The following is a 71,009-nucleotide window of genomic DNA, read 5'->3' on the forward strand; positions in this document are numbered from 1 at the left end:
CACAGAGGCACTCAGAGGAGAGCTTTTCCTTAACCCTTGTTGTTTCCTAAGAGGCAGGTGGAGATTTTTGCATGATGCTCTCAGCAGCTGAGCTCTCTCCCTGACAGGTAGGAAGGTTGCCAGACCAAAGAGGTTTTCCCAAAAAGGGCTGAGAGTTACACTTGGCCACGTGTTCCTGCTTTCTCATAAGACCAACTCCCACCCCACCTCAAATTAGATAGCCTGAAGTGGGGAGAGAGGGTGATCAGATAGATGCACATACAGGTATCTCAGATATGTACCTGCCACTCAGCCAGCGCCAGGGAGACGCCGGGGAGAGAAAGAAATGTTTTCTTTCTCTGACATTTTTAGCATGAATAAGAGAGTTCAAGCCGAGCGAAGGAGCCCAGTGATAATGGCTTCTGTTGCCTTGAGCTAAGCTACTTAATTGCATAGGACTGGCTTGTCTAATCAGGGAGAAAGGTGAAACACCTCATCGGTTGACTTTCCACAATGAATAAAGCCTGTGAGCAAAATGCCAGGTGATCCCCGACATCAGAAATAGCTGAATGGGGCAAAAACAGTCCCACTAATATAATCCTGTAGGCAATGACATGTAAGCATGCATGCACTGAAATGGCTTGCAGACCGGGCTGAACCTGAAGCCCAGTAGCCATGGTCCTCCCAGCTGGCTGGAAGAACATCATTCCTAACTTACCTCCTCTCCCATTCATGCTTCAGGGCTCTGGGGAGCCGCAAGAAGTTCCCAAATGGTCGTTGGTATCTAGAGGAAACTCTGTCTGCTGAAGCAGCTGAAATAAGGATCTTTCTTCCACTCAGTCTCACGGTTCAGGGCCATTTTCTTTCACCCCTGCCCTTCCCCTCCTTTGGAAGACCTTGGCTTGCAGTTTAAAGAACTTGCAATCACCATAAGATATAAAGTGTTCTGCCAGGATGTATAACTAAAGATCTTGATGTTCCCCAAATAATCATAGGTAGCAGAATAAAACAGCTCAGCAAGAAGGGCCCTTGCCTGAACTGGTCTCTTTGCATGTCCTGTCACTCAAACCCCACGGCTCTGCAGCAAAACTGGATGATACAGGGTAGAGCCTTGGTTAGGGTGAGATCAGGGCAGGGCTGAGGGATCTCACTGACCTGGAAGGATGTGTCTCGCAGCATACAGACAAGTGTAGGTAGTGTGTCTGGTTTAATTTTGCTTTGGAGCCACACTCAAGGCAAGGTGGGTATCATGGGGGTGGGTTTGGTGCCAGTCCAGACCCCTTGTCCCATGGCAAATTCCACATTAGTCAGGGACAGAGTATGACAGGACCAGTGCCCTGTTCAGAGCCACAACACCTGCCTGCCCCTGGCTCCAGGACCACATACCCCTTATTCTCCCTGCTGTCACCACCCACTGCAGCCAGTGACCCAAACCCTCTGCCTGCTCTTGGGGGCTGCTGGCTGGCCAGTACTCACCTCCCACCCGCACCCACAGCCAAGCTAGCCTTTCCATGCCAAGCTCTGGTCTATGCCAGGAGAAGAAAGCACCCACAGGCAGAGGGGAAGTGTGGATTGGAGGGTGCCTGGCCCCAGGAGAGGCCCAGTACCATGCTGTGCCAGAGCCCTGCTGTGGAGGCAACGTGTAAGTGTGGCACCAGCACCACGAAACCTGGCTTCACCTTCTGCTGCTGTGACTCACCCAACATGTGGCCCTGGGCAAGCCATTTTGCCTCTTCCCTCTTTCTGTCTCCCTCCCTATCTGTCTTGTCTAATTAGGTAAAAGCTTTCCAGGGTAGAGATTGCCTCTTCCTGCACAGTGACAGGGGGCAGCTGGGAGCACTCCTAGACACCATTAACAAACAACCTGAGCAGAGCAGGCCTGCTGGATATGATGGTGTCAGCAGGAGCACGCATCCCTGACGCAAACTTTTATCTTGTCTCAGTTAGTGGGCAGCAAAATCTCAGACCTCCTGTGGTTTGCTCAGAAAGCCAAGGCTCTCCCCTGGAGAACCAGTCCCCCAGTCAGAGCAGCTCCTTGGCCTCAACACACCAAGCAAAGCAAGGCTTTCGCAGGAGCTGTGGGATTTGTCTTCCCCTCAAAAAAGCCTTGCAAGTTTGTCTCAAGCACAGAGCAGAGGGGCTTTCTCAAGCTTTAGTGCTGCTAAATGAAAGGCTTTGCCTGTTGACTGAAGACAGCTGGAAGAGTCCCAGAGCTCAGCCTGTCTCACAGGTAGAGGCACACAGGCAGCAGGGAGAGAGTGACCCTGGCATGGTTATTACAAGGGCTCCTCGCCTGCGTCATGGTGGAGATAACATCAGCCTACTGAAGACAGCCTCGGAGCAGCCTAATTGCTCCTGCAGGAGAAAGAAAATGTGGGCCCCAGGAGCCACTCTGGCTCTCAGCTAATTGCTGGGCAGTTGTGCTGCTGGGATCCTGTGTCTCAGAGGAAAGGCTGCTGAGGAGGGACACTGTGGGCAGCCAGCATGGAGATAAGCTTCACTTAAATGCCATGAGGGATGGGTGGATGGAGCAGTAGTGAGAGGAGGCAGCTCAATTCTCTGTCTCCTGCTCCTCCCTGGGGAGGTGGTTGCAAGATGGGGTGCTATGCCAAGGGCGGTGGTCACCATCTCAGAAGAAAAGGGCAGGGCTCTGTTAGGGGGCCAAAGGACAGTAGAGAGGAAGGGTGTGATGGCTGCTGGGAGTTTAAACAGAGGCACTGCAAGGGATCCAAAAGCACACAAGGTCTCCCTCAGTTGTTTGCCATATTAATTCATTGCTGTTTGGCAGTAGATTTGAAGACATTAAGAAGAGAATGACATGAGACTAGCGCAGCTACAGACATTGCTAACCTCAGATGCAATCACCACAGACAGCATTGCAGAATGGCAAACCCGAGGTGTGCAGACATACCAAACCCAGACTCTCCTCGCTAAAAATCCACATGCTCAGGATGTTTCCGACATGGCTTATAAATAACACATTGGCCTTAAATATTCGGAAACCCACAGTTATGTCCTCTAGGATTCAGGCCAAACAAAATAAGTGAACATTTTAAGATGATATAGGTCTATGCATTTGAGATCTGCATACTAAAAGTAGTAGTGGCAAAAAATGTAGCATTCTTCATCTGCCCCGTGACATACAAGTAGTAAAGTGTATGTCAGATAGTGTCCCTGCTAGGAGCGAAACAAGAGCTGGCTTGAGCATGTGGGTTCTGGCCATCTTCCTCTCCTCCTGCATGGAGTCTTCTCCCTGCTCTGAACAGCCTAACAGCATGGCCTGTGACTCTGGCAAGAAACAAAACAGGACCCATCTACACTGACCAGGACCCACACAGTCCTGCTGACTACAGAACAGGGTGCTGATCTTTGTGGGACTTGCAAGGCAGCAAGAGCTCAAGCAGTCTTCCCAGCAAGCCCTTGAGTCTGTCACAAAACAGGAGCTCAGATCCCTGTGAACCCACACGCTCACCAAAAGGAGCCTGGAAAAGATCTCAGGGAGAACACAGATGGAAATCATTGTCATGAGGGAGGCCAAGAGCTTTGCAGGAAGCACGAAAGGATCAGATGTTTCAAGGGATAAAAAAGAACATCCAGAATTACAAGAGAGAGAATAAAAATGTAAGAGATCTAAGACTCGTTTCTCCAGGATACAAACCAGCCCTGATTGACAGGGATCCAGACAAAATGACACATCTGAGCAGGTTGTTCCATATTTACCTGCAGCTGTATTTGGACAGGACCATCTGTCCTATCCAAAGAAAAGCAGTTGTTCCCACACCGAGCTAACTCCGTGCAATGGCAACAGTAAGCAATGTGATATTAAACAATAATAAATTAAAGCTGACATGACTTGGAGCACGTCCGGACCCTGCCCTGTGGGGGTATCACTCTTCTGCGTGTCAACAGAGGGAAGAAAAAAGTAGAAAGAAACTTAATCTGAATCAGATAAAAGACAGTGGGCCTAGGATGGTGTTTCTGAGAGAGAAGACTCCTCCTAAAGACTTGCTGTGGGCATGATGAGGGTGGGAGGAAGGGGCACAGGGAAGAAGGATGGGGCAGGATGACCTGTCTCCTTCATGACAGATAATCATCTAGAACAGTAGAGCCATCCTCAGCGCAGAGGGCTGGGACCATCTGTCCCTGCTGCAGCACGCAGCACACCCCCTGGAGCCCTTGCTTTTGCAGAGAGATCCCTTATTCTAAACTGCAAGAGGGCTGCACACCTTGGTCCAAACAAGCAAGCCCAAGACCTCAGACATATATGGGGAACAACAGGGCAGAAGGGGAGTGCTTACAGTGGCTCTGGATTGAGGATGTGCTGGGAGATTGACAGTGACGTAAAGTGCCAAAACAGCAGTCCAAAATCATGAGAATGGCTTGGGGAGACATCCTTGACCCAGCTTTAAACTAGCTGGGGAGTAATGGGAGAGTATGAGCAGCAGCAGACAGCCAAGTTTGTCCTGGGAGGGGTCTGCAATCCAGATATCTCAGTGACATACCACTACTGGTACCCAAGCCAACAGGCAGAAAACTAGGTTAAAACTCAGATTAAAACCCAAGCTCGTTAGGGTGTGTTTTACCAAGCTGCGATCCCACCTCTGGAATGCAATGCAGGCATACCCAAGGGATGACTGGATTTAGCTATCTCCTTGTAAAATACTAATGGAAAAGTGACTTAAGGGAGTTTTACTCCAAGGCCAGTCCTAGAGCTCTATACTAAGAACTTCAGGGTAAACCTATGTTTTGGTGTCTTTAATGGGAGCAGAGAAATGAAGTAATTTTCCTTGTGATGTACCAGCAAGGGACACCAGTGTCAGGGAGGTGTGCTGCAGACATGCTTTCTGCTCATGTCTCCACTCTGTACACACCAGGTCAGGGCATTTATAGCTAGACACATAGAAGTCACCCATCTTGTTTGGTGCTTTATTCACCAGCACATCCAAGAAACCAGCCAGCAGGCAAGAGAAAATTGGCAGGTGGATGGTGTTCAGAGAGCACAGCTTCACCCTAAAAGCTGAGGGCATCTCCCAGGTGCAGGTCTACAGCTGTGGTACGGGCACTGTCAGCCCAGCACAGGGCTGTACACAGTGCACAAGGGCAGTGCCATCTTTCAGCTACTTAATCCTTTAGAAGAGGTTGCACACTTCAGGGTGGATGGCTCTGAAGAAACCGGAGTCCAAGGCAGTGGGAAAATGAGCTTGGGATCACATCACTGACAAGCCCACCAGGCTGGAGGGAGTTCTTGGGAGCTGGGCTAGTGGGGGCCATAGGGCAGGAGACAGGGGCAGAGGCAGAGCAGTGGGCCTGGGACCAGGCCTGGGACCAGGCTTGGGGGAAATTTAAAGGGGGCTAAAGTGACAGGGTAAGGAATTATCTCTATTACTTTGTTCTCCCACCTTCCTTTCCTCTGGCCACGTGCATTCTATTATAATGGCTTGCTTTCAGTGATGCTGGAAGCTCTTCAGACCAGGGACTAACTCTCCAGAAATGCTGTGCAGCTCCAAGAACCAGGGATTACCATCCACAATGCTTCTCTCTCTACTGCCATCACTGCAGACACTGAGATGTGCACATGGGAAAAGAGATGATTTACAGCAAAGAGAAGAAATAAGGTGCTTCAGCCTCTTCTTTTCAGTTTTAATGGGCTTCTCGTAGGTGTGCCACTGCTAACGAGTGTTGAGTCATGCTGGCCAGAGCTTTCTCTTGCATAACCTTTCCCTGCCTCCTTAGGTTGCTCTGTATCTGCCCTCTGATAGTGCTGTACCTGATGACTAGGGCAAGCACCACTGCCAGCAACAGGTTTTACGCAGTATTTGCTGAGCTTTACCAGAACGGGACCCGATTGTTTCACTTTGACTGTTTGCTCGGCCAGCTCACTGTTTGCTCTGCTGTTCCTCCCCCCTGCCCCTCCAAAACCCTCTGCAGCCACCCTTGCCATGCTCACAGCAGTGAAGGGCAAAGCACCCCCAGGGAGCAGCCCCAGCCAGTTCAGCAGCTTGGTGTGCACCCCAGCAGCAGCCAGCGCCGGGTCCACGCTGCTCCCCTCTGACATCACCCCCACCCCACCCTGGCTCACCAGCACCTGCAGCCCCACTCCCTGCCCCTGAGCATGGGAGGAGCCACCCACCCGCCACCCAAGCTGCCCTTCCAGGGCCAAATGCTGAGGCTGCAGGTGAAACCAGCTCTTTCCTGCTGCCCCAGACCCTCTCCCATGCAGAACCCCTTGTGGCATCACACCAGCCCACTTTGGCCCTGCCTGGGCACAGACTAACCCCATCAGAGAACACACCAGCTCGATGCAGGGATGGCTCATGCCTCAGCCAGGTGGAAGCAGCCGGGAGCTTCAGTACGGCATGACCAGCTCCCATACATGCTTCCTTTTCCTTTTCCTTCCTATTTCTCTTCCAAGCTTTCAGCAGAGTCATACATGGCAGGCAGGATCCAGGCGCCCCATTCAGAGGCATCGATCCCATCAGGACTTTCCTGATGACCTCTGTGCACAGGGGAGCACATCTCAAGCTGGTGCCTGAAAGCTCCTATAGCAGGACTGTGAGTCCAAAGACACTGTTTAAGTAGGCAGTGTTTCCTTGCTGATTCAGCTAAACGTACTGGCACATCATGGGGAAAAAGCTGAAGTATTTTCACTGACTCACACGGGTCCAGAGATCCTGTTAGATCTATCCCAGGTTATGAGAGCGGGTGGAGCCTGTCTCTGAGTCTCAGTGCCTTGGGATTGCAACGGGCGGGAGAGGAAGTCCCTTGTGGGGAGGAACTTGGATCCTAATACACCAAGGAGAGCAGAGACCTTCCACCTTACAACAGGCACAGGCTGCAGGGCTGCAGCCTTATGCCAGTTTAGACTCACCTCTGAATCCAGCCTTCAGTTTCTGAGTGGCTCTGCATGCCAGGGCACAGTGTCCTGGCATTAAAAATACCAAGGTTGACAGATAGTGTTTATTAATAGCATGAGTGGTGTTTATTGCTGAGCAACAGTCAGCAGCTCGGAGGTTACTGCTGTTACAAGCCAAGGTCTGAAAGCATTGCCACATTGCTCCATTCTCAGGGGAAAGAGGCTCCATCTTTGGAGGCAGAAGCCATGGAGGTGGGGGCCGAGGTGGGTACCCGGCTGCCTCGGGGACCTGATGTGAACAGGGGAGGGGGTTACAAGCAGAGCTTCCTGAACTGAGGCCCAGGGCAACCCCCATGGACTGGGGAACCCCAGCAGAGCAGATGTGCCAGTAATAAGCATCCACTTTCTTCCCATTGCCTGCATTCAGCCGCACTGGAGACACCATTCCCCATCCATGAAGAGTCCTGGTCCTCTGGGATGTCGCTACAGTTCTCAGCAGACTTTATTTTCCAGTCCTTGATCTTACTCTCCCAGCAGACTTTGTGTGATGCTTTGCACTCTCCAGGTTTCTCTTCCCAGAGCTGTGCTCCCCTAGCTTTTACCAGTTTATGGTTAAAACACTAGAGCACTAGTATGCTATAAGCAGCATCCCACTTTGCTCTCTTTTTCTCCTAGTTTTTTTCCTTTTCTCTGTCATCATGTGAAATATGTGGGGGTCTCCTAGAGGATGTTAACCCTGCATTATCTCTTTACATATTGCTTCAGGGGAAGACAGTTCCAGCTGGGAAGCTACTCCATCCTGCCCACACAGACTGCTGCACACCAGGAAATAACATTATGTGACTGATGAGCACTTGTCTTAATCAAGGTGTGACTTTCCTTTGGAGCCATACAGAGAGGAACAAAGACTCAGAGAGAGGCTGCAATGTAAGCAAAAGTCATGCTTTGCACAACATGCAAAACTTTGGCTCGCCACTGGCTGCCCACTATCGTGGAATCTCTGAGCACCTGACAGAGGCTACCAATTAATCTGTCTTTAACTCCTCGCCATTAATTCACTCACAGATCATCCCCCAGGGTAGCTCAGAACTGTTATCGCCACGGTACTGTTATCACCACTAACAGATGAGGAAACTGAGGCAGAGACCAGAGTAATGAGTGACAGTGCACTAATTAGCAAGCGAGGCACAGGGCTGGGAAGAGGACCCAGGAGTCCCAGCTCTGGCACAGCACCAAGGTGCAGGATCACCTGTACTGCACAACCCTGTAACTTTTAGCCAGTTTCTTTTACACCAAGTCAAAACACAGGGTTTGGCAAAAAAATCTTCCATAGAGATTGCAGTTTGGGTTCATCTTGGTTAAAAAATCCTATCCAAAACTGCCTTTGTTCTCTGTAGTAGCCTCCAAGCAGATTTTCTGTCATTACTCTGCCTTCCAACTTTACCACACCCCTCACCCTCAGTGGTTTAGAGACCAGTCATCCAGTGCTAGCTAGCACCCTGGATTCAAAGGATCCACTCTTTTCTGGTGCAGGGCTCAGTCAGCCTGGCTGCCTGGGCTTGGGAGAGCCAAGGACCTGGTTCAGAGGCACCCACATACCAATTTTTGTCACTAACATGTTCCACACACTTATCATCTGAACAAGAAAATGAGGATCCTCTATGCATCGGAGTCAATGCATACAGGCAGGTCTGTGTGGAGATGCAGAACAAGCACACAGACTTCCTGTGCTCCCAGCATAGCAAAAGCGAAGTACCTTCTCTCCCTCAAGGACCCCAGTCCAGGTCAGGGAGTCAGGCCATGGATGTTTAGTCTGGAATGGTCTGTGGGACATGATTTGGTGGTGTTCCCGTGATATTTCACACAATAAGCTTAGAGAGGACAATGCAGTTGCTTTGTGAGACATGGTGATGCTGTGTCTTGTGACACAGCCTATTAGCAGATTGGCTAATGCTGGGTGTGCAGCTGCTTTCTGTCACGGGAAAGGCTGAAAGCAGCCAGAATATACCTGTGAATCCTGCCTCTAATTACTTAGAGCAAAAACCACTGTGCTCCCAGTTTTCCTGTATCCGAGTACCTTGCAGACACATGCAAAATAACAGCCAATAACTAGGACAAAAATCCCTTTTTATGCCTTATTAAAATCCTGCTCAGTAAACAGATTATACTTGAAATAGGCTGTGAGAGAGATACAAAGAAAGAGACAGATGCCCACATTTCTTTTCATGAAGACAACTTGCTAAACAGCTGAATGGATTTTGCTACCTTTGCTTAACCCCAGCTGCCTCTGCACTCCCTATTTAAAACATTTTGCCTCTTTACAGGATCTGTCTGGCAGCCCTCTATCACTGCCTAATTTTTCTGGGGCGGGATGTGAAACAGCCCAATGAGGGAACATAATATTTTTCCCTCAATTTCACCAAAGCAGAGATTTCCCCTTCTTGCTGAGGGTGGCTTGGTGGTCACAAGGATCCCAGCAGTGAACTTCCTGTGAACTGATGGGAACGGTCCTTCTCCCAGAGAGAGGAGACAAAATCTGAGGCCTGTGGATGGAAAAACGAGGTAGTCAGCCAATAAAGAAAATTAACCCGGTGGACATGATTTGCCCGCATTCTCCAAAGCTGGAGTTCTTTTATAAGGCTTGCTGCAGAAAGCTCTTAAGGATAACAGCTAATCCCTGGATAAGGGTCAAAGTTCTTGCTGGGCATTAAAACTTGGTGATGTGATTAAACAAAAAGTGAAAACTTAGTGCTCGGAGCAGACCCTCCAATGAGGAAGCTGCAGGGTGCTGGTGCTTTGGTCACTGTTGAATGATCCCAGGACACCAAGGATGAGGAGCTAATGGGTTTGGCTCATGGTGATCAGATATGTGAGGAGCCTTGAAGGGATGTAAAGATACTTTGGAGTGAAGCAGCGCAACAGCCTTCTGAAATGGCCCCTGGGTAGGTGCAAGGTGATGGGCCCTGCCACAGAACAGCCAAAACTTCACCTCTCCACCAATGGGTCTTGAAGATCCCCTCTGAAAAACCATATTTAGCAGTTGCTGTGGATACCTCTGATTGGATGCCTGGGTTTTGTCTGTATCTACAACCCAAAAGGCAAACAGGGCTCAAGTGACTTAAAACCAGGAGAGAAACTGTAAAAAATATCCACAGCAAGAGAAGGATGTATATACAGTCCTCTTCCTGGCTTAGGAAAGGTCTGAGATTGACAACACCAGAAGATGGGCAGCAGGTTAAAAATAGGGTGGAACCTGGAGGTAAAGAGATATGGCGAGAGCCTGGAGAGCCAAGTCTGGAGCATGCCCAAAGGGACTCACTGTCAGGGTTTAAGGCTAGGAAGGAAAGCCATTGCTGGCCAATCACCTGCCCAATTGAACCCCATAGCAGTTTGAAAGCTAACACAATCTGGGGACGTTTGCCTTCCAAGCTTTTGGAGTATACTTGGGACATGTTCAATTTTATTTTTTCATGAGTATGAAGGATTGAAAGATTTTTGGTATGACTAAAAGCATACCACATGGATCTTGTGCTGGTGTAAGAGGCACAAGATTCTCAGTGTTAGCCACCCTGAGCTCCAGCAGCTGCCTCTTCGCCTGTGTGGTCACCCCACAGAAATGGGAGACTCCAGGTAGTCAACAACCATGGAGGCAGCCATGAAGCATCTCATGGCCACCCTTCCTGCAGCAGGGCTCTCCGTGGCATGAGGAGTCTCAAGGGGTGCCCAGGGAAGGGTCCCCAGGTGCTGGTGAAGCCAGCAGCTCGGGCACTCCTGCCAACCCTAACCACTAGTTTACCAGCACTCAAAGCAATTCGCACCAGCAAGAGACGTATCTATGGGAGTGCAGGCAGTTTTGTAACTGGGAGGGTTCCCTGCTCCTGGGGCTGCCAGATAATCTCAGGCCTGCCCCACCGCACTCCTGAGACACAGTCAGCCTATTCCTCCTCACCTTCCCACCTCACAGGGCATCCCTTACCTTCCACCCTCATTGTCCTTGCACTATCTCTTACCTCTCCTGGCCAGCAAAGCCCCTCCTGAGCTGTGCCCTGCCGTTTCCCCTCCCCGCCACCCCATACCACATATGCTCCTGTCCTCTTCCCAAAGAGCAGATGGAAGGAGGTGCTATCTGTACCAAAACACCTGTTGAGGTTCTCTTTCAAATAATGGAGAGGAGCAGGGAGACATGACTGCAGCTGGGACTGGGTGATGAGGGGTCAATGACTTACCTGCTTTTGGGGACAGTGCACAAGATACCTAACAATTTCAGCAAGATGGGAAGCCTTGTACTAACTGGCAATAAAATAATAAGCAGTGAATGGCACTTAATCATCTGTAAGGGTCCCAAAAGAGAAGGATGGGATTTGTCTTATGTATGGATAAACCAAGGCAGGGAGGGAAACATCAGTGGCCCAGCTGGGAACTGAACTCAGCTCCCTCACTTCCCACACCTCTGCTCTGTTCTACAGACTGACTCCCACAGTTCTTCCAGCTGTGCTAGGCAATTCCTATCTGATGATGATGGAGAAATACAGCACACCAGATGATTGAACAGAGCTATTTGCAGGACCGCACCTGCACCTACACTGTGGGGCACCACCACCCCCACACCGGCACTGGGAGCTACAGCAGCCTCCTGACTCAGCAGCACCAAGGAGAAGGTTCCCCCATGAACTCCCTGAGCTGGCACACCTAGCAGAACTGATTGCAAATTCCAGTGCGAACCAAGAAATCATCCCAAAGGATTTAGGGAGATTAGAAATGAGCAGGAAACAAAAATTACATTTAACTTGGGAAAAGATAAGCTAATGTATCTGGGGCAAAGCTGCTTTGAGGTGGGAGGGCACACCCTGGAAAGCAGAACTGCCAGAAGAGGTTGAGAAAGAGCAATCATAGAGAGATGCTTCCAGAGAGGGACAAGAGGGGATATGTCCAGAGCCAGCTGCCTGTTTCCTTTTCTGTGGTTGTGGAGTGATCCACCTTTGAGTGTGCTCAGCAGCAGACACCTTCTGAGGGAAAAGGAGTATTATTGTTGTATATGAAAGGTGTCAGGAGATGAGGAACAAGAATGATCAAGGGCAGAGCTCGATGGGCTGATGCCAGGGGCTTTGAAGAACTACTTTATTTCACTGGCTAAGAAACATCTGCAGAGGAGATTCAATAAGTCTCCACAGCATCTGAGGGGTCTATGTCAGAGAGGAAGGGAACACATCTACTGACATGTGCAAACTTTGAGCAATAGGGTGAACTTAAGGCCAAGAAAACAAAAGCTAAAGATCAGGACAGAGTCCTAGCAGTGCAACATGTTAGACTGTGGGGTACAACCAGCATGGAGATAGACATGTTCAGAACAGCAGCACATTTGCAACTGGTTGACAAGACAACATAAACTCAGAAATTATTCTTCTTGGGAGGTCTCTGAGTCCATGACTGGTCCCAACAATTCAGCAGGGGTGTGGATCACACTCAGTCCCACAAAGTGACTCACAAACGTTACAGCCTCTTGCACTGTACATTCAGCCACTCCAGTGGGGTACTGGTGCAGAGGGCAGTGTCGCTCCCTGGCTTATCAGCACCACCTCCAGCAGCGCAGCCAGTTCTCCTAGGTGCCATGCATTGACTAGGTCTACACTGCACATTCACAACACAGAACTCTGGCAAGCCAATACTGCAAGCAAGAAATTAGCCCTAAACCTCAAGACCGGCCTCAGATTAGTCACCAAGTAACTCAGAATGATCCTATGACTCATAATTTATGGTGCCTATGGAGACTGGAAATTATCAGATCCAGTGCTGTTGGCCCCCCATTCACTGCATTTGGAATGGTGAGATAAATCAAAATAAGTAGGATTTGGCTCCTTATTCCCCAGGAGCAACAACACCTTAGAAGAAACGTGATCTGGTCAGAAATCTCCAGGCTGCTTCTCTGAGATGTGAGGTCCTTGCAATGCAAAAAAAAAGAGAAGGCATGAACATTCCAGCAAGCTGCCCAACATAAGGAAGGGGACTTGACAGAAGAATGAGTCAACTCAAGCTGGAAAGAAAACCATCGAGGTGATTGACAGCAAGTTGCTTTTTCAGAAGTTAGTACCTGTGTTGGCCTCTGAGTAGCCAGGTGAGGGCTTTCATTTAAAGGAATGAGTCCATCATAAAGCTGTGATGGGGTTTTTGCTTCTGCACTCATGGAGTCAGAGCCAAACATAGGGAGGAAAGGCAGGGACGGGTGCCAGTGGGAGCCCAGCTTCTGGAGAAGGGGCTGATAACACACATACTCCCCAGGTATTGGTATGTTCACGGCACAGGCTGCCTCCAGTACCAGCAGGTTCTCTGCAGGCAAGAAAGACAGGAAGGCCAGACAATGACATGGCAGCTTGGATGCCTTTGCAAAGTATGCACCACAGCTCAGGTAGGAGTTATGGGGAAGATGAAGAAGGGCTCTTGTTGGTCACACTTCTGGCCTTAAAATCTCTGAAGAGCTGACGGAACTGGATTATTTGCTTAAGCTGATCATTGTACTCATTTTCTGCCACCTCTCCTGAGCTGTCCATAGGGCTTACAGCTAAAGGATTAGATCTCTCCCCTTTTGCTTAGATAATGCTCCCATTGAACAGGGTTGCACATGAAAGGCCCAAGGGCTTGTGTGAGACACACCCTTCCTTCACCAAGATCGATTCAACCAAGATTCAGAGGTATCACCACCCACAGCTAAAGCTTCTCCCCTCCAAGGTATGACACAGGGTGGGAGCCAGACGTCCTGGTCTGCATCCCAGATCATTTTGGCATTACACAGACCTCTCTAGGGGGTGCTCAGCAGGAATTGCCACTCGTCAGCAGGCAGAGTCCTGGCAGGGTGCTCAGCAGAGCCAGATGCCTTTCCCAGCCCCAGTCCCATCACGTAACATGGTCCAAGCACGGAGTGCATCATCTCCCAGAACAGCTGGCAAAGGAGATGTCAAAGTAATACCCTAACTGAACCCCTGCCATTCTGGCATCAGGCTCACAGCACAGTGTCTTCCCACTGCACCAGGCTTGACCAGTAGATGGACAGTGAAGGGTGGGCAGCAAAGGTACCTCAGCACCCCTCCTTGACAAGTGCTGCTAGCAAACTGCTGACATTTGAGTGGGGGACCTAATCCTTGTTCCCTCCAGGTTGCAAAGCCCCCACGGTCCTCCCAGCTCCCCAAACCAAAGGGAAAGCCTTCCCCAAAGCTGTGGTCAGGCAGTCTTTGCATTCATTTCACTCTTTCCTTCACTGCTGGTGCAGGGGATATCACCTCCCCATTCCTATCCACAACTCACCACCTCCTGCAAGATACAGGGGGGACTTGGCTGGAGGTCCAGGCACAAGTACCTGGTCCCTCTGGGATGGCCAGCAACTCAGCAGCCTCATTGTGCTGCAGGGTGTCAGGTGGTATGGGGCATGGTGGGGGCCAGCAGCTGCCTGTGGGGTGACACAGTGCCATGGGGCCACGCTGGCCCAGCCACAAACAGGGCGCTAGGAGCAAGCATGGTGCTTGCATGGACCAGGACTGCAGACCTTGTGCTGGATGTTCAGGATTAGCCTTAAATTTCAGGCATCACAAGCACAGAGATGGTACTCCCATGCTCACCATGTGGTCTGGGATAAAAATACCCATCTCTTACTACCAAAGCTCCTGTGGGTGGACAGTGGAGGACATTGCCTGTGGGACAGATTTCCTTTGAGCTTCCAAGGTCCTTTGTGGGACCATGCTGAAGGACAGCTGCTTTACAGACCTTTCTAACAGGCACCACAGGTGGTGGTGGAGCCCAAGTGGAGCCTGGCTTACAGACCCCATCAGCAGCGTAAGACATTAGCAACAAGGGGTTAAACCAGCTAGCAGGTGCTAAATGGGAAAGACAGAAGGGGTTTCCAACCAAAAGCACCCTTTTCCCATTGCTGGTGGGGATTTCTGTCATGTCTGCTGGGGCACCCTTTTCTCCCTCAAGTTGCCTCTACTCTTTGAACCCCACGAAAAAAATTAAGTGGGCATAAGGAAAGCACCATCTGGCAGCCTGAAGATGGCATTTTAATTAGCTGGCCACCAAAACACGCACACGACCAGAAGCCTTTGAGGGAAAGTTCTCATGTGCAGGGTAAAAGGCTGCACACCAAGATCAGAAAGCCTGCAAACCTGGCCTCAGTCCACGCATCCTTGCCTCACCTCGGGGCAGGGCACACGTGAGCCAGGTGCGAGACACGGGCTTAGGCTGGGCAGGATGAGGGGAAGCCACACTCCTGCATACCAGCTCCACCAGGAGCAGTCCTCACTATGTGCAGCCTCTCCAGCCAGGCTGAGCTCCCCTCCAACACTGAGCTGCAATTGCTGTCCTCAAGAGAGGTGACAGCCCAGCCATACCCACCCTGGAGGACAAAGAAGAGCTGGACTGCTTCCAGGGCCCCAGGTGCTTAATTCAGAGCTAGCTTGGGCAGGTTCTCACTGCAGTGGTTTAAGGCAGATGCCTTGGCTCTGCTGCAGTCACATGCAAGAAAATCCTTTGAGCAGGTAGAGTTGTTCCAGCTGAAATGTGCCATCCAGTCAGGGACAGCTGCTGCCTCATGGAGTAGGCTACCAGGCCACCTGGCTCTGCAGATGTCCTACTTCTCCTCAGCCCTCAGAGGATGGAAAGAGGGGGGTGCAGCATAGTCTTCTCCTCCAGGTGCCAGGAGCAGCCAGCCCAGCTCGCCATCAGTGGGCAGGGTTTAACATGTTGCAACTGACAGTAGGGACCTGCTGCCTCATCCATCTGAAGACCTGGGTTCCCTCATGCTGAGATTTCACATCCAGCCCAGCCCGGGGAACAACACTGGCCTGCCAATTTCAATCTCTTCAATTTTCTGGCCTGTAAACATTTCCCAAGGACAGAAGTTACCTTGCACAACCATCTCTGAAACAACCCATAGATCCTCACAAAACAAAAGCCAGCAGTGAATACACAAGGGAAGCAATTCCTTGGGTTCCTCACGCAGCAGTATCCATGCATGGCCCCACTCATCTTCTTACCACTGCCCTTCACAAGATGTTACTGTACAAGATGAACCAGAGCCTTCGCAAGTACTCATCCTCTTTCCTCCACTCTGCCCTCTGCAGAGGCTGTGACTGCAGATCCACCTGTTAAGCTGCCTGGGTTCCCCCTAAATAAAAGCCAGATCCTTTACCTTCACAAGAGCAGGACTGAGGCAGTCATGCACACAGTGGTCTGTATTAACCTGGGTGAGTTGCCTCCCACACATCCAGGAACATCCTGTATGCTCCTTTCCAGCATGGCTGGGTGACTGACACGTGATAAACTCACCTCCACAGCTGACAAGGAAAGGACACTGCTTCCAAAGAGCTTTTTCTCCCAAAGACCCCAAAGCACATCACAGAAGACGCAAGGGATTGAGATCCTCCACATAGTGATGAGCAGTCAGAGCTGAACTGTTCTTTGTTTAACGTCAGCCAGGATGGTGAGGTCTTGCTGAGCCATCACGGGTAGCTGCTTACACACACGCTGCTTCAACTGAAAACACCAAGTCTGTTACCACTGACAGGCAGGCTCAGAGAATTACGTTCATCTTGGATTGTAATCTCCACCGGGATCGCGTCTACTCATGCCTGTACAGCGCCCAGAACATGGGGCTTGGCTCCCGACAAGAGGCAGGGCTGGAACCAACACCACACTCCTTGGCATCAGAGGCTGGGAAAGAACCCTGGAGTCCTGCTCCCTCAATTCCTGCCCATCAGACCACCCTCTTCTCACCAAGCGGGGAACTCGGGCTGAGCTCCACGCAAGTATTTTGCTGCCTACCTCCCATTCATTTCAACAGGCTTTGGGTACCTAGATGCTTTTAGAGGCTCTGGGCCCAAATCCAAGAGTCCGACTGGCAGATTGCTGGTGCCCTGTGGCCTCCAGAGGTGATGCTGGAGGGTCTGTTACGTAATGGAAGAAAACCAGGATGCAAGGCAGAAGGAGAAGGCAAAGGAAATCAAGGTCAGAATTAAATTCTTTAATACAAAAAAGTTTGTTTCTTGTCGTCGTCGTCGGTTTTTTTAAGATATATCTGTAATTTCTTTGTTTAAAAATAAATATGTACTAAGGAATATCTTGAAAAAATTCACTAGACACAATATGTAGTGTTAATATCTTTTTTCCCCGCAATTATTACAGATAAACAGTAGCACCAATAAATAAAAACAAATATTAAAAGGAGAGAGATTCAAGATGTAGAATTTTCTATTTTTCCTGTTTCTTCTTTTTACATATATAAAAAATTGTAGTGTCTATTTAATCCGAATCACACATATACATACACATATATATATATATACAAACACATAGCCAAATATATATATAGTATGTAGATGTATATCTAACCCTTGTCTCAACAGGAATGTGTAGGGGTAGGTGTTGGAGAAATCAATTAAATAACTGCCCATAACATGCTACTGACTCTGCCAACAATTGGGGAGAGATGGGATGGGACAACAGGGAGGTTAAATTTATACACAACCAGTACAAATAAAAAAAAAAAAAAAAAGGAGGTACGGCTTATAAATAGTTGCAATTAAAATTAAATATTAACAATGAATACTGAAAAATCCCTACTCTTTAATTAAATTATCTGTTTAATTTCTAATTTAAAAAGGGATATTAAATAAGTATATAAAACACTTTCTCTTCCCTCCCCCCCATCGGAAGCCTCTGTCTTGCGCACGATGCAGCATGAGCATTATACATTGCAGATACAAGCACCCACCCGTGTGTTTTTTCTTCTTCTGAAAGCCATCAGTCGGATGGGGAGTTCCTAGTGGTTAGTAGTCGCTTGTTGTGAGTCTGTTTTTAGACTGTCTTGTCTTTTTGGAAGCTTTCCGTGTAGTACATTATCAGGCGTTGAAAATTCAATTGCAGGTGATGTTTGGCAGCATTCTGACACAGACCGAGTACCTTTTGGATTATTATTATTATTAATAATAATACTTTTAATCACAGAACTAGATTTTATATATCCACATAGATGTACAAACACGCTTTCAGGGGGGTGTGTGTGTAAGCGCGTGTGTAAGGTGGGTTTCACATACACCACAGCGTATATTGCAGATACACACATAGCCAAGATTCTCACACATGGCTCATTCTGGCTGCCTTCACATTTGATTCCCCAGCCCAAGATGTGGAAAAGGGGCCTGATATTTACAGTACGTCATTAGAAAAACATCTTTACGTTCTTAACGGTCATTCACACTGGGCACACAAACTGAAGGCAGCAAAAGTTGCTTTCTTTTCCCCCCCTTCGATCTTGGCATACATATATATTATTTTTTATATATATATATATAAAAATAAATATATATATATAAAAAAGAGAGAAAAACACAAACATACATACACACGGACACAAATGCACACATTCACATACGCACACATACACCCCTGCTGTGTATATACTTTTGATTAATATCCCTTTCCAGAAATGTTCCGTAAGCATCTTGGATGCTCTTGAGTGGCAGCTCTGTGCATGAAGAAAGCAGACAGTGCTGAACAACTGTGTGGCTATGCACCGGTCCCCATTCTTGCATCAGCACACTGTAGGCCTTGTGTCCTTTTGCAGCCACCAAGAGTGGGAAATCTAGACTCCTGTGATACTTCCTTGAATGGAAAGTTAGTGCGCATCAGCTGCCCACCATCCTTAAGAGAAACCAGCACGTCTCTCAGGCAAAGTTTCTATAGCAAGTAAAATCAACGCAAAATGTACACTGACATCCCATGTCCCAGCAAGGCAGGCAGGTTATGAGACGAATAAGGGCGAAGGTTGGGGGAAGAGAGGGGAGGAGGAATCCTTGATCACACAAACGGCCAGTTCCTTGGCCTATGACCCATCGCACCCTAGGATGCCGCTCTTTGGAACTCCCTGCCCATCCTCTCCATCACCTCTACTCCCTGTCCCAGGCAAGCAGAAGGTGGTTTGTGGTACAGCACACTCTACAGAGAAACAGCGGAGGCCGCACAAGTCAGAGTTAAGAAGTTTACACCCAGCGTTTCTACTCAAGTCCAGTCTTAGCTTGTTTCTTATGCCCCAAGTAGCCCGCTTGTGTCCACAGCAGTCAGGTATTATCCAGTGAAGACACCAATAACATTAGCAATGTTAAAAAAAATAATCAGTATATATATATATTTTTTATATATATATGTGTGTGTGTGTGTGGTTAAGATATACATATATGTATATATAGATGTGGTAAAAATATATATACATATATATATATGTATATGCATGTATACACACATATATATGTATGCATGGGAAAACACATCAAATACACCCCTATAGTCTTCCTGGCTCTGTTATTTAGCAGCATGAAAAGAAAAAGTCAAAGAGTTCAAAACCCAAAGGTGAATTCTGTGCGGCGGGTGCCTTGGGGAATGTTCCTTCCGGAGTCCATCGTCCGTACTGAAAGTGCTGTGCTCTACCGATCCTTCATTTTTAGGGTTCATTTGGATTAGTGTTTTGTTTTGTTTTTTTCTGTCCAGAGAAATCAGGCTCCAGAAACAGGGCTGTTCCCCCTTCTTTTCCGCTGCTCACCGTCTCGGTTTTTCACATCTGTCAGAGAGGAGAGGGAAGGAAAAAAAAGAGAGGAGGGCTTAATATTTGTGATGGGGGTGCAAGTAGAACAGGGACGGGAAGGAATGGATGTGGCTAATGTGTTTAAGAGCATATGGTGTTAAGACACAGCATGATGTCACTGGTGGGGTGAAGTGCTGTGCAGATGGGGCAAAACAACTGAGAATCTTGACCCATGAATGGGTCATTGAATTCTATTCACCCAGGCTCACCTAGACAGGGCGGGGGGGGGGGGGGGGGGGGCAGAGGAGGATACTGGTACAGGCGTAAATTTAAGAGCAGAATCAGAGGCTTCCTCACAGATGAGCTCAGGGTCTTGTTTGCACCATCTCACACCATGCGCACACAGATACACACACAAACACACAGAAAACCAAGGCTAAGCAATGCATGCAGAAAGACACACTCCCTCAGCTCTCCACCTAGCCTGTTGTTTGGGTTGGAAGCAGTGCAGACAGACAAGGCCTCATGCAGGCAAGAAGGTGAAAAGAAAGTGCCTCTCGTTCCACTAGCTGCCATGAGCAGGGGTTAGCACCAGAGAACAGCAGCAGCAGCCTGAAGAAGCAGCAGGAGAAATTAGAATTTACCCTCCCCTGTACAGCCCAATTCTAAGTCTACGAGAAAGAGTATGAGCAACTTCAGCAAAACCAGCTTTTTATCTGGAAATAGATAAGCTACCCCCTCCTATGACTCCTTCCTAACTTTCTGGCCAACACACCAGCTCTGGAAACCTCCCTTAGTGCCAGTTACCCCACCACAGAGAGGGTAAGAGAAACTAGTAAACCCCTTCTGCCATCATGACTTCTTTGGGGTATTGTGTATTTGTATTTGTGAGTATTTCTCACCCTTCTAACTCTGTAGGGTTATTTCCAGTTATTCTGGGGTTTGGGAACAGGAGCAGAGGGAAAAAGCCAAAGTTAGGTCTGGTCTCACACTTCAGGGGTGTGTTTGCTGGGAGAAGCTTAATTCCAGAAGCTGCTCAGTTCTGGCCCCTCCATCAATTACTTTCCCACTGAAATTACAGCACCCCAGAAAATTCCTCTGTAGACAGAGCAGTTTCTACCACACTGGCAGTGCCAACACCTCTCTGCAGTAATATCTTGACAGGACGAATCTCCTAGGTCTCTGTGAAAGAGGCTTGAGTTCAGATTCACAGTCAAAAGGCTTGTTAGCAACCCCATTCCTGCATCTCTCTCTGGATAGGTAGGATGATCCCACACCAGAGGTGCACATACAGCTGGCGTGAGTCAAGAGACTCCACTGAGTTCACCAAAGTGCTCAGGTGAGAACCAGGAATCAGTTTCTGCGCATGTCTATGCCACAGATGGTGTGTGAGAGAGCACTCAAATGACACATGCACAGTATGGATCTCTAACTGCAGTGTCTTTATGTCTCTCACCTCACACCTGAAATACAGACCTCTTCACCTAGAGACAGACTTAATCCGCTGTATCCCACATCACAGCCCTGAGTGCAGCCCCTCAAACTACAACTCTGGCCAAGACATGGACAGGGAACTGAGAGCACAGTGCAAGAAGACAGGGTGCTCTCCCTGGCTTTTAAGAACAAAGAGGCAAAGGACATTGTGGGGACAGCCTTGAGGGAGGCTCCCGGCCTGGCTTTCCTCACTCTGCACACAGCAGAGTGTCCACAAGCTGTATAAAAAGGGGCTTGGAAGACAGGGGCAGTCAAATCTTAGCCAGCTAAGGATTTGCCTTTGTCCAACACTACGCTCAGTGTTGCATACAGATAACGCACAGAGGGCTAAAGACCCTCCCCCTGGCTACCTCAGCAACATGAACTCCGTTATCTTGTTTTATGGGAAAGGGTACCATAGATACAAATGCCCTGCCTCTGGGAGCCATCCTCGTCCAAGTCCTGACAGCACATATGAAACGCACAGCTGCCCTTTGACATAGGGAAGCTCTGTCCTCATCTCTGTTAGCACCTCTGCCCTCTGGCCCACATAGGACAGAGAAAAGAAGTAATCATACAGCACTGGTGCCAGAAGTCAGCAGGAAGCAAGCTCCCCCCTCTTTCTCTTTCTCTCTCTTTCTCTTTGTGTGTTTCTCTTTCATCCTTCAGGACACAAACCTGCAAGTGCGCTCGTTTAACTCAAGCTGCCTCGACTTGCAACGTGAGTCTGTGAATTTGCAGGAACATTTACAGGTCTGGGGATCTTGTACAAACAAGTGCTTTCTCCTCTCTGAGCAAGGCTCACAGTGACTGCAAAAAGGCAAAAGGAAAGATGTCTAAGCTACAGCGCTTCAGCAGAAAGAAAATACACATGCAACACCCTAAACATCAAAGCAATCCCCTTGCCCCCTCCCTCAGCCCCCATGCTGCCCACTGGAGTGTTGCGGGCTGATGGCTTTTCCAGCAGCACCCCGGCAGCCCCAGGACAGTACCCCCTTGCATTAGCGTTAAGAGATAGAAAACAGGCTCTCTACACAGTATTCACAAATGCTGCATTGGATCCATCGGCACAGGCCAGAGGGAGGAAGAAGGGGAAAGCAAGGATGGGAAGGTGAGAGGTCCCAACCAGCTATTGACATATAAATGAAAGGAGTTCTCTGAAGTGGGCTATGAGTAGAAAGAGGCCAGCAGCTAAACAAGTTAAAGACACAGGGTCTCTCCTCCCCTGGAAAGCAGCTGGGCTCCAGCATCACGTGCTTACCCCTGTAGCTGGCACTGCCCTCCTTTCTGTAAGCCCCATCCCAACCTTGCCACCTAGGAGTCTCCTACGGAGGGGCCATGAATTTACAATGCAGAATTCTGTGAACGACCATGAGAGAGGCAGAGCGAAAGAGACAGAGAGAGAGGGAAAGAGAAGCCACCAAATCCAGCGGAAAAATAGAGAAGAGAGAGCACCCCCCGCCCCCCCAGCTTCCCACCATCCCACCTCTCCTCTCCGCCTGTGACTCCACCAGACACACACACACACACACGCGCGCACACACACACACACACATGCATGGCAGAGGCCAGCCTGCCTGTTGCCAGTCATTGTAGCAGCAAGGGCACAAGACAAGACGAACTGGGGAAAGCAGATGACAGAGTTGCAACCGGAAGGTGTGGAAAAGAGGTACAGGGCACTCGCCCACCCACCCGTGCTCTTGTGCCTTGGAAAAATGGTCACCACTGATGATTAGAGAGAGCCAAGCAAGCTAAAGCCACCTTCCCTGAGATACCCTTAGTGCCAGAGCGGTGCCACCACCAGTGCTGCCCCTGCAGCCCACCAGTGACTGGGAGGGAAGGATGAGATTTGAGTGAGCAGCAAGCAGGCGGATTGGTTTGGGGGAAGGGAGGGAAGAGAGTCTACAAGCAGAGGACACAAACGTACAAGCTGTGTGGTTTGTACCGGCCTTTCTTGCGCTTTCTCTTTTGACCCTTCCCCTTTCCTCGCTTTGATTTTCTGGAAGAAAAACAAAAAAAAAAAAAAAAACAGAGAAAGAGAGAGAGAAGGAGAGAAGCGGCGAGATAGAGAAAAAAACAGAAGAAAATGCAAGGAAGGGGAGAAAAAAAAAATACAGCCATGTGCCTTGCTGGGAGGGGGGAAGCACATGAGGCAGGACTGGAGGGCAAGTCCCGGAGCCCAAGCACAGATCTCCACCTCGCACACACATTCACCAGCCCTCCTGCACTCCTGCCAGCGCCACAATCAGCCTGCCCACAGCCAAGCCAACGCCAGGGGACTCAGCAGGGACCTCCTCCAGCAGGGCTGCTGCCAGCAAAGGCAGATCTGCTGGAGACTCAGAGGGCCGCCTGCCCCCCTCCAGAGAGGGGCAGTGAGAAAGGGACAGGGGTTAAGGGGGAAGGAACAGAAAGCTTTGTGAAAGCATCACGCAACCGCAGTGAGCGCGGACAACGATTCCAGGTGATAAGCGCGAGTGCACACTGACTGACAAGAGGCAACCTGAGCCGGGTGGGCTCTCCCCAGGGAAAAGGAAACCTCTCTGACCTGATGCACTGCCCGGCACTGGGCCTAGGAGGGGGCAGCCAAGCTTGAACAGCTCTGCTGCAGGGCTGGTGGTAATCCTGCCTCTAGATGGGAGCAAAGGGGGCCTGGCCTCAGCACCCCACAGACAAGGGGGAGAGACCTGGTCTAGGCAGCAGTGCTGTGTGGGAGAGGGCTATCTAGCTCAAAAGCTCTGCTCACCCACCACACCTCCTGCCTGTGGTTTGGAGGACCCCAGGAAACCTCGCTGGATGACATCCCCTCTGGCAGCCTCCATCCTAAGTACCGAAGGGGAAAGAGGAGGGCCTGTCCTCGTTGCAACACCCAGGAGATAACCAACAAGCAGCTGTCAGATCTTCCCTCCTTTCCCTCCCTCCCCTCACCTTCCACAAGGATCTGCCAGACAGACAAGTGGACGGAGCCAAGGCACTGATTCTCTTCTGAAAAATTCACCAGTTGCTCCTGACTCTTGAGCAGGAGTTGGGACACGCAGGGGCTAGGATGTGCAGGTCTGGACACTAACCATGGATCCTTACAGACTAGTGACAGCACAGGGAAGGAGGGAAGCTGGAGCCTACACTGCTCCTTGAGCCACATTAGCACAGGACCAAGGGAGAGACATGCAAGGAAAATGCCCTAGGCAAAGTGTCAGACAAGTGAGCCCAGCACTGTGGCAGTTCAGCAAAGGCTCCCTCGTTCCCTGGTGCAGCCCACCTCAGGAGGGAGCTGTCAGGGGGACGTGGGGGGACAGAAGGGAAAGCACCAATAGCTGTTTCTTAGGCCCTGTTCAAGTCGTCTCACTGGAACGAGCATCAGAGCATCAGCTCACTCCCAGCCTCTGCCCTACATGCCAGGAGTCACAGGGAGGCGGTGAGGGGAGGAAAATCGACCTGAAGGGAGGAGAGGGGCACCAATATAACAGGACTTTCAATCCAACACAAATCAAAGCACACCAATCTCTCCCATCCCTTCCTTCCTTCCCTGGGGGAGTGCAGAACCAGCAAAGAGCAGGCAAGGTGCTGTTAGAAGAGGAAAGGGAACGCAACGCAGTCCGGGCTGGCTGCTTCACCCACACCCCATCCTCACCAGAGTTCACACAGACCCAACTCTCGCACACCTTCAAATCACAGAGCCACACAGACCGACCATCCCCAACACGGCCCTGCACAGAGAGAAGTGTGGCTGCACACAGCCCGATGCAGCCAGGAGCATGTTTCCAGGGAGAGGAGGAGAGGCTGGAAGGCAGCTAGAAATATACAACCACCAGGAGAGGGGTGAAAGAAGTTCTGTCACTCTCCTGGTTGCTCTCTCTGTCTCTGTTTCAGCCTCATCTCCCAATATTCACCCCGCTCCTCTCCAGCTCTGCACCTCTAAATAGCAGAGTCACTATCCCAGCCATGCGCAGTCCAGCTGACCCTCTCGCCCAGAGAGGCCACTCTTTCGTTTCTATGTTGTTCCACATTTTGTGATCGTCCCTGCAACTACTGCAGGACAAGTGCTTATTTCTCTACTTTCCACAACCGTTTTACTTTGGGGAGGAAGGAAAGGGAAGGTTGTTCCTTAACCTCCTTCAGGTCACCACAACAAATCCATCAGACTGAAAAAAAACTCTCATAAAAGCCTCCATGAAGACCCAGCTAGGACATCCACCTCCCTTTACACCCTCCTGGGCCCCCACCCAACCAAAACCAGTGTCGCATCCTGCATGGCATCAGCCCTACCTCCACCAACGCCTCTATTGCCACCTCTCGTTGTAGCCAGCAGAGTTCCTACCCAAGCTGCTGTGAAAGAAGCCAGCAAGTACTCACTCAAGCAGCAGAAAAAAAATTATTAATAAAGAAAGGCAGCGATTTGCAGTAACCAGAAACACCCTAGGAAGAGGGAAGGGAGAATTGGGGCTGCACCTTGAATCGATTCTGGTAGGACACACACGACGGGGCTTCCCTGACTCGGGATAAAGTATTAGGAATGACTGCCATGGCCGTGGGTCATGCAAGCTCCAGGTCTGGGGTATGAAGGAAGGACCGTCAGATCTGGGTTTCTGTGCCCACCTGGAACGGATTCAGAGTGTCGCCCCATGCACTACCATATGCCATTTCCAAAAACACCTTCTCAAAGTAAGTATCTCCAACCAAAGAAAAGGGCAAGGGGCAGTGGGGAGAGGAAACACCAACCAACTGCCAAAAGAGAAAGGAGGAAAGGCTTGTCACTTACTTTTCTTGTTTGTTTTTGACGTCTTTCTTTGGTCTGTGGGAGAAAAGAGAACAAAGGCCTCATTAGAAGGGAGCTTACCACACATGCTTCCAGTATTATCGCCAGTTCCCACCAAGTCCAGGGAAGAAAATGCACAGCTGGCATTGCAGGATGCCCATGGCACAGGTTAAGTGGTCCTTCTCAGTGTGTTTGCCCTCCTGTTGCACCTTGCTGGCAGCCAGTGCCAAAAGACCCCATGTTGCAGGCTAGCATTGTCCACCTGTGATATCTAGAGATGGAGGAGCCTTGCCAGCAAAGGACTTCTTTTCCCAGTCTCAGCCATCCCACTGCAAACCGACTGAGGAGACTGCTGAAGCCTCTGGACAAAACTCCCAACCCAATGGCAGAAAAAAGGAAAGGCTCAGAATAAGTTTATCGAAAGAAAAGCCAGTCCTGCTCCATTCTCACCTGCAGTCACATTTACTGTGCTGTAAGAAGCTCATGTGCGCTATGTGCTGACTCTGATGGGGTTTAATTCTCATGATCTGGAATGAAAGAAACAGAGAGGGTCACTGCCCATTCACTATACTCACAGCTCCAAATCAGCCCACTGCACAGCAAATCATTTGCACCCCAGGTGCTCCTGCGAAGAGCATGGTAGAGTGTGAGCTGGCTTTTAGGACTCATTCTCCCAGTCGGGGAAGGCCTTTGATCATGGGCAAGCAGCAACACCAGGCTTGTGCCAAAGCTCTGTTTGCTCATGCATGCGAGGTGCCAGCACTGGTGGATTGCCTTGGAGACAGACATGGGAGAGGGCGTAACACCATGGTAAGGTTCTCACTGAGCCATCTCTGGTCGATGCTAGAGAGACGTAATGGAGCATCCGGCCTGCTCTCACATAAAGGCACGCTTCAGTCTAATGCAAACACCCAAAGCAAAAGTTCCATATTTGACCCCTTTTCCCTAAGCCACCACTCCTTCCCAGCTGACATCTCACTTTCCCAGTGACTCGACACACAAAGTAAATCTGGTGATCTGTGCTTAAAACAGCCCTGCAGAGACAGGCATTGCCCATCCCCCAGCCTCATGTGCCTCCAGGAAAGTTATAATGGAAGCTACGCATGTATTGTCAGTCTCTCAACCAAACCCAGAACGTGGCTGGACACTAGCTCTAACATTTGCACCAGAGATCTGCTCATGTGCCTCTGACCCTTTACAGGCATGTGGGCATACCAGCGAAAAACTAATTCAGCAAGGAAGAAAACCATCCATAGCCACACCATGCTAGCAGGCTCTGGCCCAGGCTGGAGCCTGCAAGTGGAAAAGCAGTATGGGGAACCATGGAAGGGCACAGACAAGTTCTCTGCCAGAGTTCAAACACAGCTGAAATGACAAGTAAAAAGACCTTGCTGGCAATCACATAGTCCTGCACATCTCTCATCCATATCTAAAAGTGGTAGCAATATTTACAGTGGCCATTCAAGAGGCTGAGGGACAAAAGTAGGTGAGGGAGCTATGGGATAAGGGTAATGGGAACCAGCACCACTGTGGACACAAGCTGGGATCCAGGCTGGCAGACAAGGGCAGTGACAAAGCTCTCTAAAGCAGGGTTTGCATCTTCCCCACGTGCCCAGCCTTTGCTATCACAGCCATCTCTGTGTCTTCCAAGGAATGAATTCAGCAGCCTCCAAACAAAGGAGGAGGACACGCAGAGGCTGAAAGGCTTTTCCACTTGACACTGAAGCAGTGTGTTTCTTAGAGCCCCTATCCACCCCTGCTGTGCCAATGTAGCTAATGACCCAAATCCCCTGCTCTGTTGGTAAAGGCTGACCTCACATGCCCTCTGGGAGAGAGTACTGACAGGCTTTCCCCTTTTGCACTACTCAGCTGCCTTTGGAGAAACAGCTGTGTGGACCAAACAGAGTTATGGTAGAGCAAGGACCCAAGGAGTATCTTCTTTGGGGACTCGGAGATAGCAGCATCAGAAATGCTTCTTTGCATTCTCTAAGCACAAAGTTTTCCTTTGCAGAAATGCTCCTTTGCACACTCCTAGTTACCGTATTTGGGCACTTGTGAGGTCAGAGCCAAACAGCAGCTTCTTCTCTTAGCCTTGAATAGAAATGGGCAACTCATCTTTTAACCCTGCATGGTGTAATGCTGGACACAAGGGTCAGGAGGGAGGTAAGCCCTCCTGAGCCAACAATCTCCAGTTCCCTGGGGTAGTCTGCCCTTCCTCTGAATTAGCTGGGACTTGGAGTGGCTGTGATGGTTGACTTGCTTCCTCCATCCAAGCATGTCAGCTTGCAAGCTGGGGCCTCACCTCCATCGTGACGTTGTACACATCCACAGGGACACATTCTAGGCCCTCATCGCCGCAGCAACCTGCACATCTCATCAGAGGCACACAGGATGGCTTGAATATGTACTCCACCTCATCAGGGTACTCCTGGAAAATGTCCACCAGGGTCTCAATTGTCCTGCAGAAGCTGCGCTCATAGACTTCCAGGAATTTGATAACTAAAAGGAGGAATGGAGGGAATAAGTTAATGCAAACTTAGCTCAAGAATATCTAGTGCTTTGCCCAATAAAACAAGCCAGGCAGTTGCAACACATCCACCCTATGCTCTTCACCAACAGCCTTGCACGTCTAAGTCCTTTGTCTCTGCCCTACACACACACACACACAAATCAAGTGGGGAAGAGAGAGAGACAATATCTTCCTACCACTGCGTCAGGGCAGAGGCAAGATAGTCAAGAGAACCTCACTATTTGCCTCCCTGGCACCATGATGTGTCCCACAGGTGCATCCTCCCCAAACCCCTTCCCCGCTATCCCCCATACTCTCGGATACGCTGCCACTAAGCATATTAGCTCATCCAAAAAGCACCTGAGACTACTGCAGATGATCTGCACTCTGGATTAATGTCCTTCACCGGTTTGCCTTTTACCCCCTTTCAAAACAGCCAATGGATGCCCCCGTAGGTTGTTGAAGGCAAGGGGATAAGCCAGAAGCATCCTTTCTACAGACCTCATCGCAGAGATGCTTCTGAGACCAAGCAGAGGGTTCTGAACCACGCATCCACATATCTTCACTCTTCCTGTCAGCTACCTCTTTTGCCCGTGCAGAATATCCACCTCAACAAGGCACGTCAGAACCACAACAGCACCTGCTACAAGTCACAGCCTCCATGTCTCCACAGTGACCACTTTCCCAGACCAAGGAATCAAGCCACCCACTGAAAGATTCAAAGCAGGCCCACAGCACCCCCAGGGTTAACTAGACCATATACTTGGCTACTGAACCACAATGAGGTAGTGTGGGAGGGGGAACAGGGTGGATCTGCCATTATCCCCTGCCTTCCCTCTGAATGAAGCAAACACTAACTGCTTGCGATCTGCACTGATTTCACAAGTGTTTCTCAATGTCTCCCAGTCTCTTGCCAAAGCTTCGTTTTGCTGCTTGGTCAAGGGTTGGACAGATTTAAAGAGATGACAGATAGGATAGGTAAGTACACATGCACAAAACCCAGCTGCAAGTATAGTTCTGCAAACAGTGAGTACCTGGAGCCCTCCAGGCCTCCTAGCTCTACCAGCAGGCAGGCAAAGAAGGACATCTCAAGTAGAGCAGAGGATAAGAGTACACACAAAGAGATAGTACCTGCCCCATGCTGTTATGCACTATAATGATCCACCTGTACAGTATGCAGAGTCCTACAGCACCAAGGTTGATAACTCTGAGTGATAAGCACAAACTGCTTGCATCATGGAAAAAAATGGTCTCCAGTAAGCATTTCTAAAGTGCCCTGAACTTGTGACAAACTGGCATAAAGGTTACTTTGCCACAAAAATGCAAAAGCTGCAGGGCTTGGAGCTCACAGCCCGCAGTTAATTGTTGAAAGTTAATTCTAGGTCATGCAGAGCTGACAGTGCCAGTGCTGAGAGTGGGTACAAGAGGGGAGGAGCTTCTATCCAGGGAGTCTAAAGTGTCAGAGAGCATGAGCAGCTATTAAAAGAGAAAGTGGCTTGTGAAAGGGAAATGTGGCCTGGCAGGCATGGACTGCTTGCTGGTATTCCTCGTCCAGAAGACAGCGTGTTTCTGTGCCTTGTTCCTTCCACTCCTCTTCCCTCCTTCCCTAACTGCAGTATGCCTCCTCTCTATTCTATCTTGTCTGCAGCTACCTCCTTCTTATTGTCACCCCTTCAGAGTGACCTTAGTCATCGCCTATGTTCCAAAAAGTTGAACAATTTAACATGTGGGAAATTCTGCAGGCACAATGACAGCCACTGAACTCCACTTTTGATTATTCACAGTGTGCCAGCAGAAAGGACCTAGGAACTCTAGCAGTAAAGGCAGAGTTCTAGATAAAAGTCTTTACAGACCTATGTTGAGGGGAAGGAGGGAAGAAAAGAGGGAGGGAAAGCGGCATTTACCTGTGCAGATCAAATGCTGCTCACCGCAGTAGACTAGGGAATAAACAGGCAGAAACCAAAACAGAGTAGCAAACTGAAACTGATTCACGTCTGCCAGCCTTTCTAAATGTTTGCAGTGCACAAGCAGATGGATTACACCAGAGAATCTGGACTACAGATTGGCCACAGAACAGCACATTCAACTTCTTTTGTGGAGCCTTTACTTTCACGGCTGCACCCTGACGACTATGCTTGAGATCTGGGAGATCTGACACGACCAAATCCTTCCCATAAAGAATCAGGGAGTTTCTGCCTTTACTTTAACATATGATGATTTTCCATAGTCTGAATCAGCCTCTGAAAAGGAAACGGGGAATCTTTCTCCAGCTGCCAGTCAGAACATCCTGCCATGAAAGGCGCATTGCCTCGATTTCACTGGACACAGAGCATTCACACAGAGACTATGCAATGCTCCGTAGTTCATTTGCACAGTTAGCACCCAAACCGGAGCACATGACTGAGGTACAGTCACTCTCACAGCAAAGCCCTGCTCCTGCTATGGTACCTACACTTATTCCTACATACCAGGAGTCATATTCCATACGTTGCCAGGCTGATTCAGCCTGTGCTTCCTTTCCATTGGTTTTGTCAGGGACATTAAGAAGGTCTGTCTTTCATGGGGAAACATAGGAAGGTCACTGAAGGACTAACACCACTTGGCCTGCTCCCTTCCTGCAATTTGGGCTTCAGCCCACATTAAAAGTTAATCCGCATTTAATCCACACCCCTACCCTACAAAACACCTCCAGATTTGAGTCAGAGGTTCTTCTTTGTGAATGGAGGGGCAAGTAAGGTTAAAACACAGTCAGGGCCCACATTAACTCTTCAGGGCAGACATAGCCACAGCAGGCAGGATTAAGTCAAAATTTGGAGCTGTCGAGTGGGAACATGCTAGACTAGAAAAGGAGCAAGTCTATGATCATTTTGCCTCCCCCCCATCAATGGCTTAGCAGCAATACAGACACACTGTTCTTTTAAAAATAAAAGTGCAGCCACAAGTGCTGGTGGTTTCCTTTATTTATACCAGACAATCTTTTATCGTGGAACAAACAAAGAGTGTTTGTCTGACTCCTCTACAACTTCACATGTTTTGTGAAACATGTGGAAGGCTCTCTTGAGCACAAAAGGGTAGGGGCTGAAGCTAAAATTACTGTCTCCAGCCAGAGTAATCCCCAATAAAAACCTGTCACAGCTCGACATCTCAGAGCAAGCACAAAATGGCCAAAGACACAAACCCACCTTTCACCCCAACCCCAAAGACTCCAAGAGCTTCAGTGGAAGGAACTGCAGGACTGTTGTTGTGGAACAGAGGCACATCATTGTCTCCTCTTCACAGAGAAGAAAATGAGGTACCAAGAGAGGACCTCCAAGGTCATACAGCAGGACAGAAGTAGAGACAGGAAGGTAATACCAAGAGTCCTGATTTCTAGCTCACAGATGTATCTGCATTGCAGAACAAGAAATAGCACCAAGGCAACAGCACCATAGTTTCACTGTTCACATTGCCAGACCAACTTCTTCCATGATCTTATCAGCCTTCTTGTGACAGGGAATTAAATTCTGTTTGATTCTTCCCCTCCCCGGGAAGGTAGTTCTGACAAAATAAACGGCACAGATGAGGCCACTAGCTCTTTCCTACCAACAGCAGAGGACTGGTTACCAAAATAAGCCTCACAGCAGGCTCCATCTTGATCCCTCTGGAGTCACTGAACCTTCTGTCAACTTCAGCAGGAGCAAGGGTCAAGCGCAACAGGCAGCAGCCTGCCAGCAAATCAGAAATTTTGCCCATGCAAAATGGACACCCATCCCAAACACAGACTGCTACAAACCTCTGGCAATGCACATGCAGCCTGTCACACCAATAAAGCTACATAAATTTAAATCGAGTGCAACAAAAAAGGAGCCAATCTGGGCCCACACTGCTGGAGCCCTCTGCTGACCTCCAGCTGGAACAACGCTGGAGGTCACAACCTGTGGGGACCCCGCAAGACCTTCATCAGACCCTGCCATGCAGCGAGTGGCCTGCTCTGCTACGAAGGTAAGGGAAAAACACGGTCAGGATGGTCTTGAAGCAGCTGATGATCACCTCAGCCTGAAGGCTCCAAAGTCCACAGTCCTTTTACCCCACTTCTGAACCGAAGACCGCAGGCAATGAAAGTGCAAGCAACACACAGGGCTCCACCAGAGAGGGCACTTGCAGGAGGCATCTCTGATTAACCTGTGGGCTGGCTGACTGATCTTCTGGTCTACAGTTACTTACACAAACCAACGAGGTAGTGGACACTGCCGCAGCCTGGCCTTTGGGCAGCCAGAGAGACACAAAATCACAACAGCTGCAGAGGCACCACCACCTTTCCTCACCAAGCAATGGTCCTGTCTGTACTGGACCACCAGCAACAAATTAAGCAGAATCTATCAGATCACACTGCTGTCCCCTGAACCCTCTAAGTCTGCTAGCTCAAACTGGAATAAAAGGGTTATTTTTTTCACGCCTGGCTCTGTACAGTGCTTAGCAATAGCCTGACTGGGGGGGTACTGGTGGCCGTCAGGAGGCACGGCTCTGGAAAATCATCCTGGGCTGTGCTTTTTTTTTTCCTCCTCTCCCCGCGGAGCCCTGCTGCCCGGCCGTCTGGGGAGAGTCGGGGCGCTGCTTCAGCCTTTGTTCGGGGATCAGCCCCGGCCACCCAGCCGGGCACCGCCAGCGCCGCCAGGGAAGAGGTGGGAGGTGAAGATGACAAATCCCTTCCTACGGCACTGTGGCGAATCCCTAGCAAACTGCTCACCGCTACTCAGCTCTTTGTGTGTGCATGCGTGTGTGTATATAAATATATATATAAATGAGCATGTGTATGTGCACCAGCGCACGCACGCAGTTTTCCTCAGAGTTGTGGGAAGCCAGCGGCGGGTTGGGCCAGCCCTGCTGCCCGCCCCGGCCCCACGGGCACCCCAGCCCCACGGCCCGGCCCCACGGCCGCCCCAGCCCCACGGCCACCCCAGGCCCGCGGGGTGGGGGGCGCGGGGGGCGGCGCCGCCGCGAAGGGGTTAATGGCGGCGGCTGCCGCCGGCAGCCCCCCGCTCCCGCCGCCGCCACTCCCCGGGAGGTGGCGGTGTTGGCCGTCGGCGGCTCCCGGGGCTCGGGCCTCCTTCCTCCGAGCCCCCGGCCACCCCCACCCGCCGGGAAGCCGCCCAGCGCTTACCTTCATTGGGTTTCCGCTCCCCATCCCCCAGGGCAGGAGCAGCCTTCGACAACTGCAAAGATAACAGAAAATCAGTCACAAGGCGGAGCCGTTACGCGGTCCCGGAGCGCGGGAGGGCTCCCGGGCCCGCCGCCGCCGCCCCGCCACGCCGGGCAGGAGGCGGAGGGAGGCCCCGGCGGGAGGGCGCGCCCCCCGAGGTGAAGCCGTTCCCCTGCAGCCGGCCTGGCGGGGACAGAGGGACCTTTTGTTCCCCCCCTCATCCCCCGGGGAGCCGAGAGGGACACGGGAGGAGCGGGCGGGACGGCCCTGGGCCGGGGGAAGGGGCAGGCGGGCGTGAAGCGGCCAGGCCTCCGGCGCGGGAGGGCCCAGAGAGGTCCCAAAGGGAGAACCGTCTCCCCCGGGAGGCGCTTTCGGCGATTACAGTCAAAACCCAGGGAGCAAATCTGGGCCCGGGAGGAGAATAACGACGGGGGTGACTTTCTACCGCTGCTATGACCGGCGGGCCTGTCGTACCAGAGGCTCTTTCCCCCGGGCCTACATTTACCCCCTGTCAAGGTGAATCTCTCCCGGGAGGGAAGCAGGGAGGGCGGAGGAGGGAGAAGGGCGGCCAGGCGCGAAAGGGCATCGCTCCCCTCAATGTCACATATGTCTGCGGGTGGCCACCAAGGTGTCGCTATCTGGCCGGGTGTCAGGGCGATTAACTGTGACAGCACCGCTTCGCCGACCCATGCTGCCAAACCGCCCGGGCTTCCCTCTGCTCCTCTGGCAGGGAGGGCACCGCACACCCTCACCTAACGGGCCCAGTCCCCAGCCCCAGCGTGGCCTGGCGGCACTGCGGCTCCGTCCCTGCACCCCCCACCGCGTCCCCGGGACAAAAACCAGAAAGGCCCCAAGCTCCACATTCACTCCTGCTGCCCTGTGGGGGCCAGGGGCATTTCCACAGGGCTGACGCAGGCAGGAGTGGCGACAGGTTACCCACCCCCAGAGAGGGATAGAGAAGCATTACACCACTTTATTAAGGAAGTCCTGTTAATTCCAGGTGAAACAAAAACTCCACTCTTCCTGCTCTGCATGAGGGTTCTAGCTCTGACGTAACTTTCCAGCCAAGTCAGGTTTCCCCCTGCTGTTCTGAAGCATAAACGGAAAAATGCTCAGCTTTCTTCACTTCTCTGAGGTATGTTGCCACCTGTGTGACGCCACCCGCACCAGAACCCGCTGCCTTTCAGCAGAGGCCCAAAGAGCGTGGAGATACATACACGCAAAATACTGTTTCATCAGCAGTATGCTGCATTTAGGCTTAGGAAAAGGCCCTCTGATCTCGTAGCCGGACACACAAATGAATTGAGCAGGCCAAGTCCACCTCAAGCTCACAACAGGAATCTGCCACCTATGGTCCTAGGCAGCACAGGACAGCAGCACCATCAGAGCAGCCCAAAGCCTCATCTTTTAAAAGGAGGGGGCAAGAGAGCCAGTGAAGCCCTATAAGCCCCTCTCCCAGCCATTCCTTTGTGTCTGTGCACAGTTCCCTTTGTCTAAGGTCCCCCTGACCGAACTCCTTGCTTCTCATTTCAACCCAAGTCTTTGTGTACCTGGGCATTACTCACCAGCCCAGACCTGAGCCACCCCATGTGTAGATCTGTTTCATCCCTGGGGAGGAGAGGGCTGTGTGCCCTAGCTCAGTGCTGTGACAACAGTTTAAAAAGCAGGTTCCTAGAAATAGTTTCATTCCTGAAGTGTGAAGGTCATTGCAACAGCACAAACAAAATGGAGGCAGCGGAGGTTGCAGCAGCCTTCCAAAGCCACTCAGCGCCTGACAGTCTAGGGGTCAAAAGAAAACCGCATCAAGGGCAGAAAAACCTCAATCTGTGTCTTAGCACAGGAAGACGATCACGAGCCAAGTGAGTTTATCCAAGTCACAACGCCCCCAAGACCTTTCGCAGAGGGATTTTTCGGTTCACACACAGAATGACCATGATGGACTGAGCAAAATTAGCTCGGAGACTCCTTAAGCGTCATTCTGCCCATTCTCCATGCGAGGCTGCCCAGCTAGCTGCCAAGCCCACCACCTCCTCACATGCAAGCACAGGCAGTGCACAGGTGATGGGAAGCAGAAGCAAGCCACACACTTTCACAGCTCACCTGCACCTAACCAGCACCTCACCCTGCCCCTGACATACTGGAGCAGGAGCCAGAACACTCCCAGCACTCACCTAGACCTGGGTTGAAATCCCACCCAGGGAAAAGGAAAGATCAGTACGAAGCCTGAGAGTGCTTCTGAGTATTCCCAGGGGAGCTCTCTGAAGAAACCTGAAAGGTTTCCCAGAACTACCAGTAGCATGCTCTCTGCTCCCTATACCAAGAAACGTCTCTGCCCTTTTCACAGTGCCTTCCACCCGTGGCTAGTACCCTAAAAGCCTGTCCACTAGAACAGCAGGTGAGGCAGTGGGTTTTGCCTCAGTTTAAACCAGGCTGCTACATATCAGACAGGGCAATAGTGAACCAAAAGCCTTCCAAGGGACAAGCAGGCCCGACGCACCCTTCGGTGGTAGCCTGAAGGTCACACTCTCCTCTGCTGGCTTTTGGCATTACCCAACAGGTCTGTTTCAATTTCCTTCCAACAGATCTTCAACATTTCACAGAGGTGTGGAAGCAACCCCTGGACTCAAGAGCAGGACAAATGACCCCAGGAATGGGGCTGACCAAGGGGAAGCTCCTTTCTGTGCCCTTTGCAGGTCACAGCAAATGCACGTCCAGCGGCAAAGTAAACCCCTCCCCTAATAGATAAACCCACCTCACGCCATCTGTGTGTCTGCACCTTCCCTGTCCCACTTCTCCCTCAGTCCCTGTCCAAAGCAAGTTATTCTCTGAAGGGAGAGAAAAGGTTAATCAAGCCATTCCTCTCTAACCATCACCCCCCTCACCACCACCACCAGCACTCATTCTCTCCCCTCCCCCTAATCTGTGCAGCCTCATTAAAAGAGCTTTGTAACTGTTTAGGACTGGAACAAACAATCCATCCACTTCGAGAGGGACTCTGGGACAGGAGTTAAGGCACTTTTCGTCTTAGGCGCTAGAAATTCTTCTCAGCGGTTTCTACTTAAGGGGGGGGGGGGGACGGGGGGACGGGGACAGGACGGGACCAGGACTCACTGCACTCCTCCACTGTATGTGCAGACAGCGGTCAGTAATCCCACAAGCTGCCAGCACAGCCAAGGGACCTCTGACACAGAGCAGGATGTCAGGAGAGCAGATCTGGGGTTTCTCAGGAATCAGTGAACCCCCCTGAGATATCAGCACAGGCTTCCCTCTCCCCTGCTCCCAAAGGAGCACCTCTCCTGCTAGCCTGTCCTTGGAGGATGGGCCCAGAGCAGCTCTGGGGAAGGTGACCCGCTGCATGCTGGCTGCCTACGGGCTGGGGAAGCAGATTCTGGTGGCTCCCCATCATGGCCTGGTGCAGAGGCACACCAAAGGCATGGAGCCTGGTGGGTTGCGGTCATTAGCAGTCTAGTCACAGGCTCGCCCTCCCTACCTCTGTGTCTGATCACTGCCTGTTCCCTGTGGCAATACAGCTGGTGTATCTAGGTCCCTCCGCAGTTCAGGGCAGGAAGGGAAGAGTTCCCAGACCCTCATCATGGGTTACCTGCCACCAAGACCCTCAAACAAAGGAAGATGGGGAACGACCTGCCATTCTCCTTTCTCTTGGAGAGGGGGAACTGGAAGGGGACAACAACGCAACCCCTCTAACCCTGTGGGGTGTGAGGGCTCTGCACCACAGCTCAGCACAGGCAAACAGCTGGGAAGGTGGCACTGCAAAACCACCTTTCCCTCCCTCTCCTGCACAGAAAGGCTATTGCCACCAGTGGAGGCAGACACCTGTGGCATCAGCACCGCCCAGCCCTGACCATGACATGATTTCTCACCGTCCTGGCCTCGCTGCAGGAGCAACCCTAACAACTCCTTCAGTAATGAGGCATCCCCCTGCCGCCTTCACCAGAGGAGGACTACCGTCCCCGTCCTTGGCCTTCAGGAAAGCTGTCTGACACACGCCGGACCCCACTTTCCCAACTCAGCCTCTGCCAGGGCTTTTATTTAATGCTCTCCAATGTGCCTGGCTAGCTAGATAGGTTTTATTCAGCACAACAGTCAGATTAACAGTACAGATAAATATTATCATCAAAGCACAAAACCCTAGTCCCGGCATGAAGAGTCATGCCTTCTGCCATGCCCAGAGTCATCGTCAAGCTGCCTACGTGAGATCTGCTAGTATTTCTAACGTCCCCATCACCGTGGTGCCCAGGCAATCAACAGACAAATAAGGACAGAACCAAAGGGCAGACCTCATCGTCGATCTGCCTGAGCACTTATATGGCCCACATCGCCCAGCCATCTGAACGTCTCGCAATTTTTCATGTATCTATCCCCGCAACATTTCCCCCCGTGACCCCGCTGCCAGCCCACAATTCCTCCCTACTTTTTCCCACCGTTATCCTCTTTCTTTTCTCATTGGCACCATCCTCCTGCCTAGGAGGAAAGGCAGCACCAGGCTTTTAGGCAACTCCTGAGGACAGACAGACCTGGTTTCTAATTGATCCGCCGTTTCCTCCTCTGGGGAAGAGGAAGGGGAGGGGAAAAGGAGCAAGGGGAGGGTTAAAGGGTATTATCACTAGACACGGATACAGAGTTGTCTAACCTACAGAAGGGGAACAGACACTACTGCACAAGTCTACTGAGGAGCTAGAGGCAAAGAAACCCCTGTTTTAGGTGACGGTGGAAGAAGTCTTGGGAGTGTGGAAAGAATTGTCCCACAAGCCAAATCTGGCAGGCAGGTGGCATGGAGCTGCTCTGTGCCACACTCGGGTGAGAGCTGCGCCTCCGTTCCCATCGAGCACAGCCTAATGTGCGGCTGCCACTGGAGAAAGTAGAGATATAACAGGCTAGAAACAAAGCGTGCAGCGCCTGCATGACTTCTGTTACAGCTGAAATGGCTCCTAATTGGGGAGTTACCTTCCAGCATCGGTGCTGAACGAACAATGTGAATAACTGATTAATTTGCAAGCGACGTTAATTTTCACGCTTAGTGGGAGATGATCTGGCCCATGTTCTCCGTGAGGAGAAATGGCAGGAGAAGACTAACCTGTTATAGCCTTTGAAACGTAATCCACGCCCGCCTAGGGAACAGCCACTTTCACGTGGACACACTGTCTTAAACCCCTTAATATCTCTTGGCAACACAGCCCTCTTGACTCTATAGAAAACAGATTTATAGGACAGGTTTGCACAGAAAGCTGCCTTTTTTCTTAAAAAAAAAAAAAAAAAAAAAGAGAAAGAAAAGGAGGAAGAGTTGATTTCTAATCCCCCCGGAATGACAATGAGGCAAAAGTAAAAGTGACTGAGGAGGAAGAGGAGAAAAAAATGTGCAGTTTTGTAATCTCGGTGCAGGAGATATGTTATTTTGAAAAAAAAAAAATCAATCTGGAAGACGTTCAGGATCCATTTTGTCCTCTTTGATCTCTATTTGTTTTTCCAGCTAGGTATTTTGAACTCCACTCGGCGGCACGAACCCGAGCCGGGACCCAAGGCAAACACCGCCGAAACACCCTTTTGCAATGTCAGGAGACCCGAGGACGGGAGGCGAGGCTGATGCAAGAAGCCAGCGCGCTGCCTCCCTGCCCCGCCGCGCCGCAGCGCCCCGCGCCCGGCCACGGCCCCGCCAGCACCCCACGGCCCCGCCGCCCCGGGAGCCCCGCGCTGGGGGCGTCCAATGCGCGCACTTGTGCGTGGGCACTCCGCACGGCGCTGCCGGCTGCTTCGGGGGCCTGAGAAGCGCCGGGCACCGCTTCTCCGCCCCCCCCCCCTCCCCGCCCCGTAACCACCCCACACCCCACTCCCCACTGCAGCATTGCACGCACGCACACACACACACGTGTGCGCTGCAGGCACCCACCCGGAGCCGGTGCCGGCGGCACCGTACCGAGCAGGTGGGACTAAAGGAGGGGGAAAGGAGGGGGGGGGGCAAAAAAAAAAAAAAAAGAGTGGGGGGGAAAAGTCTTTTCCGCCGCCCGATCCCCCCCCGCCCCGTACGCGGGCCACAAAAGCCCCCGTCCCCGCCACTTACCTCCGCGCTCTGCAGATAGAGCAGCGCCGCCAGCCCCCAGTGAATCCAAGTGAGCAGAAAGTTCATGGTTGCCGGCGCACGCCTCGGAGCGGGGCCCGCCGCGCTCCGCCTCGCCGCCGCCGCCCCGCCGCCTCCCCGCCGCGCTCTCGCCCGCGCCTCCTCCGTGCCTGCCGCCGCCGCCTCCTGGGGTGCCGCCGACCGGGCGCTGCGAGGGGCTCCGTGCAAAGGGGGACTCCTCTTCGGGGTCTCCGGCTTCACCCCTCCATAAGGCCGGCTCTCCGCCGGCCCCCGCTGCTGCTTTCGGTGGGCGCTCCGCCGGGCCGAGCGCAGGCTCCGCGGCCGCCCCGCCGCCGCCGCCCGGCCCCCGCCGCCGGGCAGTCCGAGCTCCACAGCGGCGCCCGTCCGCGGCCGCTCTCCCCGCGTCGGGGCAGGCAGGCACCCGCGCCGCGCTCGCTCGGGTTCCCGCACTCACGCTCAAAGTTTGCGCGGAAAGTTTCTCAATGCATCTCTTTTTTTTCCTGCGCCCCCTTCTTCGCGGCGGCTGCCTCCGGCGGCTCCTCGAGCCGGGGTCGCCTCCCCGGGGGGAAGGGGCTGATCCCGCCGCCGCTCGGCCCGACCCCTCTTCGCAAGTCGGGGTGGTGGTGGCGGAGGGGACGAGCGGAGCGCTTTCCTCCTGCCCTCTCTGTCTCTGTCTCTCTTTCCCTCTTTCTGTCCGCCGCTTTTAAAAAAAATCAGAATAATAATACAAAAAAAAAAGAAAAATCCAAACTGGTTAGAGAGAGAGGGAACCGGGGCGGGGGGAGGCTCCGCAGGAAAGGGAGGGAAAAAAAATCCCAGCGGATCAAAGTATAGGTTGGGGAAAATAATTTAAACGAGAGGATAAAGCAAGGCGGCAAGCCAACAGCAGGTCCCGGTGCCCGGTACGGGCTGCTCCCGTGGCGCGCTGTCCCCCGCCGGCGCGGCGTGCGCTCCTGGCCCCGGCGCGGCGGCCGCTCCGCTCCGCGCTCTCCAGCGGCGGCTCCGCGCAGCGCAGCGCCCGCCCCGCCGCCCGTTCGCCGGCGCTCTGCAACTGCTCGGGGCGGCCGCGGGGAGAGACGCTCGCTCAAGTCCCACCCTCCCCGGCGATTCCCCTCCCTCATCCCCTCCCATCCCTTTCTGCGCTAGGCGAAAAGGCCACGGAGGTAGAAGGGGTGCGCGCCCCTTCCGCCGCCCTCCGCTGCTAGCCTCGCGCGGGACCGTGGAGCCCCGAGGCTCCCACGTTACACCCCCAGCCTCCCCTGGCCTGCCTTCCCCCCCGGCCGCCCCACGGGCCGCGCGTCCTCCACCCTTTCTGCCCTGCCGATGGATGCGCATTCGGGTCAAAATTCACCTTGTCCGTGGGAATTGCTCCAAAGTCCAGCGGAGCCATTTGGGGGGAGGGGACAGCAGGGGACAAATTGTGACCACAGTCATCATCTGTCTGTCTTCCCCCAAGGCCTTCGCTTTTCAGATACAGTGATTTCTTAGCGCCTACGCGCTACAGGGGCCGGGGAGGGGGGGGAGGGTGTGGGGGTGTCGTACCCGGTTGGGTTCTATTTCTCTTCAACCCATGCCAACCCCCCCTCCGCCCAGGGGGCCCACTTGCACTGCCTGAGCCGTGCCCTGGTGTGCAGGGGCTGTTTTACTGAAGGGGTGAAGATTTTGCCAGAGAAACCCCACTCTGCTTTCTGGGAAGGTATCTGAAGGGCAAAAAAGCACCTTTGTTTCACTGGGGTTACAGCAGGCATTCCCCGGCTGAGCTCCTTCACTCATGTCACACACAAAATTTCCTCATACGGGATATATAGAAACAATATGCATGTGTCAACATATATAAATGTCTCTCCTGCCACTGTCCTTTCAATGATCTTTTGTGGCGGATGGAGTGGAAGTCCAGACTGGCAGATTCCTGGGGCTCATCACGGGCTGGAGGAAGGGGAAGGGGAAAAAGACACGGAAGAAATAAAAAGCCATATTATCATTAGAAAGCAGGTATTCCAGTGCTGTGCCAGACTCCTACTGATACAAGCAAAGCATTGGCTCTATAGAGGCACCTGCTGGCTGAGGGAAACACATGAAACGAAAAAAAAAACATCAAAATCTTTTCTTTTGGTAGACCTTAGACCTGTTCTTCCCGTCGTTTATTTTTTAAAGATTTTGTGTCACCCATTGGTGCAGTATGTGGGGATGTCGCCCAGGTCACACAGGTCCCGAGGAAGGCTGGCAGATGAGTGACAGGTCTGTCTGAGCAAGGAGTGACTCCAGCTCCTGTCTGGCCCCTCCACTGCCCCTGCCACAGGGTCACATCCTGCACCCCTGGTGCCCATGGCCTTCCTTCTGAGTGAGGGGAGAAATCCAGCCTAGTAGAAAGCCTGGAGAAGAAAAGAATCCCCTTCCCCTCAGGGATCACGTTTCTGCAGAGGAGTGGTGGGTGTTGTTCAAACATTGCAAAAGAATCCCTTTTACTTTGTTCTCTCCGGGTTTTTTTTTTTACTAATTGTTGCTGAAGAAACAAATATCCGTATTCAGAATGCAATTGCTAAAAATGCCCTCCGAGAGACAGGGAGACTTCAAGCCCTGCCTGGGAAAAAAAGGGGATATTTCACCAACTGAAGATAAAAGTTCCTGGAGGCAGGATTCGCTTCTGACTCTGCCACAGTTCACTGTGAGCAGCTCCCTCCTCATGCCAGGCCTCTGCACTTTGGGTCAGCAGCAAGCAGATAGCTCACTCTGTGCTTTTTTCTCTTTATTTGGTAGAAGGTCCAAGATGCCTTTTCCCCTCCTGCTAGGTGAGCGGTTTATGAATGAAGGTAGCTCTACTGCAGATAACCTGAGATTTTAACACTCTCCTGGATGGACAAAATCCCTCCAGCTGCTGCACTGCTGAAAGTCCCAGACAGAAATCTCACCGAAAAGATTAAATCCACAAGTGGCAAGGGGGAGCCTTATCCCCTTAAAGCTACAATGTACTGTAAATAATGTACAGAACCCAGCTTCTAAAATTACCACTACAGGATTGCTCATCTCATCTTAGGTTTCATCTGGATCCTGTGATCTTCCCACCTGCCAACATCCTGTTACCAGGAGAGCGGTGTATGTGAAGTTTGTGCAAATGGTCATGTACTTGCCTGAATCCTGGCACCAGCAAGGACATTCATGTGTCTTCCATGTTAACGTTACACCGCAATAAATACTGATATTGCTATGGAATTCACAGTGTTCGTGCTGAGCACCACTCACTGAAAAAGCAAATCAATGCATGTCCAGGCTATGCTACTTTATTAGCCTTGTTATCTTTCTCATGTCAAAGGCTCCTGAGACAGAAAGACAGCATCAGCAGGCAGGATTTTAAATATGAAATACCTAAAAGCACGAGCTCCCTGTTTAGGCACTTAAGGGAAGACGCGTGATTTGCAAAGAGGCTGAGTGATGACTTATTTGGAGCTGTGAGACGCTGAGAACTTTTAAGAACCTGACCATAATTTAGGACTTCATCCTGCAGATTGAATTCAGTGGAAGCTTTGGCATTGACTTCAAAGGGCACAAGATCAAGCCCTTATTTAGGGTCTCAAAATACAAAATTAGGAGCCTAAATTTAGGCATCCATTTTTTAATACCTTGACCCATGTTAGTAATACCCTTCATGTAATCCCTCTGTTTGACCTGAAAAGAGAGGAATGTCAGTAACTCTTTACCATCTTGCATGAAAGAACCTGTGGCTGACAAGGGGGAAATGCAAGAAACACATTCCCCACACTTCGTTTATTTTTTCTGCCCTCTCTCAGATCCCCCATATAGCAGCCGGAGCAATGTTAGTAGAGGAGCTCAGGCCTACTTTGAAACTGGAACAGGAAATGTGGACATTAAAAAACAAATGAAACAAAACAATATTTTCTTAGAATTCCATCTTGTGGGCAAGTCTGGGGGGAATCTGGATTTGGATAATCTAAATTAGGAGAGAAGTCAGGGAAACAAAGAGTAATTTTAGTGCCAGGGCTATTTCTTAACACACAGCTCACCCTCTGATTTCAAATATAGTCCCTCAGCGCTGAGCCTGGACAACAGCATGAGGAAAAGCAACATCTTGATCCGGCCTTCTAGCAGACATGGAAAAAAAGGCCACAATGGAGCGAGCTGTTGAGAGAAGCAGCCAGGTGATCGGCTTCTAAATGTCCTGAGGTATTTCAGGTGCTTCCTTCCCTGTCAGAAATCACAGGGACACAAGATGCAATACCCAGGCTATGGCCGAGTTGGCTGCAGCGTGGTCACAAGGCAGCAAATCGATTAACCACACAATCCTTATTATTGGGATTATTTTTGTGTCACCTGCACTAACAGGGAAGGGAGCAGCTGTAGGTACAACAAAAGGTTGTTCCTCTGAGATGCTTTGCCAACGCTCCCTCTGCTGTGGTATAAATAGAATACATGCAGCGGGCACGGGCAGCACTAAGCTTGTATTTGCAAGCATTAGAGATGCCCATGCACCACCCACTGGCAGTTGCACTTGCCTCTGTTGCTCAGGAGTTTGGTTTCCAAAGATCTGCAGCTCCTGGAATGAGAGAAAAATGCTCACAAACATGCAGCGCCATCGCTCACTGTGTCCTCCTGAGCTGATTTTGTACCCTGGGTCCTTCTCCCGTAGTCAACAATTACAGCAGGCCACGAAGAGTTCTTCCTCTTTCCTTCTCTCCATCTATGTTTTCCTGTCTCTCACTGGATCTTTGTATGATCGTTTTGCAGCAGGCAGCAAAGGCAGTGACAAGCAAGCAGAGGTAACAAGACAGGTCCCCAGCAATCAGCAGGACTGTTTTAATATCTACAAAGAGATCAAGAGACTCAAACAGCTCAAACAAACATGTAGTTTCAGCATGTCATGTCAGCCTAAGAGCACAGACATCTTGACCCTGACTTATATGTCCCCAGCTAACAGAGCTGGTAGGAATATAGACACACGGATATTGCGATAGTACTTCACCTTACACTTACATCACAGTCCCCAGAGAAGCGTCTGATGGGGCAGCCTTACATATTAAATCATTTCCTGGAGGGGAGATTTCGTTTGGGCTCATTTATTATCATTTGTCCTGGAGCTCGTATTTTCCACTCCCAGCATAGGGAGTGGGTGTTATTCGTGGCTATGGGTCTAAGAACCAAAGGCTAATTTCAGAAAAGCTGTTCCATTGTTTGAGGTTGATCACTTGATGTTTGTCCCAGGTGCTGGACACATGTTGCTTGCTGGAGGAGGTTTGACTTGGCTTCAGATTTCAACATTTTGGTAACTACCAAACAAAAATAAAACTGTACTCAAGCAGGCCTATACCTTCCCTGCAAATCAAGTGGCCATTAGCGATGTTGACTTGAACAATAAATAAACCTATAGAACAGTCAAATCAGAATCATATCAGTGATGCAGCAAATGATGGGAGGGACACAGAAGTTGGACAGTCAGCACGTGCAGGCCTCTGCAAAGATAAGCAAATGGGACTTCAGTCCAGAGGAACCCACAAAGCATCTATTCTATGTGCCATGGGCCACAAAGTCCCTCCCAGCACCTTACACCACGCTTCAGAGCTGTAGCAAAGGCCAAATACCACAAATGTAACGTGCCACAGAAAGAGAGAAGAGCACAAGCCCTGGCAGTGGCAGGCTGTGGTTTGCACCAGTGCCCCACACGACCATCAGAAGTTGTCAATGCCAAAGAGGAAGGTAGCAAACCCCAAATGGAGGTGTCTCTCTGACCAAGGAAAAGCTCCTTCCTGCCCACAGATCTGACAGCTGGATTAAATGCTGGGAACACAGGGACAGGGTCACGGATACACTTTGTCACAAATCCTGTATTTTCTCTAGCCACTCACTCACCAGTGCTCCCCTAGAAGGAAGAATCTGCGGCAGAAACCCTGATGCTCCCTTCTCCTTCCAAGGCAGGAGAAACCCTTCCTGCCTCCCTTCAGGAAGTGTTGGATTATTGCCGCACAGGCATGGTGCCAACAAGTTCTGGCCCAACCTCCTCTCAGATCTGCTTGGTAAGACTCGAATGCCCCTCTGCAAAGAAAGGAGGAAATCTGAGTTATAAATTCCTTTGGGTGAAAAACTGGGGAGCAGCTACTGGCCAGCCATTTGTGGCTTCTCACCTGAGGGTACCAGAGGGGCATGAAATGTGTATGCACCAAAGGGACACCCATGCCTCTTCCCCAGCAATTAGGGTCTAAGGGGAGGGAACCTCCCCATCCCCAAGCACCACTTCCCCACAGGTGACTTTAGACCTCCTTGCACCACTTCCTCCTCCCGCCCCTTTTCCCACAAGCAACTTGTGATTGTCCCAGACTCACCTCCACAAATGACCTGGGGCCCAATCCCTTCCGGAAATCCTGCTCACTCAACCGTGCAGACTATAAACCCCAACCAAAGGATGCTCCAATGAAATCTACAACTGGATGCTGGCTAAATAATTCCATACTGAAACTAGATTATTATCTGATGTGTAAACCACAAACCATACATACAATTGTAAAGCTTCCATCTCAGATGTATATTAATGTCTGGCTCTACACTCCAAAAGCCTGCAATTTTTTTTTTTAAATAACATCCTTCAACAAATTGTTTTAGATAAATGGAAATTTGATAACTCTTTTGAATCACAGTTTACAAAAGATAGTATTTCAGTTTTGTCAGGACCTTAAGTAGAGCATATTGAATACAGTTCAGTGTGCAATTTCATAAGAGCACATTGGGTTGCTCGAAGCAGGGGAGTTTTCTTAAATTCCTTCTGTCTCTGGACTCTACAGATGCCCACACACCTTGGCGGCTGTCTGCCCAGAGCCACACCTTCACACCCAAAAAAAAAAAGGCTGGGCAATACTCTAACTAATAAAAGATCAAAACAGGGCAAATAGGGTGTTAGGAGGTTCCTAAATTCTCCAGCTCTCAGTCTCCTCAGCAAATACTTTTCAGCTCTGGAACTGAAATACAGCCTGTACAGCATTTCTTGGGAACAGAATTTGAGAGAGAGCTTTCCTCATCCTTGGCCAAGATCATCAGCCTCCTTCTTGCTAATCACAATTTCCCAAATTCCTTTTTTTTTTTCTCTCAGCATTTCGAAACTGAGTTCTTAGGGCAAATCTTGGAGGAAGAAACTTTGGTCCAAACAGCTTCAGCTTGAGACAACACTTCACTAGCATCAGTTCTGGGAAAACTTCATTTACACCAGTAGGACAAAACATAGCCAAGGCTTAAAATGCCTGAGATGCCAGAAATGCCCCCTTTCTTACAAATATGATATTCATAAATAAAACTGCTTTTGAAGAAGATTGGCAAAATCTGAATTGGGTAATAGGTTTTCTTATGTCACCAATTCACAGAAAGGTCAATATTAAAAGCCCAGATGGTTTAAAATGAAAACTGTAGGGGCAGCTACTCATACAACATCCATCCATCAACAAAATCAAAGTTCAAACATATGATCAGTTTCATCATTTCCAGCTTATTTTCTGCTCATCTAAAAGGAAGTGTTTTTTCTGGAAATAAGTTGTAGGTTAAAGAGCTTAGCTCCTGACATCTTTAGTCTGATAGAGAAGTTGCTTTTCAACATTGCCTGTTTCTCATATATGTTATTTTAATCCCCAAGGGGCAATATTAACTCTTCCAAAGGACGATGGACAAAGGAAGGGATGCGAGTTTGCAAATCATCAGCAAATCTAACATATTGTCTCTATCCTGGTAGCAAAAAATATAGAGCAGATTTACCCCATCCCCTTCCTGGACATTTCACGAGAGTTAGGTTGTGGGTATATCTTATCCATCTCACATCACTTATCAATCATAAGCGCATCTTATCCACTCACGTCTTGTCCATCTGCATTATGTTGCAAGGCACAGGACTATCAGGGCAGTGCTCCAAACCTGCACAGGGCAGTGCTTTCTTACCATTACAATGTGAGGCAGCAGCACTCAAAAAGAGCAAGCTGCCTTCCTAGCAAAGGAAAATATACAGTCCTTTCTCCAAAAAAACTTGCTATGAAGTACCTAGCAGTTTGTTTTCCCTGAAAGGGAGCCATAAAACAACTCTTACAGCAATGCATTTATATCTAGAAAGCCAACCAGTTTGCAAATACAAGAGAAGCAGGCTGAGTTGGAATAAGGCTTCCCTCACCCTCTAGAAATAACAGCATGCCATTTCTTTCCATCTTCTGTTCTCATTTACCCCCAAAAAGTTGCAAAAGCCCCAAAACACCCTCTCTACCCTGGACTAAATGCTGAAGCCACTTTACCTTTTAATGTTTGTAAGTCTGAAGCTTGAATGGCAAAAAGCCCCTCCTGCCCATTCAAAATACCTTTACGCCACAGCTGGAGCTACATGCCACTAGTTTTCTGGGGGGTTGGCTTATATATCTCCCAGTTGCCATGCGCAGTGCTGTGCTGGGGTTCCAGGACACACCTGCATTGGTACAAGACAATCGTTCCCTGAGGCAACATCCCAAGTACATGTCACTGGCTGGGGACCAGGGCTGTCAGCAAAACAGCTTTTGCTTCTCTCAACATCAGCCCAGTTAGGTGAAATAACGTGAGCTGAATCCCGTTTTCAAAGAACATGATTGCACAACCCAGTGCTATCAGTGAAAACAAACAATTAAGCAAACGAAGCCAGGCAGCAAACTCAATGCAATAGTGTGTTTCATGCAGAGCCATGTCTAGCTAGCTAGCCCTGCTCTGGAGGCCAGCAGTCCCATCCTGGACACTTCTGATCACTCTCCCACTTGCACGCTGGCCCATTTAACTACATTTCACCTGGGGAGCCCGCTTTGATCCTTTGCAGTTCTGGCGTACTCAGCTGGAAGGACCCTGCAATAGTGAATGGCTCCAGCTGCAAAGCTCTGCTGAAGCAGTGTTTGCGCCTGCGATTTAGCTGGCCTTTTCTGTTTGATAGGAAGGTGTCTTTGCAGTCTTTGAAGGGAAGAGGTGACTTCCAAATCAGAAATACCTCACTTGTTCTGTACTTCAATTCTTTCACTGATGAACATCTCTGCTGGGTGTGTACTCATGTTCCTCTCCTGCTCGGGACTGAAGAGAGGTCTGGGCACAGGAGGCTGGGCTGGGCAGAAAGTGCACAGCGAGGAAATGGAGGAGAGGCCACTAAAGGAGGTGCTAGTGGAGAGTCTGTAGCCCTTCACCTAAGGGACCATACCTAGAGGAATCCATGGGAAGAGGACAACCTGTCAGTTCACAATGTAACAGCACCTCTGACACACTGGAGACATTGAGAAGCCCAAGGGCTACCACCTCAGAGAACAGAGTGGTTGCCAAGGGAGTTGTCTTCTTTAATAACATATATCCTTGACGCAGGTGCAGACCATGTGCAGACTGGCCTCGCTGCTGGACAGCATCCTATGGTGCAGAGAGCTGAGACTGGTGACTGGGGGCTTGTGCCAGGTTTCGGTCGAAAGCGCTTGCCTTTCATTTTGCTCTGGACTGAGCAGTGGGAATGGACGAGCTGCATCAGCCAGCACCAATTTCATCTGGTTGAATGTTTGGTGTACTCAGATGAGTCAAGACTCATTAAGCAGCTGCTGAGGTTGCCTGAGCCGGCTGCGTTTCTCTCCAACAACATGCGTGTGTGCTTGAGAGAGCGGCTATTGGGTCAGCTACCTGCTCTCCCAGGTCTGCAGCTCATCCTGGCAGGGGGAGGACTGGGAGGATCATGCTGGCATTTCTCTCCTGGCATCCCATCTGTACATACCTGGCCACCTCAGGAAACAAAGGTCTCTGATGGCATAACCACTGGGGCAGGTCCCCAGTGCAGGAGCAATCTCCTCACCAGATGAGGCCAGGTAGCAGAAAACAGACAAGAATCGGGATGTGGGCCACGTAGAGGTCCCTGCACACTGCTGGACCACAGTTAGCCAGAGGCACCCAAGCACATGGCTAGAGCTAGCCAGCACAGCAACTCTGTGCCATCTTCCAGAAGACGGCCTGTGCTTTGTCACTGCAGGCACCCTGGGGACAGTCACCTGCTGGCAAACAGGAAAAAACTTATCCTGGTGGTTTATTGCTGGTATTACTGCTCCTGTCCCAAAGGCACCAAGGCACGTCCAACTTGAAAGCACTGCAGGATTAAGAGAAAACCAGCCAGTTGCGTCCCAGGAGACTTGTGACTCGTGCCTATTTTACTCTGCCCAGCACTAGTAGTGCCTAAGCTAGCGTGGGAGGTGATCCCATAACAGCTAGCACACATCTACAGGCAGAACAGAGGCAGAGTATGGTAAGAGGGGTCCGGGTGGACTTTCCAAAACACCTTCCTTTGGATGGAAACTCATTCCCTATTGGTATTCTGTGCCAGATGAAGACTACTAACTACAGAACTAAAAATGAATTATCGATTAGTTAAGAGTCAAATAAGCATGACTCAACGATGTGATTTGTTATGGGTAAACAGAATAAAGTCCAAACTGCTAATGCGCAAACCTGGAGTTTTAAAAGGGCTGGCTTCCAAACCTGAAAACTATTCAGCTTTGAGCTGAATCAACTGGGAGACAGACACAAACAGAAGAAATGGAATTATTGGTGCTGAAATACCACGACTGAGAAGGAAGGCTGGTTTGGAGGGAAAATAAAGCAGTCACAAAAATTAAGTATGTAGACATTGCTGTCTTTGTATGGATTTGTGTGTATGTAGATATGAGGGGGGAAGAGAGAAGCTGGTAGCAATAATTAATTTGACTGATAGTCTAACTGATTGCAACTGTAGAAAATTGGTAAGGGAGCAAAAAGACAGGAAGATATTTGTGGACAGTAGATTTAAGGGCACTAAGACAGCTTTTTTCAAGCACAGTCAAAACAAAGGATATCATAAAACAATTCTGGTCCATTTCTACATGGAAATAGTTGTGAAATAATTATCCATTAATGATACAGAGAGCAGATGTAGCCAACAAATATGAGTGTTGTAGACTTTGGACAGTGACGACATGTATTTCCTTCCCAATAAGGACTACAGAGATTTTTAAAGATTTAACAGAAGTGTAAGAAACCTGAAGGCAGTGATTTAGATTGAATACACACAAAAAAAACCAAAACCAACCCACAAAGCATTAAGAAGAGCTGGCAGGAAAAGACTTTCAGGGGTTTTGATAAGTTTTAGAAACAGGGTTTCATAGGCCTTGAAACAGGGTGGCACTGTACCAGTATTACAATGAGTATCTAAAGAAGGTTGTGTGGCAGCAAGATACTCAGAGAGCTGATGGAGCCTCCATTCCTGAGCTTTTCAATTAGTAAGAATGAATTAAATGGGATAGCATAATTCGCATCAGTGAGCCTAGATATGTAGAAAATGGAGCTGATTAGAATAACGACAGCTTCTATCAGTGAGATTTCAAGTTTGCTCAAGGTAACAGGGTTGATGTCATTCACTTGGACTTCTTCAGAATATTTTAGTTCATGCCATACTATGACACAAAATAAGAATGGATCTTATTAAATGGTTTAAAACCTACCTAACTAGTAGGTCTTAGGAAGTGATACTGTAAGTGAAGAGTCACCATTTGGCAGGTGGTCCTTTTGGCCCAGCTCCTTCAAATCCAACTCAGAAAGATATATTAAGATTTTTTCAAAACTGGAAATCTTTCACTCATTTATTTTCTAGAAAAGAGCTTTAATGTTTCAAATAGGGATGAACTCAGGAAGATCCTTTGGCAGGTGTTATATAGCTCAGATGTGGCGGTCACCACAGTCCTTTCTGCCTTATGTTTCTGAATCTATTACAGAACTTGATGGATTCTGTGGATATAACTGTTGTTTGCTCTCATTGCAGTAAGGATGCACGCCCTCCTGCTGGTCAGTCAGTGCTGTTTCTTTGCATCAAGTAGTGATTCCTCTCCTGATGATCTCTTTTCCTTCTTCATCTCTGTAGCCAGAAGCAGCAGTTTGCTTCATTAACTTCCTGCTTTCCACATGGTTCAAACTCTCACAGGCCACTCCTGACTCCCCACAGCTCTGTTCCTGTCCCAGTGAGCCCAAGTCTCCACACTGCTCCAGCCCTGCTCCTACTGTTAGATCCCAAGAGATGTCTCTGGAGAAAGATCCTACAGATGCCCTGAAAGATGCCCATGTCTCGCTCTTCGGCTACAGAGAGCAGCTATGCAACTGCCTCAGACTTGAGCCAGAGGCAAATTTTTGGGCAGCTAAAGGGAACTTTTGAGCAGATAAGGCAACACCCATGATGAACAACTTGCCCAGGTCATAATCCAGGTTTGTGGCAGAGCAGGGAAGGGACCCAGAGCAGACTCCCATCTCCTGCACCAGCGTTCAAACCCTTGGACCATGTTTGGTCGGCTGGTTGGTTTTTCCCCGAACAGCAAAGCAATTACATTTTCGTGCTGCCCACACTCCCCCCTGCTGGTCACACTGGCGCTCGGCCCTCGCTGCAGACTGGTCCATCACTGACTCTTAGTTTTCTGGCTACTTCAAATTCTGGAGGTGAGATACAGAAAAAGTTCGTGATGGCACCTGGTCCCATGCCTGGAGGTACGTGGGATTAACTATCCCTCACCCACGTGTTTTGACAGGGCATGAATTTCAGCCTGGATGAGGAGAGCAATGAGGAATACCTCTTTATTTGGCTGGTGCTAGCAAGAAAATAAAGCCCATGTAAAACAGTCACCCAAGCCAAGGGAGCCTCTGCCTGCAAATGCCACTGTAGGAACGACTCAACAGCATCAAAGAGCTACAGACTATATTGGGCAGGCGTGCGAACAGGAATGTCATCAACTTGAATGTTACCTCACACTTTGCATGACTCATAGCTGGAAGTGGAAAAGCAATCCCATTACCTTGCGCCCTCTGACAGTATGGTATAGATTGCTAAAAATTAACTTCTTAGTATTGTTGTTGTTGTTGTTGTTACTAAGAAGCCAGATACAGGAGTACTAACTCAAAGGAATGGTCTCTCCCCTCCTGCCAGCCACCCTCTGAAGACAGGACTTTTCTGCTGAAGATAGGGATTAAGAAGAAATATGAGTGAAGATTTCCGTTTCTGAGATAGCTGGTAATAATTAACATACGGCTAATGGAGGGGCATGTTAGTTGGGCTTTCCAGGGAATGTATTCTAGCTGCGAGAAGATGGAAAAATTCCGGAGTGAAATGCAACTGGCCTTGCACCTCATATTTCTTGTGCTCCCCAGATCCCATCAGGCCATTAGAAGGCCTGACCCTGAGCACACTGAAGCTACTCTGAGCATTTTCTTTGTGTGTAGAGGACTTTGGGGCAAGGCTGCTAAACCCCAAAGAAGAAAACCAGGATTATACTTGTATTGGAGAGAGCTGAGGCTCAACAATCCCATGGGATACCTCCATTTCTCTGGCAGTATCTTTCTGCCAAAACAACCCTGTCATCTCCTGCTGAAGCTCCCCCTCCAACTGAACCCACTGTCTCTTTCAGAAGAAGTTGGTTCATTGGGCGAAATATGGCCTGGGCTTTGGTACAAAAGGACTCTGATATGCCTACCAACACAACAGACAAGAGTATGGTGTGGTCTGGTCTGTGGGCTGCACACCACCACCAAAACACTTTGAATAAAGCAACAAGGGAACACAGACCTTGCTGTAACAGGGACAGCATGGCCCCACTAGTGATAAGTTAAATTTTTAGTATATCTCCGACCTATCTGGTAAGGAATCCAGCACTGATTTCCTCTGTGGTAGGACACTTCTCACACTGTTAGCCCATACAACACTACCAGTTTTCAAGCAGGGAAGTGAATAGCAACTTCTCCCAACAACTGGGATTAGACACGTTTATATACAAAGAGTAAAAAACGCCATCAGTTTGTGCTATCATTGTTTACTATTGCATATGCAGCAGGAATCACTCAAGATAGTGTAAGAAAAATAGTTGAAGTCGTACAAACATATAGATTCTGGGGTATTTATGGGACAAGATAGCACCGTGAGGAAGGACAGATAAGGTGGTGTAGGAAGAAAAGAAAATGAGAAATTTTGCCCAGGGCAGTTGAGAGAGTGAGGAAGACACAAATTTGAGTGAAAAAGTTTTAAACATCAGATGATCTCCAAAGAACATTTTGTTTTTTCTCTCCTTCATAAACATAGAAGCAGCAGAAACAGGGGGAGGGAAAAAACACACTGAAATCTTAACTGACATTAATAGCATGTAAAAAAGAAAGTCTCAGTCCACGCAATTTCTTGAAGCTCTGTACACATGGGAAAGGGGAGTGAAGGTCCATTAGTAATCACAGATCCCAATCTCCTGTGATTACCATCCAACCTTTAAAAAAAAAGTCTTCACAATTTGCCAACTGTAACTGTAATTCTATTGTCTTTGCTCCCAGGTCCCTCAGCTCACAGTTACAAGACCACTCATGCAGAACGCCAGGTTATAATTCTGATAGCCAGCAGAGACAAAGAGAAAGTCCACCAGGGAAAGATAAATATTGTTCTATAAAGATCACCAACCAAATCTACTCAAATTCCAGAAGATAAGAATCGTTAATAATTTCCTGCTCAAAGTGGTCAGCCCTGGCCTCTCCTGCAACCTCTTGTTCTCATGAAGATAACATTTTTGAATAATAATTGTTTTTAAATTACCCCAAACTAAAGCAGTTTTCCCCTGAGTAAAACTTCTGCCCCTAATTTAGCCAATGCTGGCTTTAGGCCATTGCACTTCTTTCTTCTCTAGTGGGTTTTATGGTGCATTTGGAGAAATGCAGCTATATCTGAAACGCTCAAGCACTTTATTTTAAGCAAAACACAATTTCCATCCACCTCCAAAAGATATAAGTATTCCAGTAAGTAAAAGCTACCCGTTCATCTTACCAGATCACAAACTGTTTCAGCTGTCCCTGGAGAACAAAATAACAATAAGTAAATTTTGAAGTAAATTCTGTCTTTTAAGGGCTGATGAAACTCTTTGACTACAACTATGCAGAATCACTCTCTGGAATTGTGATCTTCCAGTGGACTCCAGTGCATTCAGACTTTCTCACACACTCCAAAACCTAAAAGTTTATAACTCTGGTGTTATTTTCAAGCATTTCCAAGACCATTTTGGTTTGGTGATACATTCTCTTCAGTTAGAGAAAACATTTTGCAGGAGCTGCTCTCTGGCTCTTCTGGCTCTGAAAGATCCCCACAGCAGAGCAGCTGCAGAAGCGATTTGCATCATAAGAAGAACTGTAAACTGTCTGCATCACAGGACAGGGAAAACAGGACCAATCATCACTAGAACAGCATCATATCATGATCTGCAAAATATCTGTGGCCGTGACCACTCCTTACAGCAGAGGTGATCTCCCTGTGCCTGCCTTGCGCTGCTTACTCTCAAAACTCCCACCCAGGGCTCTTCCCTCTGTGCTAGCCCCACAGGAGCCATCCAGCTATGAGAGAGAAAACTGGTTCTGCTCACCAGAAATGTGGCATTCTGCTTATTGCCATGCACCAGAGAGAACCACTTTTGGGAGCCAGATCCAAGAGCGGGCTTGCGTGGTGGGCACTGGAGGTCAGTAAGTTATCACTTTATTTGTAAACATGAAAAAACTTCATCTGGAGTCAATAAAAACACGGAGTCCTGTGGGGCTGTTTTCCCGAGTCAAAAGCAATAAATTCAAAGAGCTCATCCTTACAGAGAAGGGAAATTGGCAAAGAACAGCAGCATAATAATATGTTACATTGTATATCTACAGGCCCTTTGATGCCTGGATATTCACAAGTATTAATGAGTCATGCTTCTCAAGCACCTTTTTGGAAGGTATCATTAGACCATTTTCCAGATGGGGAAACCCACGGGAGGGAGAAGTGATCCTTCCATAGCCACACAGAGCGTCTGTGACACAGCCGAAAGCAGAAACCAGATATTCTTGCTTCCAGACCTTTGTTTTTAATTATAGCAACATTCTTCCTCTCATATTTTATGTTGTATTTTATAACAAGTCATATATGAATACACCTATGTAGGACATTTCTTGCTGGTTTACTTTCCACCACACTGATATTTTTGTCCTTACACTAAACTAATTTTAACTGACTCTATTACAGCAGAAAACTCAGTAACAAATATACACTGCATTCACACAAAGAGTGTTCCTCACACAAAACAGTAATTGCCTCTACAAGCAGCAACAGGACACTGAAAATTTGGAACAGATGCATCTTTAATGTTAGAGAGGGAAATTTTAACAGAATAAGAAGAAAAATGCATCTACACATATGAGCCAATGTCAAATAATGCTGTGTTGTGCTGTCTTGGTCAAGTTCAGCAACCCTGCAGGTGCAATACCTTAAGGGATCAAATTTAAAGAGACAGAATTCAGTGTCTGTTGGTTTGATGGAAGAGCTGAGGTAGAAAAGAAAGAAATGAAAAAATCGTCAAGTATTCTCAAGTATGTGAGAAAGCAGCAATCTATACGCTCCTTTGTTCTGGGGGAGCTGATAAAAGAAGCAGTCTTCTTTGGTGACACATCACCTAGCACTGCTTTTTTGCTCTGTTGTGGATAAGCAGGACAGTTGTCACTGGATGATCTAACCCGTAGCAGCTCTGCTTTCCTCTAGAACACCATAGCATTTTCTTTTTTTCTTTTTTCTTCTTTCTTCTTTCCTTTTTTTCCCTCTTTTTTGTTTTACAAAGTGCAGTTCCTTTGCATGTAACAGCTCATGCTTTAAAGCCAGAACACTATCATAGAGTTTAGGTTAGTGGGATAACTTCATTTCCATACAGGGCCAGAACTTACTAGCTTATTTCTACAGACCACATCAAAACATTTAGATCCTCCTGTCTCCTCCCTCTGAAATCTATAAATTCTTCCCACCAAATCCATAGATAAGTGGGTGAGCCAGGCCTCTGCACCAATTCTATCCCTTACCAGCCCTGAAGTGGTGTGGCAATTTGATCACTTGATCATTTTCTCCCTGGCTTTCTCTTCAGCCTCACTCTTCTCTGCTCTCACCTTTGATTTAGCTGTTGTCCTTTCAAGAGAACAAAGTAATTGCTCTGGATTTTACCAGGGGACATTTTGCTGGTGGGATAAACCTGTCCAGATGTTGGCATTTACATCTGAGCTAGACGTCTAGACTTACTTTAACAGTCAGCAGAGAGAAACAGGCATTCTGGGGCATGGGTAATCTTGTTTTAAGGTAGATGTTGAAAAGCGCTCAGATGAACCAAGTCCTGGAATCGCCTATCTCTCTCCACTGGCTATAAAGATTGCCTGGAGCAGAAGCTCAAACATACACATCAAAAGTTAGGTGAGATGAAAGTGTATGGTCCTCAAAGTGCCTAATACAAAGGCACTTCAATAGTCACGAGGTGTTGAGTCTTTTGTAGTGCATGAAGTAATATCTATGCTTGTGCTTTCCATGATGTGATCAAATAGTAATAGAAAATAAGGAAGAGGATTTTTCTGTGAAGGAATCACAACCCTATACTCCTTGCCTGGGAGTGGTATCCACTCACACGCCTGAAGATAGCTAGGCTTAAGCCTCAGCCTTAGACCCAACAACTTCGGTTCAAGTATTTCTGCTGCCATCAGGGGGGTCAGATTGTCCTGTCTCAACAAGAGGAAGAATGGCACCACAGCAAACTCCATTCAAGGGAAGAGCTGCTTGTCTGATGTCACTGGGCAGATGCCAATAAGATGCAGTTTCCATAATGGTAACTCATGTTTCCCCAAAGTAATGTGAGGCAAAATACTTCAACATCTCTAAATTTATATTAAGAAAGTGTATCAACTCAGTTGCCTTCATTAGCACAGTTCGCAGCTTGTCACCAGTGAGATCTCATCTTGTCCACCACATTACAGGAGGCCACACTCAGACCCCCTCCAAATCATGTCAAGAGTAGACATGGCAATTACTACCCCCACTGATGATGTAGCTAGAGACAGTCTAGCAACCCTTGATAGCAGGCTTTTTATCAGGCTTGTAATCACAAAGTACTCTCATATTTAGACACCAGAGTAATTGCAATGCCAGTATTATGACAGGCAGTAGAATAAAACTCAAAAGCCTTGCCACCCCCCTCCTCAAACGAACCATTTCCTCATGTTCTTCACACTAGAATATAACAGACAACCATTTATGCAGATTCCTGGTTTTTCTTTTCTTTAATAGCAGGGCTGACTGTAATTTTATCCATATTCCTTTTCAAATGTAGCTACATTTGCACAATGTCAGCATCGCAGCAAGATCATTAAAGACACCAATATCACCCATAACTGAAAAGACTGGTTTGTTGTGAGGACCCCCGTTCCCCAAAAGCAAATTTTCTGAAGATGTCTGAGCAAAGAGGGAGAATTTTTGTGAGCTCACTCTAAACTACCTTCTTAATCATGTGGAATATTCTGGGAGATTTTGCACTCTGAATGTTCTTCTACTATCTGTTCTTCCAGTATTCAACACTGCTTTAATTTAGCTTCGGTCAAAGGCCTGGTAGAGTCCAGAATGCTATCCACAATGCTAGTTGTTCTTCTTTTCAGACAGTCTACCAGTAATGAGTAATTTCCAAGCACTCCCTCTTTTGCATTATGAACTAAGATTGTTTTTCTCAGTTTTCTTCTTCTTCTTCTCTAGGAACACTTATTGGCAGAAGTGTCTTTGTTTCTTAGAAGTTCACCAGCTCACACCATCTGTTTCTCCCATGATGTCACCGCTATCACTTTTGCCTCATCACTATTTCCACAGCAATCAGTCAGAATTGGATGCCGCAAATGTCTGACCTCCAGGAGGAATTAAAAACCAGAACAGAAAGGATATGAAGAAAAAAATGGTAATGGGAATCAAAACCAGGGAGAAACAATGGCTCAAAATCTCTGATTGCCTCTAAATGCTTCTTCTAAATTTCTGTATTATGGCATTATCTTTTAAGAATGTTTTAAAGTTGACCTCCAAATAAAAGCTGTTAGAATGTATAGAGTTTAAGAGGTAGATGTTTAATAATGTTTTTAAAAAGAGTTATTTCTCTTTGTTTTCATATTCAGTCTCCTATAACCTGAATATCAAGAGATGGTGTGAGAACTATTAACAGTTCTTATAAGAAAAAAAAGAAGAGCATGTAGTGTTTTAAGTTGAAGGATTAATTTCTTTTTCTTAATGTTGGTGCCTAATAAACATAGGAGAATAATATATTTGTTAACAATCGCTTTGTGGATTTAGACATCGGACATCTGTTGGTTCTGAAACATACATCAAAATCAGGGAAGGTCCAAATGCAAAAACTTTGTTGTTTCTAGCTGAGAAACAAGCAAACCATTCCCTCTTCCCATTTTTCTTTCTTGTCTTGATCACACAATGTCAACAAACAAACAAAGCCATAAACCCAGTTGTATTTTGACTTGGCAGGGCACCTGCAGCATGTGCTTGCTCTTACATAAAACAGAGCTTTTTAGCTGTTTTTTATTGCTCTCTCCGGTATCAAGGTGCCCACAACATTCCAGCCAGGAGCTCAGCTGCTTCTGGGGTTGTAACGAAGCCAGAAATACCACTGCAAAAAAGAAGACTTCCTTTCCATACTCCAGAAATAATATTTTCCACAGATCCCCAGCTTGCACAGGTTGGTGTGACCACAGGCTTCTTCCTCAGCCCCCTGTAGTGTCTATCATGATGAAAGCATTTGAAAGTACTTTGTACACCAAACTTCCTGGAACCGACGGGAAGGCTCAGTATGGCATTTTGCAATCTGAGCATCCATCTAAGCAGCTGTGTTCCTCATGAAGTCCCAGTGCTGCGTATGCTGCATATCTGCGCTAGCAATTACTGCAAAGGGGTGCAGCTGAGCCTGATCTCAACACAGCTGAAGCACAAGGGCTGCCAAGAACAGAGTGTGTTCAGCACTGTTTTAAGAAGTGTGGTTCGTCTTCATATGTAAGAGCCCTCCTTGTTCTCATTACCTTACTTAAGTGCCGGAGTCTTTGAGGTAAGCAAGACAGTCCTCTCCTTCCTTGCTCACAGGGAAACCTACTTGCCTCAGTTTGGAACCGCATTTAACTAGAAATTATCCCCTATAAATGTTTGTCTGTCGTCACTGGAGGATCTGGTACATCCCAAAGCACATATCCATATGTGTCCATCCAATAATCTCCACGAGGAACACTTACTCTGTACTTGATCATGGAGACGTCTTTCATAGTATCCCTGGTTTCATCTTCAGATTGTTTCATGAGTCTTTGATTTTATCCTTTCACCTCCCCAGAAGGACATTTATTTTCTCTACATCTCATGCTTGGGAATGGAGAAGAATGAATACAAAACATTTTACCTGGATTATATGTTTGTCTCTTTAGCAGCATACCTTGCTTACTTGGTGCATCAGGATAAAGAGGTTGTTCTGAACAGACCTCTATAGATTTTTTAATTATTTTTTTTTTGAGTGGAAGGGAGAGGCTGTGGTGGAACATCAAGGTCAGTGCTTGGTGTTTGGCTAGTGTAAGCTGAGCAGAGGAAACGGAGGACTTACATTCTCCAGAAAATGGTGTTTGGGTTCATCCCAGAAGTGAATTGATAAGATGATCGTTGTAAACATATGAAAAGATGATGGCTGCATTACTGCATGGTTACCATACCCCCTCCAGGTGGCCATTCCCAGGAGTCCAATGTTCCCCTTGTACAGTTTCAAGCAAGACACCCATCAGTGCCGCCGCCTTCTTCAAACATTATGTGAGCGTAACCAATCGTTTTAAGTAGTTATGGAGAAATGCACCGCTTTCTGAAGGCTGAATCAAAGAGGGCCTCAGTAATCTCCAGTTGCATCATCTCCTTCCATGTATGCATACTCAGACTCTCCTCCTCCACTTCCCTCTGTCCCTTGTCCTTGGTTTCAGCTGCCCTTTCCATCATCAGTTACTCTCCATATCTCACTTTAACTTGCAATCCTCTCTATCCATCTCCCACCATTCACCCTCATTTCCCGGTCCTACCAGACTTAAAAGTTTAAGAAGCATATTTTTCCTTGTGCGTGTGAACAGCAGTGGGTGGAGCGGCTGCCGAAATCTTACTGGATCTGCGATATCATCAGTGGGGTCTGTATGCACTTAAAAACAGAATCTTGAGGGAAATCCTAAAGCCAAGCTAAAATATCAGAATTTTGCTCAAAAGGCCAATAGATACGTAGTTGAGAAAATTAATCCCTGGCACCAAACAAGATAAGCAGGGGATATTGAAAGTTAGGCTGCTTGCCTAGAAGTCATTCATACTAACCCCTGCCTCTGACTTTGAGGATGACCTAGAGGGAGACTGTTAATTTGCCTCTAGATGATGAGACAGCTTCAGGAGGAGGAGCAAGTAAGACCTTTAGCATCTCATTTCTTTGCTTCACTTAGCCTGGTGATGACCACTTCACTCACAGCTGCACTGACCCAAGTGTCTGTCTCATCAGAAGAAGCCAGAGTTCAGCATCTATTCTGGGAAATACAGATGGGAGTGAGGGAAGGAGGAGGAAGACCTGTTTCCATGGTTTCAAGCTTTCTTTCTTGATGTTGCTTCCCTCCAGCAGTTACTTTCTCCAGTTTTGGGGCTCAGGTCCAGCCCTGCCACCTCTCCAAGACTTCCTGCAGCACAGCAGGGACTTTCACACCTTGGCAAGTCCTTCACTGAGGGACACATCAGGGAAGTGAGCAGTCTGCTCCTGCTTGTGCCAGGGCAGGCTCTGCCATGTGTTGCACCCCATCTTTTCCTGAGTTTTCAGGTTGCTGTGCCTCACTGCTGCTTCCTCCTTCTCTTCAAGCTGCCCCTCACACAAATGAGACCCATGTATATGTCTGCCTTGGCTGCCCTGAACCATGGGGCATGTAATACATCCGGGATAAGCCACAGCCCTCACCTCTCCTCCCTGTTTCCAGGGCAGAAGGCTCTTTACAGCCCTGCTATTTCCCTCTCTTAGTTCCACTGAAGAGATGCCCCAGCAACCCCATCTTTTTAAGGACAGCAGCCCATCAGACTTTCTTAAAGGCTGCATCCAAATAGGTCCAGCTGGTGGCGTGTGGGATGTCCTCCTGGCAGGGACTGAGCTCACCCCACTGCAGTGCCCTCCATCCTGCCAGCCTTGGCAAAACCTCTTGGCACTTTCCTCCCAGGCGCTCCCTCACTCTTCCCCCAAACCCCATTTCCCAGCAGATCCTCCCCATAGAGCAGAGGCAGGCTTCCCCCTCTGGAAACTCTGTAAAGGAAAAGAGCCAGCTCAGAGAGGTCTTTTGTATCACCCTGAGCACAGGCTGAATTTCCCTGGGAACACCTCCTGCCTGCTTTTTCTAGGAAGGAATGAATGCAGAGAAGCTTAGAGTTAGACTTATGACTACAAGTCCAAACACAAGAAAAGGGAAACAAGGACTGAAAAGTTAGCTACCCTGTCATTAAAATATGAAAAGGATTAAGCTTATCTTCTTCTTAGGAAACAGAGGAGAAGTGGGGAGTGGCAGTGTAAGGGGCCTACAGTTGAACAAGCTTTGTTTGCAGGATAAGTGGCTTTTATTCCTGGTGAGGAGAACTAAGCCATGTTTACAAATAATGCTGACGGTCCAGCCCTGACTGTGCTCCAAAAATGCAGCATCCTTACTCCTGGATTGCCTCAGCACTGCATCCCCAGAGGCAGGGAGAAGCACTAAATCAGAGTAGCAATCCAAAACATGACACAACTTTTGAGCAATATTTTCTTGTGCCTTGTGGTACGTAGAGGGCTGCTGTCCCCACATACCACTGGCAATTGCTCTGGTAACAAAAATATTATTGTCTGCACTGTGATGGACAATAAAGACCCCTCAAGCTCATTGTTTCAGAGTCGGGATTTAGCCCAAGTATCTTTACCACGCCTCTGCCTTTAAATGCTGTGATTCAGTAACTTGGCTGTGGGCTAGAGAGACGCTCCCTCCCATCTGCTGCATGGCTTAGCCCTGTAGGTGGGATGGAGGTGATGTGAGGGCCTTGGGCTGGCCTGTAGGACAAGGGCAAGTTACACCCCTGTGGAAGAGGGTGCTTCAGAGCCCTTTGGGAGGAGAGCAGTTGAGAGGTGACCAGTGTGTATCCTTTGCCCTCCTGCCCAACCCATGGCTCTGCTCCCGTGGACTCCATCCCACATCCATGAGTTCCCAGGTCCTGTGTCTTCTGAACCCTAGAGGGTACTAGAGAGCAATATTCAGCCTCCTGAGAAGCAGGCTACTTGTCTGTGGTCCCAGAGGTGTCTTTTGTGAAACTAGGAAGCAGCCTGTGTACCTTGGAGGAGCCTTGGAGGCCCCAGGGCCTAAGCATCTCTCTCATTCACCATCACTCTCTGAAGGAACCCAAGCAGGCACCATTCAGTGTAGGGAAAATGCAAAGCCTAGCAAGGGATGTAATTGCCTCTGGAGTTTTAGCCTCTGGGCCCTAGGTGATGAAAAAAGAGCAACACACGCACCTGCCAGCACTTCCCTGACTTTAATAACCGGGGATCCCTTCATTATCACCTTCTTTGCTTTACAAGACATACTGCTCAGATATTGTGATGATGGGGACCATACAAGAGCAAGACTTAAGTAGACTGGGCAACCTGTACTGCATTATTCCAGCCCTCCAAGTAGTGACTCCACGTATTCCCGCACAGAGGACAGCACACAGTGTGAGTGCACACCCTGCCCTGCCTGGAATCAAAAAGCAGAATAGGATCATCCTGAACCCATCCCATCTAGGCACTCATCCAAATTTTAAATGTTCTGTGAGTTCAGATGCAAGAGAAACATTCCTACCCTTTCTGCTTTGCCCTGTGATGAGAGCAGAAGAGCAGCAGAGACTGGGTGGGAAGTAAGTCAAGAGAACCCCACCAAATAATGTCCTTGAAAATAATGACCAGTCTTGGTGACTTCTTTCTCCCTCCTGGACCACACAGAGTGCTGATGTCAATAAAGTCATTCTGGTTCCAGAGAATGAAACATCTCTGATTCCTGACAAGCCAGGGTGACAGATTTCGGCACTGCTGTGGAGCATGCTGTCCATTTGCCATCTTCTTGAGGTTGGCATGTTAGTTACACCTGAATGTATAGAAGATTTGAATCAGATCTAACTGCTCACAGTTATAACTTTCTATTTGGGCAGTAAAAGCATGCAGAATTTACAAAACATGGGTTAAAACAAAAATATTATATCAGAGCAGCAAGAGAAAGAACCTAAAAAACATCCTAAAGAACCAAAGAGTGAAAAAATGTGCCCAACATGCTCTCCTTTCCACCAGCTGCTGGTCTTAATCTCTTCTTGTCCATAGCCTTCACTGCTCAAGCCTCTCCTGGATGTTCTCCCTGCACAGCTATGGGCTCTTCCATATTTCATGTTAACAGCAAATTTGATCCTGACATCACTTACACCAACAGCCTGTTTAAAAGAAAGCAATGAAAGCAAGCACAGGTTGGGGTGGAATGATTAGTTGTTTCTAGGGTGGTAGCTGATTAAAAAGCTTTTAGAAGGAGCTTGGAACAAAATTTTCACTGAGAAGGAAGGACAGGTCCCCTGATCGAAGCCAAGACGTATCTTCTTTAGTTGCCTAAACTAATGATTCAGAAGTTCTAAGTGGTCTAACTTGTTACAGGTTTTGCTATTCAGATGAATTAGAGAAATAGGATGTCCTCAGATATGTTCACAAACTATTTTAAAGAATGCCAGACAAACCCAAGCCCTCCGATGGTCCTGCATATCTATCAGTCAACAGGCATTGACAATGATGCACAGTGGGGTCATTTGCAAAACCTCATTCCCATCTTAGAAAACTAACAAAGAATTCAGCTTCAAGGTGGAAATGGATCTGCAGACAAGGTGAACTTTTTGTGTCCCTGAACAGCTCTAAACAGTTCAGCAAAGCAGTCTTGATGTTCCCTGTGCCTTTTAGCATTACTATTGCTGTCACCTTGCTATTGCCTGACAGTTTGAAAGCAAAAGGAGAGACATTGTTTTGCAGAAGTCATTTCTGAAAAAGCCACAATGGTTCTCTTGTCATATTGCAAGCAGAAAATGAAAGAACTCATTCTTTGGCCTTAGAATTTGAAAATTTAATATAAAGGAAAATTTAAGGGCCTGTAAAAAGACAGATCACAACATGCCTTACCATCTTCAGGTACTTCATTCTTTCATCACTATAAATGTCTTTTTCAGTTTCAGAAGCACAACAAATTCTACCAAAAATCTGAGAAGCTCCAGACAATCATCGACCTTACTATTTACCTACAAAAATAATAAGACTGCCATGACCAGCTCTCTGCTATCTGATAGACCTCGTTGTATGAGCAACCATTGAGGATTTATTGTTTCTCACATACATTCACCTAAGGAACCTGTTTGTGGTCATCTGGATGAATTTTGTTTGTATCCACACAACTCAGGGAGTGGGAGGCTGAGGCCAGGAAGTGGTCTAAACCCCAGCAAGCTGCCTGAGCCCTGCTCCATGCAGCCATCCCCACCCATAGGTACAGAGCACTTGCAGGTCAGCACACACATTGCCACACACAGAACACCCAACAGTCACTGAAGCCACAGCATGGGCTTGAGGAAAACCAGGTGGACACCAGACAAGTTTGGTCATAAGTGCAGGCTCAGGCCCAGATCCAAATTCAAAGGACACATCCCTTCTGAAATTATGGAAGAGGCGGCAGCAGCAATCAAAGCGCAAGTTTCCAGCAGGCTTTTAAAATTGTCAGACCTCCCGCACTAGCCCAGAGACGAACGCACATTCAGAAGCTATTTATTGCACTTCAGGTTCTGTTTTCACTCCATAAAGAAAATAAGTGTTTTGGCCATGAACAGAGTCAGTTGTTTGGCTTTTGCTATGCATATGCAGGGAAACTTTCTAGTAACATCTTGCACTGTCATCAAATACCATGAATTTGTTCTTTTCCACTGAGCTAGGCTCAGGCTTGAATTCTCAATTCATAGACTTTGAACTTGACTTAGGGTAACATTGTTTTAGCTGAGGTTCACAGACTCTTAAGGCCATAGAAAGCCTGCTATAACATCTCATCTGACCTCCTGCTGCCCCCAGGCCACAGACTTCAGCAATTCAAGAGCTATACTTGTTTTCAGCAGATCTGTGCTAGCAGTACCAGGAAGATACTTAAGATTTTGGTTTTTCAGTGAAGACAAGGCAAGATATTTATTAGATGTTTTTTCTAATGCATCTTTGACAGAAGGAGCCACACAAAGATGGAAGTATGGTAAAATCTCCATCACTCTAGTCCTTACACCCCATCTGGATGAGGACAGACCAGACCATTTCCAGTTGTTCTCCTGGGTCTCATTAGAGGGCTCAGGATGAGGCCTCTCAAGCCAGCAATTCTGCCATTTCTGGTGCATAGTCACTGGAGCACTTCCCTGCCTCTCGCCCCCACTCTTTCCACCCCTTCCTTCCCCACTGGTGAACCCATGAGCAAAAATGACACCTGAAAAAACATTATTTCTGAAGGCCGGTTATCCACCCCTAATAAAAAAGGCTGAGATCTCTGTGTAATTGCAACTAAGAAGCTGTGTTGTAAAAACTGAGCTCATTCAAAAAGAGAAACAAAGAGGAAAGATGTATGCAAGGAACAATTCACAGAGCCCATCTTCATCAGCTCTGGCCCTTCACACCCTCCATGGACCTTTGCTTTGGTACCCATTTACACAGGCTGTTCCCAGGAAACCTACATGGGAGGACAGAATGGTGAGATGATCTTCTCTCCTCACAGGCATGACACAGAAACTACATGAGGATTTATCATACTTCTCTTTTGCTTTCACCATCTTCAGAGATTCATACAAACTGTCTAGCTAGTATGAATGCTCATGGCCAAATTCCTGTGGGAAAAATTCTTGCTGAGTCAAGCCGGTGGAAAAACAGAAATTGTGTTTTGTGGGAAATTCCAGGACCTCTGTTTTCTCCCTAAACTAATCAGAAAAGTCAGAAATCAAAACTTTCTGCAGAATGACTTTTCCAAGTATTTTTCTTGAATATTTGGAAGAAAAGATAGGCCTGTCTGAGTTTTACAAGCCACAGCTCTGTCAGATGTGTGCCAAGTATAAAATCTTTTGGACATTTCTGTGCTGCAATTCCAAAAGCCACACCACGCTGCAGTAAAGAAGTGTAGCATCAGAGGCAGTGCTCTTAGCAGCATCAGAGTGCCCTGCAGAAAATGCAGTGTCTGTGCATGCAACAACTATGACCTTCCCCTAGCAGACGCACCAGCTTGGAAGGAGATTCCCTTCCTTGCAAGGACGTTTGTTGGGGTCTCTTTTGATATCTCTGCAAGGTGAAAGTATGTTTACATTGTGAGTACTTTCTCCTTCCACTGTCATTACCTCTCCCACACACTGTGTGTGTTCCAGTGACATGTAAAGGAAGTTACAGCTGACATAAGAAAGGGACACACTTTTAAGATGTTCCCCAGAGCCTTGAAACAAAGGCTATTACAAGGAACTGTCTGTGCTTCTTCCAGTGCAGAGAGTGCATGCACACCCACATGGCAGCTCCTGAAGCCTGAATTGTGCAATCCTGTGCAGCACCAGCAAGGATTCAAGCAAATAGTCTCATATAGCACGCACTGAACTGAGCTCATGAGGCTGAGTAAGGGTGACTTCAACCCTGCATCCTTTCTCTGCATCACGAAATGGGAGTAATGGTCAGCAGCAGGTGGCTTCATGAGGTGGTGTTCAGAGGATGGACCATTTCCGGAGCAGTAGCACATGGGACTGCAGCCTCCAAAGCCCAGGCTGGAACTGGGGTGGGAAGAGGGACAGGAATAGACCAAGGTCTGACTCCGCTTCTCGGTGCTACAGCTGCACAGTCTTTCCTAAGCCAAGCCAGAATCAAGCCGCAACTTCATTTAAAAAGGCAGTCCCAGGACAAGGCTTCTCCAAGTGCCCAGGCACCACAGACAAAAGATGGCTTAACAGAAGCAGGATGAAAGAATTGTTCTGTTAAATCCAACCAGCACCTCCTGCTTCCAGGCTGCTCTGTGGCATATTTGTAACAGCAGCATGCCGGGGAGACTGCAAACACAGACGTTAAGAGTTGCCCTATGTGGTGCCGGAGAACTTTAGTTGGTTTAGGCAGTGAATTTACTGAGGACTGACTGGAGCACAAAGGAAGTGGTGTGTGGGGGCTCTTCACTGGCACACAGAAACAAAAAGCATAACAAATCACTGCAAACTCCTAATGGCAATCAGAGGACAGTAGCGCTGCAAGGCATATACATGGAGCACATGAAAAACAAGAAGCAGAGCCTAGAAGACCAAGTAGCTGGATTATTTCTTCCTGAGTTGGAGCACAAGTTCCTGTCTTATAAAGGTGCTGTATCCTTCATACAACCCATGCACCAGGAGAGCAACTTGGGGCCTTTTCAGTGGGCTGTAAGAGGAAACAACACAACTATAAGAGGGGATTTCAAGTTGCAGATATTGCTGTCAAGGTGCTGCAGGGTTACAAACACAAGCCCTGATTCTGCTGTGTTTCTCACAGGTGACTTCCCCTTCTCCACCTCTAGACATGGCTAACCCAGATGTCCTCTCACAAATTGCTCCTTGCACCGACCAGGGCCAGACTTGTACAAGTAAATCCACTTTTGGGGAGTGACTTTTAGTGAGGCTTAAAAGGTGTGGAAAAGGTGTGAAACTTCCTAAAATCTTCATCATTCTCACTAATACCCCCAGATAGAAGAATCAAAGGCCAAGCAACTTGATCACATCCCTCCTCCTTCCTTATTCCCAGATCAGGAAACAGCAACAGCAGCATGCCACAGTGGTGAGAGTGACCTGTGGTTGCAAGGTTACAGGGAGTAGTGAATACCCAGGAAGCTTTCACAAAGCCATTGCTAAGGAGTTTCTAGTGGCAATATCCTACCAAAACTGAAATCAGGCAGTATAAAGAGAATAAAAGGGGGAGGAGGAATATACTAGAGTGACAGTCATGCAGTGCAAAGGGCTAACACTAGCCTAATCCAACATTTCAGATCCTTTTAAATACAAGGGCAATGGTTTGGTTATAACTGAGATTCCAGAGGACTTCAGCCTGGTGTTATTTTCTCTGCATAGGAGTGAATTCCCACCAACTCCCAAAACATAGACTGTTATAGAAAAAGTTTCCTAGCTCCACTACCAAACCCTACAGGGGAGGAGAAATGAAAAATAGCAGGACTGGCAGCATATTGCAAGACTTTCTCCAGTTCTTCTACTGCAACAGCCAGCCTTTAGGATAAGCAGTGTTTATGCCAGCAAGTGTTCATCCACACAGTGGAGTTAACTCATGCAGTTTACAGTCCAGTCCCCTTCCCCAATTAGCTGACTTTGCAGAAAAGCAGCTGTGCCTCATTGGCTCCTCTCTGTGCTTTTGGGGGCTTATCCCACAGCCCCAGGTGCTGTGCAGAAAATGGCATGGGTCTACAAACGCTCTTCCAGAGAGCTGGGAGGAGAGACGTCTGTCTGACCTAGGGCAAGGGGAGGATTATAGGAAGCCCCTGGAGGACTTAGCAGCATGGGAGAGGGGCTAGCCTGCACCCGCATTGCAGAGCAGTTATGTCAGCAGCCTTGGGGTTGTAGTCTAGCCCATCTCCTTGGCTGGCCAGCCAGCTCAAGTCAAAAAGCATCTCTGATTTATAGGGATGTGGGTGTGGATAAGACACAAGTTACCAGCAACACTGGAGTTATAACCGTATTAACTCTGCAGTGAACACCCACCCTAAACAGGGAGGCCAGGGAGGCAGGGTGACTCCAAAACAGAAACAGGACAGCCAGGCTTGTAGCTCTGGTCCAGTTGTAACCTTTCGACTCTTGTTCCCTTCACCCCACACACCCAGCAGTCCTAGTGCCACCTGCACAATGTGGGGGCAGGATGTGGCTTTCCTTTCAGTCTCCAGGACACAGAATCTCAGCAGGAGGACCCCCTCCCCCTGTCCATATTGCAACCACTCATCCCTCCTCCACCTCCATCCCGAGACCCTGCAGCTGGGCCCAGAGCATGCAGCCAGAAATAGGAGCTGCCAGCGCAATCACTGTGGGTTTCACAATCTCCTATTACTGCAGCTTTACAATTTATTTTCTCTGTGTGGCAACATATATGGACACATGCTCTGTTCCTGTAGATATACATGCATTTATGTGTCGTGCTACCCACCTCCTAAAGCACAGGGGAACATCAGGCCTGTGAAAAGGTGATGTCCATGGTTTGGCAGCTACATGATTTGTGGTCGCTCTGTGTATCAGATGGGCATGGGAAATTCCTGCTGGACTCTGGCAACAAGTTTCTCCCTTGGCTAATTTTTAATGGCATAGGTTTTGTAATCACCATCCAAGCCTGAGGAGCAGAAATTCCTGAGGGGTAATTGGCTTTGTCGGTCTGTTGGAAGCGCTCAGCCTTGATCTCTTCAATTACTGTATGCATGTACCTACTCTCACACTGACACACCGGTGAGGACAAGCCTGCTGGCTCCATGGATGGGTGCATGTCTTCAAGCAGCGCAACTGCCCTGGTAGCTAATGTAGTAAATGAGACATGGGCCAAGGCTAGCAAGCAACATCGGCCTCAGCTTGGCAGCAGCCACTTCACCAAAATGATCACAGAGGAGAAAGGACCTGTGGAGACAGGGGGACAAATGAAGTGGGCCACCAGTTGGTCCTCTTCTACCACTTGACTCAGCTGCCCACCACAAACTTCTCCACCTGCCACCATACTGGGCAGCTCATTCTCATTGCCAGCAAGGCCTTCTTCACACAGAAAACAGGTCAGGTGCTGTAGCAAACCCTCCCAATGGAGACTCGGCTTCCACTGGCAGAAAGTCTGCACATGCCAGGGTGGCTTACCCCAAAAGAATTTGCTGCCAGCAGAGCAGCACGTTGTCTTAAGACTCTTGCCAGCAAAACTGTATAAATGGGAGGGACAGGATGATTTTTCCTTTCCTTAATTAATGGGGTTATGCAGGCAAAAAATTGTTGGGAATGGACCAGGCTGATGACCCCTTAATGCTGCCTCATCAGCATGCAGCATTTAAAGGATGTATATGACATAGAAGCATGCTTTGAAGCCCCCCTGTGGGGCCCAAGAGGGCTACACATAGGCAGAAATCTTGAGGCCCAACGTCTGTTATATCAGATTACCAGTGGGGTCTTGGGCACAACAAATGAGGTCAAGAAACGTGTGCACCATCCTTTTCATGCAACCCAAGCCTTCATCATGGTCTGGCCAGCACCTTTCTCCACACTGTCTCCTGTCCATGTCTGTCCCACTCATGTCCCAACTGTCCCACATGCTTCTACCATCCTGTTCCATCCTCCTCACCTCTTCCCCATGGCAAACTCTCCACTACCACCTTTTCCCCGCCAGCTCTCAGGTCCACTGCCCTTTCATGGCTCACCCCCAGAGCTGCTGCCCCTCCACCAGCGGCTGGCGGGTTGTTCCCCAGCTCCTCTGTCCCCAGAGTTCACCGCAGGCAACTTTCACTCCCTCGTCTCCTCTAATTGCGGTCGGCACCCCCCGGGCTGGGGGAACTCATAAATACCACGGCCTTGTGAGGGAGTCTTCCAGCCAGTAATTGACTAAACTTTCCAGATGCGCTTCCAGCAAGAAATTAAAAAGCAATGTGACCCTTGTCAAGGGCACGGGCACCCCTCGCAATGCAAACACCCTCTCCCAGGAAAGCCC

At 48.8% G+C, this 71,009-nt stretch overlaps 1 protein-coding gene and 1 long non-coding RNA gene across 12 annotated transcripts; both read right to left on the bottom strand.

Moving 5' to 3' along the window:
• Positions 1-16,817: 16,817 nt before the first annotated feature.
• Positions 16,818-40,486, bottom strand: VEGFA (vascular endothelial growth factor A). Of its 9 annotated transcripts, XM_075089199.1 has the most exons (9): positions 39,385-40,481; positions 33,270-33,321; positions 27,923-28,119; positions 26,071-26,147; positions 25,624-25,656; positions 25,314-25,460; positions 22,795-22,866; positions 21,546-21,677; positions 16,818-19,430 (listed from the first exon to the last, which is right to left on the bottom strand). In XM_075089199.1, exons 1-9 carry the CDS (start codon positions 39,448-39,450, stop codon positions 19,409-19,411), a joined length of 798 nt encoding a protein of 265 aa, XP_074945300.1. In that variant the 5' UTR covers positions 39,451-40,481; the 3' UTR covers positions 16,818-19,408. The 9 variants fall into 9 exon arrangements, with proteins under 9 accessions (XP_074945300.1, XP_074945303.1, XP_074945304.1 ...); XM_075089202.1 differs by lacking the exon at positions 21,546-21,677 and having other exon boundaries at positions 39,385-40,486; XM_075089203.1 differs by lacking the exon at positions 25,314-25,460 and having other exon boundaries at positions 39,385-40,478.
• Positions 40,487-40,549: 63 nt separating this feature from the next.
• LOC142055355 (uncharacterized) lies at positions 40,550-47,932 on the bottom strand. Of its 3 annotated transcripts, XR_012659907.1 has the most exons (4): positions 47,670-47,782; positions 45,262-45,444; positions 43,422-44,218; positions 40,550-41,774 (listed from the first exon to the last, which is right to left on the bottom strand). It is a non-coding gene; the product is annotated as an uncharacterized LOC142055355 (long non-coding RNA). The 3 variants fall into 3 exon arrangements; XR_012659908.1 differs by lacking the exon at positions 47,670-47,782 and adding an exon at positions 47,837-47,932 and having other exon boundaries at positions 40,550-44,218; XR_012659906.1 differs by having other exon boundaries at positions 40,550-44,218.
• Between the last annotated feature and the right edge of the window lie 23,077 nt (positions 47,933-71,009).

Source organism: Phalacrocorax aristotelis, chromosome 3 (assembly GCF_949628215.1).
Source record: "Phalacrocorax aristotelis chromosome 3, bGulAri2.1, whole genome shotgun sequence".
Classification (NCBI taxonomy): Eukaryota; Metazoa; Chordata; class Aves; order Suliformes; family Phalacrocoracidae; genus Phalacrocorax; species Phalacrocorax aristotelis.

Coding starts and splice junctions, on each gene's coding strand:
- VEGFA (XM_075089199.1), bottom strand. CDS start 39,450: ATGAACTTTCTGCTCACTTGGATTCACTGGGGGCTGGCGGCGCTGCTC. Junction 33,322..39,384: donor TCTATCTGCAGAGCGCGGAG/GTAAGTGGCGGG, acceptor TTATCTTTGCAG/TTGTCGAAGGCTGCTCCTGC. Junction 28,120..33,269: donor GGAGCGGAAACCCAATGAAG/GTAAGCGCTGGG, acceptor TCCTCCTTTTAG/TTATCAAATTCCTGGAAGTC.